General features: G+C 35.2%; 3 protein-coding genes, 2 non-coding genes and 1 pseudogene across 9 annotated transcripts; 5 read left to right on the plus strand and 1 right to left on the minus strand.

Annotated features, from left to right (window-relative positions):
* Window positions 1-2,094: 2,094 nt before the first annotated feature.
* Window positions 2,095-2,202, plus strand: LOC148576099 (small nucleolar RNA R71). Its single transcript, XR_015903193.1, has one exon. It is a non-coding gene; the product is annotated as a small nucleolar RNA R71 (small nucleolar RNA).
* Window positions 2,203-12,497: 10,295 nt separating this feature from the next.
* On the plus strand, window positions 12,498-12,605 carry LOC148576100 (small nucleolar RNA R71). The gene has a single exon (XR_015902955.1). It is a non-coding gene; the product is annotated as a small nucleolar RNA R71 (small nucleolar RNA).
* Window positions 12,606-18,993: 6,388 nt separating this feature from the next.
* Window positions 18,994-23,976, plus strand: LOC107628176 (ERAD-associated E3 ubiquitin-protein ligase HRD1B). 2 transcript variants are annotated; one of them, XM_016330966.3, is made up of 8 exons: window positions 18,994-19,293; window positions 19,745-20,283; window positions 21,352-21,528; window positions 21,661-21,810; window positions 21,888-22,096; window positions 22,528-22,690; window positions 22,898-23,177; window positions 23,574-23,976. In XM_016330966.3, exons 2-8 carry the CDS (start codon window positions 19,751-19,753, stop codon window positions 23,718-23,720), a joined length of 1,659 nt encoding a protein of 552 aa, XP_016186452.2. In that variant the 5' UTR covers window positions 18,994-19,293; window positions 19,745-19,750; the 3' UTR covers window positions 23,721-23,976. The 2 variants fall into 2 exon arrangements, with proteins under 2 accessions (XP_016186452.2, XP_088357437.1); XM_088501311.1 differs by having other exon boundaries at window positions 19,146-19,293; window positions 22,534-22,690.
* A 5,867-nt stretch (window positions 23,977-29,843) lies between these two features.
* LOC107604843 (uncharacterized) lies at window positions 29,844-32,636 on the plus strand (annotated as a pseudogene).
* Window positions 32,637-35,123: 2,487 nt separating this feature from the next.
* LOC107617462 (sec-independent protein translocase protein TATB, chloroplastic-like) lies at window positions 35,124-36,046 on the plus strand. The gene is made up of 3 exons (XM_016319223.3): window positions 35,124-35,289; window positions 35,366-35,434; window positions 35,510-36,046. Exons 1-3 carry the CDS (start codon window positions 35,148-35,150, stop codon window positions 35,578-35,580), a joined length of 282 nt encoding a protein of 93 aa, XP_016174709.1. The 5' UTR covers window positions 35,124-35,147; the 3' UTR covers window positions 35,581-36,046.
* A 1,669-nt stretch (window positions 36,047-37,715) lies between these two features.
* Window positions 37,716-46,874, minus strand: LOC107617470 (putative xyloglucan endotransglucosylase/hydrolase protein 6). Of its 4 annotated transcripts, none has more exons than XM_088501314.1 (7): window positions 46,342-46,874; window positions 46,133-46,246; window positions 45,794-45,975; window positions 45,031-45,162; window positions 44,366-44,466; window positions 44,078-44,274; window positions 37,716-38,556 (listed from the first exon to the last, which is right to left on the minus strand). In XM_088501314.1, exons 2-7 carry the CDS (start codon window positions 46,174-46,176, stop codon window positions 38,166-38,168), a joined length of 1,047 nt encoding a protein of 348 aa, XP_088357440.1. In that variant the 5' UTR covers window positions 46,177-46,246; window positions 46,342-46,874; the 3' UTR covers window positions 37,716-38,165. The 4 variants fall into 4 exon arrangements, with proteins under 4 accessions (XP_088357440.1, XP_088357439.1, XP_088357438.1 ...); XM_088501313.1 differs by having other exon boundaries at window positions 46,133-46,234; window positions 46,312-46,874; XM_088501312.1 differs by having other exon boundaries at window positions 46,312-46,874.
* Between the last annotated feature and the right edge of the window lie 25,215 nt (window positions 46,875-72,089).

Below are 72,089 nucleotides of genomic sequence, written 5' to 3' on the forward strand. Positions count from 1 at the left end.
CATTAGGCATATAAAAATGCCTTTGTACCCAACTCTGGGCGTTCAGCGCCAGGTTGGTGCCCATTTTGGGCGTTCAACGCCCCTTTGCTGCCATTTCTGGCATTGAACGCCAGAACCATGCTTGTTCTGGGCGTTCAGTGCCAGGATGCTCCCATTCTGGGCGTTCAGCGCCAGAACTATGCTCTGTTCTGGCGTTTGAATGCCAGACAGATGCTCCTCCAGGGTGTGATTTTTCTTCTGCTGTTTTTAATTCCGTTTTCAATTTTTATATTTATTTTGTGACTCCACATGATCATGAACCTAAGAAAACACGAAAAACAATAAAAATAAGAATTAGATAAACATTGGGTTGCCTCCCAACAAGCGCTTCTTTAATGTCAATAGCTTGACAGTGGGCTCTCATGGAGCCTCACAGATGTGCAGAGCTTTGTTGAGACTCTCCAACACCAAACTTAGAGTTTGGATATGGGAGTTCAACACCAAACTTAGAGTTTGGTTGTGGCCTCCCAACACCAAACTTAGAGTTTGACTGTGGGGGCTCTGGTTGACTCTGCTTTGAGAGAAGCTTTTCAAGCGTCCTCTCCATGGTTGTAGAGGGAGATCCTTGAGTTTTGAATACAAGGGAGTTCTCATTCCATTGAAGGACTATTTCACCTCTGTCAACATCAATTACAGCTCTTGCTGTGGCCAGGAAAGGTCTTCCTAGGATGATGGATTCATCCTCTTCCTTTCCAGTATCCAGGACTATGAAATCAGTAGGTATGTAAAAGCCCTCAACCTTTACTAATACATCTTCTACTTGTCCATAAGCCTGTTTTCTTGAGCTGTCTGCCATCTCTAGTGAGATTTTAGCAGCTTGCACCCCATAGATTCCCAGTTTCTCTATTACAGAGAGGGGCATGAGGTTTATTCCTGACCAAGGTCACACAGAGCCTTAAAGATCATGGTGCCTATGGTACAGGGTATTATGAACTTTCCAGGATCCTGTCTCTTCTGAGGCAATATCAGTTGATCCAGATCACTTAGTTCATTGATGAACAAGGGAGGTTCAACTTCCCAAGTATCAATGCCAAATAATTTGGCATTCAGCTTCATGATTGCACCAAGAAACTTGGCAGTTTGCTTTTCAGTGACATCCTCATTCTCTTCAGAAGAGGAATACTCATCAGAGCTCATGAAGGGCATAAGGAGGTTCAATGGAATCTCTATGGTCTCTAGATGAGCCTTTGAGTCCTTTGGTTCCTCAGAGGGAAGCTCCTTATTGATCACTGGACGTCCCAGGAGGTCTTCCTCCTTGGGATTCACGTCCTCTCCTCTCCTCACAGGTTCGGCCATGGCGCTTATGTCAATGGCCTTGCACTCTCCTTTTGGGTTCTCTTCTGTATTGCTTGGGAGAGTACTAGGAGGGATTTCAGTGATCCTTTTACTCAGCTGGCCCACTTGTGCTTCCAGATTTCTAATGGAAGACCTTGTTTCATTCATGAAACTTACAGTGGCCTTAGATAGATCAGAGACTAGATTTGCTAAATTAGAAGCATTTTGTTCAGAGTTCTCTGTCTGTTGCTGAGTTGATGATGGAAAAGGTTTGCTATTGCTAAACCTGTTTCTTCCACCATTATTAAAGCCTTGTTGGGGCTTTTGATCCTTCCATGAGAAATTTGGATGATTTCTCCATGTTGAGTTATAGGTGTTTCCATAAGGTTCACCTAAGTAATTTACCTCTGCTATTGCAGGGTTCTCAGGATCATAGGCTTCTTCTTCAGAAGATGCCTCTTGAGTACTGTTGGATGCAGCTTGCATTCCATGCAGACTCTGAGAGATCATATTGACTTGCTGAGTCAATATTTTATTCTGAGCCAATATGGCATTCAGAGTATCAACTTCAAGAACTCCCTTCTTCATAGGCGTCCCATTGCTCACAGGATTCCTTTCAGAAGTGTACATGAACTGGTTATTAGCAACCATGTCAATGAGTTCTTGAGCTTCTGCAGGCGTTTTCTTTAGGTGAATAGATCCACCTGCAGAGGTATCCAATGACATCTTAGATAACTCAGACAGACCATCATAGAATATATCCAGGATGGTCCATTCTGAAAGCATGTCAGAAGGACACTTTTTGGTCAACTGTTTGTATCTTTCCCAAGCTTCATAGAGGGATTCACCTTCTTTCTGTCTGAAGGTTTGAACATCAGCTCTAAGCTTGCTCAGCTTTTGAGGAGGAAAGTACTTGGCTAAGAAAGCCGTGACCAGCTTATCCCAAGAGTTCAGGCTGTCTTTGGGTTGAGAATCCAACCATAATCTAGCTCTGTCTCTTACAGTAAAAGGGAAAAGCATGAGCCTGTAGACTTCAGGATCTACTCCATTAGTCTTAACAGTATCACATATCTACAAGGATTCAGTTAAGAACTGAAAAGGATCTTCAGATGGAAGTCCATGAAACTTGCAGTTCTGCTGCATCAGAGAAACTAATTGAGGTTTCAGCTCAAAATTGTTTGCTCCAATGGCAGGAATGGAGATGCTTCTTCCATGTAAACTGGAATTAGGTGCAGTAAAGTCACCAAGCATCTTCCTTACATTATCATTATTTTCGGCTGCCATCTCCTCTGCCTGTTCGAAAATTTCTGAAAGGTTATCTCTGGATTGTTGTATTTTAGCTTCTCTTAATTTTCTCTTCAGAGTCCTTTCAGGTTCTGGATCTGCTTCCACAAGAATGTTCTTATCCTTGCTCCTGCTCATATGACAAGGAAGAATGGACAGAATAATAATAATAATAATGGAGATCCTTTATACCACAGTATAGGGATCCCTGTGTGAGTGGAAGAAGAGGGGGAGACAAAGAATGTGATGTAAAGGAAGAAACACAACTGTACCGATGGAAGAGGTGTGAGATGAGATGTTAGGATATGAATGAATAAATAGAATAGAATGGGGGAGGGATAATTTTCGAAAATTTTTTTGAAAAAGAGTTAGTGATTTTTGAAAATGGTTTTTGAAAGATTGTTAGTAATTTTCGAAAATTAAGTTTTAAAAATTAAAATAATTAATAAATTAAAAAGAAATTTTGAAAAAGGGGAGAGATATTTTCGAAAATGAGAGAAAGAGAGTTAGTTAGGTGGTTTTGAAAAAGTTAAGAAACAAACAAAAAGTTAGTTAGTTAGTTGAAACAAATTTTTGAAAAGATAAGAAGTTAGGAAGTTAGAAAAGATATTTTGAAAAGATATTTTTGAAAAAGATAAGATAAGAAGATATTTTTGAAAAGATATGATTGAAGTTAGTTTTGAAAAAGATTTGATTTTTAAAATCTCAATTAATGACTTGATTCATAAGAAATCACAAGATATGATTCTAGAACTTAAAGTTTGAATCTTTCTTAACAAGCAAGTAACAAACTTCAAATTTTTGAATCAAAACATTAATTTGTTTATGTTATTTTCGAAAATTTGGTATAAAAATAAGAAAAAGATTTTTGAAAAATATTTTTGGAATTTTCGAAAATAACTAATAATTTTGAAAAAGATTTGATTTTTGAAAGAGATTTTGAAAAAGATAAGATTTTCAAATTGAAAATTTGATTTGACTCATAAGAAACAACTTGATTTTAAAAATTTTTGAAAAAGTCAATCCACATTTTCGAATTTGATGAGGGAAAAGAGGAAAGATATTTTTTTTTGATTTTTTGAATTTTTATGATGCAAGAGAAAAACACTAAAAAGATGCAATGCATGAAATTTTTAGATCAAAACAATGAATGCATGCAAGAATGCTATGAATGTCAAGATGAACACCAAGAACACTATGAATGTCAAGATGAACATCATAGACACAATTTTGAAAAATTTTTAATGCAAAGAAAACATGCAAGACACCAAACTTAGAATTCTTTAATGCTTACGCACTAAGAATTCAAGAATGCATATGATAAACATGAAAAGACACAAAACAAAAAATCATCAAGATCAAACAAGAAGACTTACCAAGAACAATTTGAAGATCATGAAGAACACTATGAATGCATGAAATTTTCGAAAAATGCAAGATGCATATGCAAGTGACACCAAACTTATGATATGACTCAAGACTCAAACAAGAAACAGAAAATATTTTTGATTTTTATGATTTTCAAATTTTTTTTGGATTTTTTTTTTTCGAAAATAGTATGAAAAAGAAAAAATAAGGATTCCAAAATTTTTAATATGAATTCCAGGAATCTTGCCATGTTAGTCTAAAGCTTCAGTCCAGGAATTAGACATGGCTCACTAGCCAGCCAAGCTTTCAATGAAAGCTCCAGTCCAAAACACTAGACATGGCCAATGGCCAGCCAAGTTTCAGCAGATATGGATACTTTTCATGTATAGAACAACTAAGTGTGTGAGAATCTCTTCATTTGTGATGGTAAGTTGAAACCTCAGTCAAAAATTAGACATGGCTTACAGCCAGCCAGGATTCAACAAATCATCATGAAACACTAGAATTCATTCTTAAAAATCTTGAATAAATTTTTGAAAATATTTTTATTTTTTTTTCAAAAACATATGAGAGATTTTTGAAAATATTTTTTTGAAAGATTTTTGAAAATAAAACAAAAAGAAAATTACCTAATCTGAGCAACAAGATGAACCGTCAGTTGTCCAAACTCAAACAATCCCCGGCAACGGCGCCAAAAACTTGGTGCTGTTGCCGGATCAAAAGGGAATCTAGCACTGATGTTACCGGACCAAAAGCTTGCCGAAAACTCAAACAATCCCCGGCAACGGCGCCAAAAACTTGGTGCACGAAATTGTGATGTCCAGGCTCGAACAATCCCTGGTAATGGCTCCAAAGCTTGGTGCTTTGATCTTAATTCATAATTGTCACAACTTCGATACAACTAACCAGCAAGTGCACTGGGTCGTCCAAGTAATACCTTACGTGAGTAAGGCTCGAATCCCACGGAGATTGTTGGTATGAAGCAAGCTATGGTCACCTTGTAAATCTCAGTCAGGCAGATATAAAATGATAATGGAGTTTTCGAAATTAATAATAAAATAGGGATAGAGACACTTATGTAATTCATTGGTGAGAATTTCAGATAAGCAAATGGAGATGCTTTTCGTTCCTCTGAACCTCTGCTTTCCTGCTATCTTCATCCAGTCAGTCTTACTCCTTTCCATGGCTGGCTTTATGTGATACATCACCACTGTCAATGGCTACTTTCGGTCATCTCTCGGGAAAATGATCCAATGCCCTGTCACGGCACGGCTAATCGTCTGGAGGCATCACCCTTGCCAATGGCTTCATCTTATCCTCTCAGTGAATAATATGCTCACGCACCCTGTCACGGCACGGCTATTCATCTGTCGGTTCTCGATCATGCCGGAATAGGATTTACTATCCTTTTGCGTCTGTCACTAACGCCCTGCAATCGCGAGTTAGGAGCTCGTCACAGTCATTCAATCATTGAATCCTACTCGGAATACCACAGACAAGGTTTAGACTTTCCGGATTCTCTTGAATGCCGCCATCATTCTAGCTTACGCCACGAAGATTCTGGTTAGGAGATCTAAGAGATACTCATTCTAGCTTATTTCATGTAGAACAGAAGTGTTTGTCAGGCACGCGTTCATAAGGGAGAAGGATGATGAGCGTCACACATAATCATCACCTTCATCACGTTCTTGGGTGCGAATGGATATCTTAGAAGAGAAATAAGAAGAATTGAATAGAAAACAGTAGTACTTTGCATTAATCTTTGAGGAACAGCAGAGCTCCACACCTTAATCTATGGAGTGTAGAAACTCTACCGTATGAAAATACATAAGTGAAGGTCCAGGCATGGCCGAGATGGCCAGCCCCCCTAAACGAGATCAATAGTCTCCTAAGATGAACAATGGAATAATACTGAGACCAAAGATGCCTAATACAATAGTAAAAGGTCCTATTTATAATAAACTAGCTACTAGGGTTTACATGAGTAAGTAATTGATGCATAAATCCACTTTCGGGGCCCACTTGGTGTGTGTTTGGGCTGAGCCTGAGTGTTACACGTGCAGAGGCCATTTGTGGAGTTGAACGCCAGTTTCTGTGCCAGTTTGGGCGTTCAACTCTGGTTTTGGATCCTTTTCTGGCGCTGGACGCTAGATTTGGGCAGAAGGCTGGTATTGAACGCCAGTTTACGTCATCAATTCTTGGTCAAAGTATGGACTATTATATATTGATGGAAAGCCCTGGATGTCTACTTTCCAACGCAATTGGAAGCGCGCCATTTCGAGTTCTGTAGCTCCAGAAAATCCACTTTGAGTGCAGGGAGGTCAGAATCCAACAGCATCAGCAGTCCTTCTTCAACCTCTGAATCTGATTTCTGCTCAAGTCCCTCAATTTCAGCCAGAAAATACCTGAAATCACAGAAAAACACACAAACTCATAGTAAAGTCCAGAAATGTGAATTTATCATAAAAACTAATGAAAACATCCCTAAAAGTAACTAGATCCTACTAAAAACATACTAAAAATAATGCCAAAAAGCGTATAAATTATCCGCTCATCAATTCGCTTCTCTAGGATTGCCTTACATTTGTTTGGGTTAGTTTCAATGCCCCTTTGGGTGAGCATGAATCCTAGAAACATTTATGCTTCTACTTCAAAGGTGCACTTGGTGGGATATAGCTGCATCCCATATTGCCTTATTGTGTTGAATACTTTTGCCAGGTTAGGCAGCAGGCTGGTTTCACCCTTGATTTTAACGAGCATGTCATCTACATAGACTTCTATGAGCTTTCCCAAATAAGGGGAGAATACCTTATTCATCAATTGCTAGTAAGTTGTCCCTGTATTTTTCAACCAAAAAGGCATAACCACATAACAATAATTTGTTCTAGGGATGATGAAAGACGTCTTCTCTTGGTTGGGCTTGTATTTTGGGTTGATTATATCCCGAGTAAGCATCCATAAAGGAAAGAAACTTATATCCTGATGCCGAATCTACCAAGGCGTCAATGCTAGGTAGAGGGTAGTGGTGCGCAAAAATTGTGATTACACTTTAATTATGTAAAATTCATCGCTCTTTCTTTCCCTGGTAATGGCGCCAAAAACATGATGCCAATACCATGGTTCACAACTTCGCACAACTAACCAGCAAGTGCACTAGGTCGTCCAAGTAATACCTTAGGTCACCTTGTAAATCTCAGTTAGGCGGATATAAAATAGTAATGGGGTTTTCGAAATTAATAATAAAACAGGGATAGAAGTACTTATGTAAATCATTAGTGAGAATTTTAGATAAGCGAATAGAGATGCTTACGTTCCTCTGAACCTCTGCTTTCCTGCTATCTTCATCCAATCAGTCTTACTCCTTTCCATGGCTGGCTTTATGTGATACATCACCATTGTCAATGGCTACTTTTGGTCTTCTCTCGGGAAAATGATCCAAATGCCCTGTCACGGCACGGCTAATCGTCTGGAGGCATCACCCTTGTCAATGGTTTCATCTTGTCCTCTCAGTGAAAATGGTCAACGCACCCTGTCACGGCACGGCTATTCATCTGTCGGTTCTCGATCATGCTGGAATAGGATTTACTATCCTTTTGCGTCTGTCACTACGCCCGGCAATCGCGAGTTTGAAGCTCGTCACAGTCATTCAATCATTGAATCCTACTCGGAATACCACAGACAAGGTTTAGACCTTCCGGATTCTCTTGAATGCCGCCATCATTCTAGCTTACACCACAAAGATTCCGATTAAGAGATCTAAGAGATACTCATTCAGTCGAAGGTAGAATGGAAGTGGTTGTCAGGCACGCGTTCATAGGGAATGATGATGATTGTCACGTTCATCACATTCAGGTTGAAGTGCGAATGAATATCTTAGAAGCGAAATAAGATGAATTGAATAGAAAATAGTAGTACTTTGCATTAATCTTTGAGGAACAGCAGAGCTCCACACCTTAATCTATGGAGTGTAGAAACTCTACCGTTGAAAATACATAAGTGATAATGGAGTTCATTGGTCTCGGCCCCAGAGGGGAACCGGAATAACCAAGACTGTGAATACAATGATAAAAAGTTCTATTTATAATAAACTAGTCATTAGGGTTTACAGAAGTAAGTAATTGATGCATAAATCCACTTCCGGGGCCCACTTGGTGTGTGCTTGGGCTGAGCTTGAGTGTTGCACGTGTAGAGGTTCTTCTTGGAGTTGAACGCCAGCATTTGTGCCAGTTTGGGCGTTCAACTCTGGTTTTGGATCCTTTTCTGGCGCTGGAGGCCAGAATTGGGCAGAGAGCTGGCGTTGAATGCCAGTTTGCGTCGTCTATCCTTGGCCAAAGTATAGACTATTATATATTGCTGGAAAGCCCTGGATGTCTACTTTCCAACGAAATTGGAAGCGCGCCATTTTGAGTTCTGTAGCTCCAAAAAATCCATTTTTAGTGCAGAGAGGTCAGAATCCAACAGCATCAGCAGTCCTTCTTCAACCTCTGAATCTGATTTCTGCTCAAGTCCCTCAATTTCAGCCAGAAAATACCTGAAATCACAGAAAAATACACAAACTTATAGTAAAGTCCAGAAATGTGAATTTAACATAAAAACTAATGAAAATATCCCTAAAAGTAACTAGATCCTACTAAAAACATACTAAAAACAATGCCAAAAAGCGTATAAATTATCCGCTCATCACAACACCAAACTTAAATTGTTGCTTGTCCCCAAGCAACTGAAAATCAAATAGGATAAAAAGAAGAGAATATACTATAAATTCCAAACTATCAATGAAACATAGCTTCAATCATATGAGCGGGACTTATAGCTTTTTGCCTCTTGAATAGTTTTGGCATCTCACTTTATCCATTGAGGTTCAGAATGATTGGCATCTATAGGAACTCAGAGTTCAGATAGTGTTATTGACTCTCCTAGTTCAGTATGATGATTCTTGAACACAGCTATTTTATGAGTCTTGGCCGTGGCCCTAAGCACTTTGTTTTCCAGTATTACCACCGGATACATAAATTCCACAGACACATAATTGGGTGAACCTTTTCAGATTGTGACTCAGCTTTGCTAAAGTCCCTAATTAGAGGTGTCCAGGGTTCTTAAGCACACTCTTTTTTTTTTTTGCTTTGGACCTTGACTTTAACCGCTCAGTCTCAAGTTTTCACTTGACACCTACACGCCACAAGCACATGGTTAGGGACAGCTTGGTTTAGCCGCTTAGGCCAGGATTTTATTCCTTTAGGCCCTCCTATCCACTGATGCTCAAAGCCTTGGGATCCTTTTTATTTACCCTTGCCTTTTGGTTTTAAGGGTTATTGGCTTTTTGCTCTTGCCTCTTGGTTTTAAGAGCTTTTGGCTTTTTCTGCTTGCTTTTTCTTTTTCTTTCTATTTTTTTTTCTTCGCCTATTTTTTTTTCTTTTTTTTTCTGCAAGCTTTGTTCTTTGCTGCTTTTTCTTGCTTCAAGAATCATTTTTATGATTTTTCAGATTATCAAATAACATGTCTCCTAGTCATCATTCTTTCAAGAGCCAACATATTTAACATTCTTAAACAACAACTTTAAAAGACATATGCACTGTTCAAGCATACATTCAGAAAACAAGAAGCATTGTCACCACATCAATATAATTAAGCTAAGTTCAAGGATAAATTCGAAACTCATGTACTTCTTGTTCTTTTGAATTAAAACATTTTTCATTTAAGAGAGGTGATGGATTCATAGGACATTCATAACTTTAAGACATAGTTACTAACTACTAATGATCATGTAAGGAAGACACAAACATAGATAAGCACTTAACATAGAAAACGAAAAACAGAGAAAGTAAGAACAAGGAATGAGTCCACCTTAGTGATGATGGCGTTTCCTTCTTGAGGAACCAATGATGTCCTTGAGCTCTTCTATGTCTCTTCCTTGTCTTTGTTGCTCCTCCCTCATTGCTTTTTGATCTTCTCTTATTTCATGAAGGATGATGGAGTGCTCTTGATGTTCCACCCTTAGTTGTCCCATGTTGGAACTTAATTCTTCTAGGGAGGTGTTGATGTGCTCCCAATATTTATGTGGAGGGAAGTGCATCCCCTGAGGTATCTCAGGGATTTCTTGATTTGCAGCCACATGTTCTACCACTGAGCTATAGACCCTTGAGATGAATCTTTCCATCTCCTATGACTCGGAGGTGGAAGCCTTTGTCTTCCCTTCCCCTCTTTTAGAGGTTTAGGTGCCATCAATGGTAATGGAAAAACAAAAAGCTTATGCTTTTACCACACCAAACTTAGAATGTTGCTCGCCCTCGAGCAAAAGAAGAAAAAATAGAAGAAGAAGAAGATATGGAGGAGATGGAGGGGTGTGTGTATGGATGTGAGTGGTGAATGGAGAATAGAAGGGATGATCATGAATGGAGAGAGAGAGAGGGTGAGGTGGGTAGGGATCCTGTGGGATTCATAGATCCTGAGATGATCCTGTGGTGTCCACAGATCCTGAGGTGTCAAGGATTTGCATTCCTGCACCAATTAGGCATGTAAAATGCCTTTGCACACAACTCTGGGCGTTCAGCGCCAGGTTGGTGCCCATTTTGGGCGTTCAATGCCCATTTGTTGCCATTTCTGGCGTTGAACGCCAGAACCATGCTTGTTCTGGGTGTTCAGCGCCAGGATGCTGCCCATTTTGGGCGTTCAGCGCCAGAACCATGCTCTGTTCTGGCGTTGAACGCCAGGCAGGTGCTTCCTCCAGGGTGTGATTTTTCTTCTGCTGTTTTTTATTCCGTTTTCAATTTTTTATTTTATTTTGTGACTCCACATGATCATGAACCTATAAAAACATATAACTAAGAAAAATATAGTTAGATAAATAAGAATTGGGTTGCCTCCCAACAAGCGCTTCTTTAATGTTAATAGCTTGACAGTGGGCTCTCATGGAGCCTCACAGATGTTCAGAGCATTGTTGAGACTCTCCAACACCAAACTTAGAGTTTGACTGTGGGGGCTTTATTTGACTCTGCTTTGAGGGAAGCTTTTTCTGCTTCCTCTCCATGGATGCAGAGAGAAATCCTTGAGTTGTAAAGGTTGTCCTTATTTAATTGAAGGATCAATTCTCCTTTGTCCACATCAATCACAGCTCTTGCTGTGGCCAGGAAAGGTCTTCCTAGGATGATGGATTCATCCTCTTCCTTTCCAGTATCTAAGACTACGAAATCAGCAGGGATGTAAAGGCCTTCAACCTTTACTAACATGTCCTCTACTTGTCCATAAGCCTGTTTTCTTGAATTGTCTGCCATCTCTAATGAGATTTTAGCAGCTTGCACCCCATAGATTCCCAGTTTCTCTATTACAGAGAGGGGCATGAGGTTTATTCCTGAACCAAGGTCACACAGAGCCTTAAAGATCATGGTGCCTATGGTACAAGGTATTATGAACTTTTCAGGATCCTGTCTCTTCTGAGGCAATGTCAGTTGATCCAGATCACTTAGTTCATTGATGAACAAGGGAGGTTCATCTTCCCAAGTTTCAATGCCAAATAATTTGGCATTCAGCTTCATGATTGCACCAAGGAACTTGGCAGCTTGCTCTTCAGTGACATCCTCATTCTCTTCAGAAGAGGAATACTCATCAGAGCTCATGAAGGGCATAAGGAGGTTCAATGAAATCTCTATGGTCTCTAGATAAGCCTCAGAGTCCTTTGGTTCCTCAGAGGGAAGCTCCTTATCGATCACTGGACGTCCCAGGAGGTCTTCCTCCTTGGGATTCACGTCCTCTCCTCTCCTCACAGGTTCGGCCATGATGCTTATGTCAATGGCCTTGCACTCTCCTTTTGGATTCTCTTCTGTATTGCTTGGGAGAGTACTAGGAGGGATTTCAGTGATCCTTTTACTCAGCTGGCCTACTTGTGCTTCTAGATTTCTAATGGAAGATCTTGTTTCATTCATGAAACTTACAGTGGCCTTAGATAGATCAGAGACTAAGTTTGCTAAATTAGAAGTATTTTGTTCAGAGTTCTCTGTCTGTTGCTGAGTGGATGATGGAAAAGGTTTATTATTGTTAAACCTGTTTCTTCCACCATTATTAAAGCCTTGTTGAGGCTTTTGATCCTTCCATGAGAAATTTGGATGATTTCTCCATGATGAGTTATAGGTGTTTCCATAAGGTTCACCTAAGTAATTCACCTCTGCTATTGCAGGGTTCTCAGGATCATAAGCTTCTTCTTCATAAGAAGCCTCTTGAGTACTGTTGGATGCAGCTTGCACTCCATTCAGACTCTGAGAAATCATATTGACTTGCTGAGTCAATATTTTGTTCTGAGCCAATATGGCATTCAGAGTATCAATCTCAAGAACTCCCTTCTTCATAGGTGTCCCATTACTCACAGAATTCCTCTCAGAAGTGTACATGAACTGGTTATTAGCAACCATGTCAATGAGTTCTTGAGCTTCTGCAGGCGTTTTCTTTAGGTGAATGGATCCACCTGCAGAAGTATCCAATGACATCTTTGATAGCTCAGATAAACCATCATAGAATATATCCAGGATGGTCCATTCTGAAAGCATGTCAGTAGGACACTTTTTGGTCAGTCCTTTGTATCTCTCCCAAGCTTCATAGAGGGATTCACCATCTTTCTGTCTGAAGGTTTGAACATCAGCTCTAAGCTTGCTCAGCTTTTGAGGAGGAAAGTACTTGGCTAAGAAAGCCGTGACCAGCTTATCTCAAGAGTTCAGACTATCTTTAGGTTGAGAGTCCAACCATATTCTAGCTCTGTCTCTTACAGCAAATGGGAAAAGCATGAGCCTGTAGACTTCAGGATCTACTCCATTAGTCTTAACAGTATCACAGATCTACAAGAATTTAGTTAAGAACTGAAAAGGATCTTCAGATGGAAGTCCATGAAACTTGCAGTTCTGCTGCATCAGAGAAACTAATTGAGGTTTCAGCTCAAAGTTGTTTGCTCCAATGGCAGGAATGAAGATGCTTCTTCCATGTAAATTGGAATTTGGTGCAGTAAAGTCACCAAGCATTCTCCTTGCATTGTTGTTGGGTTCGGCTGCCATCTCCTTTACTTGTTCGAAATTTTCAATCAAGTTGTCTCTGGATTTAGCTTCTCTTAATTTCCTCTTCAGAGTCCTTTCAGGTTCTGGATCAGCTTCAACAAGAATGCCTTTTTCTTTGTCCCTGCTCATAAGAAAGAAAAGAGAAAAAGAAAAGAAGAGGAATCCTCTATGTCACAGTAAAGAGGTTCCTTATTATTAGTAGAAGAAAAGAAGAAGAGAAAAATCTGAACTCAGAAAGAGAGAGAAAGGGTTCGGATTTTTGGTGGGTGAGGGAGAGATGTTAGTAGATAAATAAATAAATAGAATAAGATGAGAGGGAGAAGATTTCGAAAATAATTTTTGAAAAAGAGTTAGTGATTTTTGAAAATAGTTTTTTGAAAAAGGTTAGTAATTTTCGAAAATTTTTAAATCAAAGATTAAAATAATTAATAAAAAAAAAAGAAATTTTGAAAAAGGGGGGAGATATTTTCGAAAATTAGAGAGAGAGAGAGTTAGTTAGATAGTTTTAAAAAAGATAAGAAACAAACAAAAAGTTAGTTAGTTAGTTGAAACAAATTTTGAAAATCAATTTTGAGAAGATAAGAAGATAGGAAGTTAGAAAAGATATTTTGAAAATCAACTTTTTGAAAAAGATAAGATAAGAAGATATTTTTTTGAAAAGATATGATTGAAATTAGTTTTGAAAAAGATTTGATTTTAAAAATTACAATTAATGACTTGATTCACAAGAAATCACAAGATATGATTCTAGAACTCAAAGTTTGAACCTTTCTTAACAAGCAAGTAACAAACTTGAAATTTTTGAATCAAAACATTAATTGGTGATGTTATTTTCGAAAATATGATGTAAAATTAAGAAAAAGATTTTTGAAAAATATTTTTGAAATTTTCGAAAATAACTAAAAAAATGAAAAAGATTTGATTTTTGAAAAAGATTTTGAGAAAGATAAGATTTTCAAATTGAAGATTTGATTTGACTCATAAGAAACAACTTGATTTTAAAAATTTTTGAAAAAGTCAATCCAAATTTTCAAATTTGATGAGAGAGAAAAAGGGAAAGATATTTTTTTGCTTTTTGAATTTTTAATGAAGAGAGAGAAAAACAAGAAAAATGATGCAATGCATGAGAATTTTAGATCAAAACATGTGATGCATGCAAGAATGCTATGAATGTCAAGATGAACACCAAGAACACTATGAATGTTAAGATGAACACCAAGAACATATTTTTGAAAAGTTTTTAATGCAAGGAAAACATGTAAGACACCAAACTTAGAATTCTTTAATGCTTAGACACTAAAAATTCAAGAATGCATATGAAAAACAAGAAAAGACACAAAACATGCAAATGCAAAGATCAAACAAGAAGACTTACCAAGAACAACTTGAAGATCATGAAGAACACTATGAATGCATGAAAATTTTCAAAAAAATGCAAGATGCACATGCAATTGACACCAAACTTATAACATGACACATGACTCAAACAAGAAACACAAAAAAAATATTTTTGATTTTTATGATTTTCTAAATTTTTTTTTTGGATTTTTCGAAAATTATTTGAAAAAGAAAAATAAGGATTCCAAAATTTTTAATATGAATTCCAAGAATCTTGCATTCTTAGTCTAAAGCTTCAGTCCAGGAATTAGACATGGCTCACTAGCCAGCCAAGCTTTCAATGAAAGCTCCGGTCCAAAACACTAGACATGGCCAATGGCCAGCCAAGCTTCAGCAGATACCTCTCATGCATACAACAGCAAATTTTATTGGTAACAACTAGCTTGCTCTTGTGATGATGATTAGGAAGCCTCAGTCCAAAAGAGTTTAGACATGGCTTTGCAGCCAGCCAGGCTTCACATGCTTCATGAAACACTAGAATTCATTCTTTAAGAATCTTGAAAAAAAAATTTTTTCTAAAACAGGTGAGAAAATTTTGAGATATTTTTGAAAAATTTTTGAAAAGAAAACAAAAAGAAAATTACCTAATCTGAGCAACAAGATGAACCGTCAGTTGTCCAAACTCGAACAATCCCCGGCAACTGCGCCAAAAACTTGGTGCGCAGAAATTGTGATTACACTTTAATTATGTAAAATTCATCGCTCTTTCTTTCCCTGGTAATGGCGCCAAAAACATGATGCCAATACCATGGTTCACAACTTCGCACAACTAACCAGCAAGTGCACTGGGTCGTCCAAGTAATACCTTACGTGAGTAAGGGTCGAATCCCACGGAGATTGTTGGTATGAAGCAAGCTATGGTCACCTTGTAAATCTCAGTCAGGCGGATATAAAATAGTAATGGGGTTTTCGAAATTAATAATAAAACAGGGATAGAAGTACTTATGTAAATCATTAGTGAGAATTTCAGATAAGCAAATAGAGATGCTTTCGTTCCTCTGAACCTCTGCTTTCCTGCTATCTTCATCCAATCAGTCTTACTCCTTTCCATGGCTGGCTTTATGTGATACATCACCATTGTCAATGGCTACTTTCGGTCTTCTCTCGGGAAAATGATCCAAATGCCCTGTCACGGCACGGCTAATCGTCTGGAGGCATCACCCTTGTCAATGGTTTCGTCTTGTCCTTTCAGTGAAAATGGTCAACGCACCCTGTCACGGCACGGCTATTCATCTGTCGGTTCTCGATCATGCTGGAATAGGATTTACTATCCTTTTGCGTCTGTCACTACGCCCGGCAATCGCGAGTTTGAAGCTCGTCACAGTCATTCAATCATTGAATCCTACTCGGAATACCACAGACAAGGTTTAGACCTTCCGGATTCTCTTGAATGCCGCCATCATTCTAGCTTACACCACAAAGATTCCGATTAAGAGATCTAAGAGATACTCATTCAGTCGAAGGTAGAACGGAAGTGGTTGTCAGGCACGCGTTCATAGGGAATGATGATGATTGTCACGTTCATCACATTCAGGTTGAAGTGCAAATGAATATCTTAGAAGCGAAATAAGATGAATTGAATAGAAAATAGTAGTACTTTGCATTAATCTTTGAGGAACAGCAGGGCTCCATACCTTAATCTATGGAGTGTAGAAACTCTACCGTTGAAAATACATAAGTGATAATAGAGTTCATTGGTCTCGGCCCCAGAGGGGAACCGGAATAACCAAGACTGTGAATACAATGATAAAAAGTTCTATTTATAATAAACTAGTCACTAGGGTTTACAGAAGTAAGTAATTGATGCATAAATCCACTTCCGGGGCCCACTTGGTGTGTGCTTGGGCTGAGCTTGAGTGTTGTACGTGTAGAGGTCCTTCTTAGAGTTGAACGCCAGCATTTGTGCCAGTTTGGGCGTTCAACTCTGGTTTTGGATCCTTTTCTGGCGCTGGACGCCAGAATTGGGGAGAGAGCTGGCATTGAACGCCAGTTTGCGTCGTCTATCCTTAGCCAAAGTATAGACTATTATATATTGCTGGAAAGTCCTGGATGTCTACTTTTTAACGCAATTGGAAGCGCGCCATTTTGAGTTCTGTAGCTCCAGAAAATTCATTTTGAGTGTAGGGAGGTCAGAATCCAACAGCATCAGCAGTCCGATTTCTGCTCAAGTCCCTCAATTTCAGCCAGAAAATACCTGAAATCACAGAAAAACACACAAACTCATAGTAAAGTCCAGAAATATGAATTTAACATAAAAACTAATGAAAACATCCCTAAAAGTAACTAGATCCTACTAAAAACATACTAAAAACAATGCCAAAAAGCGTATAAATTATCCGCTCATCAGGTAGGAACTTTTTGGACAGGCCTTATTGAGGCCGGTGTAGTCAATACATATCCTCCATTTTTCATTGTGCTTGTTCACGAGCATAACATTGGCTAGCCATAAGGGTATTTTACTTTGCTTATGAATCTGGCTTCTAACAGCGCTTGATTTTGCTCCTCCACCACTTATGCTCTTTCAGGACTAAGTTTTCGTCATTTCTGCTATACAGGATGTGAACTTTGGTATCCAGCTAATTTGTGGCTCATGAGATCAAGATGGATGCTCGGTATGTTAGAATCTTTCTAGGCAAAAAGGTTGGAATTCTCTTGTAGGATCGGAGTTTGATGAGATCTTATTTTAACTTTTGATCTAAATTGGTCACACATTTGCAGACTTTTTCTCCTATTTGCACCTCTTCGATTTTTCCTTTAGCTAATGTCTCACTTCTTCATGAACTCAGACACTTTTCGAGTTCTATTGAATTAACCTTTTTTCCCTTTGTTCAGCCACGTAGCCTCAAACTTTCATTATAGCATCTTCTAACTAGTTTCTGATCTCCTTTTATAGTTGCTATTCTTTCTGGGGTAGAAAATTTCATACAAAGATAGGGAGTTGACACCACTGCATAAGTCGATTTAAGGTTGACTGACCTATTAGGGCATTGTAGGCTGATGCGACATCTACCATGATGTAGTCTATGCTCAGGGTTCTTCCTTTATTCCCTTTTGTGAAGGTTATTGTAGGCAACTGGGGCACTTCTTCACATTCTCCAACCTAGTAGACTTCCTTCAGATGTCTTTTGAGAGAGGATTTTGTTATCCCTCCCTTGCAAAGCCACCAACGATCATGTAGATGTGTCTCTCAAGGTTCCTTGTTGTTTATCTCATCTTCTCTGTTTCTTCATCCTTTTTCTTTTTGTTGGTTTCATCTGATTTTCCAGTAAGGTATTTATCCAGCTAATCTTTTTTGGCCAATTTTTCAATCACATTTTCAGGTCGTAGCAGTCGTTGGTTGAATGATCATAAATTTTGTGATACTCACAATATTCAGATCGATTTCCCTCTTTCTTACTTCGAATGTGCCTAGGAGGTGGTATCATTTCACTGTGGCAAATTTCTCTATAAACATCAACCAGAGAGACTCGTAGTGGAATATAGGAATAATATCTCCTAGACTTGTCCGAGTTGTATTCTTCTTTTTTCTTGAGCTCCTGCTCTTTTTTCTGAGGCTGGTACTAATTACTTTGTCCTAAGGTAGGTCTTCTCAACATTGTAATTTCCTCCATATTGATATATTTCTCGGCTCGTTCTTGAACCTCATACAGAGAGGTCGGGTGCCTCTTTGAAATGGATTGTGAGAAGGGACTTTTCTTGAGGCCATTAATAAGTCCCATGCACACCTTGTTGAACCTTTCCATATAGACCCTAAGTGATTCGTGGACCTCTTGCTTGACTCCCAAGAGGCTTAGGACATATTTAACCTTGTCTTTCTAGATCAAAAACCTTATGAGAAATAGTCGTCGAAGCAGGTGACCGACCTTGAATGGAGATTGTCAAACCACTTCATGACCACCTTGGTTAAAGTAGTTGGGAAGGTTTTGCATCGAGTCGCATTAGAGGCATCAGCCAAACACACAGATTTTGAAATTACTCAGGTGGTGGCGAGGGTCGGTCATCCTATCATAAAAGGTCCATGTTCGGGCTTTTAAAATTTCTAGGGACTTTAGCTCTCATAATTTCTTTTGAGAATGGATCTTCAGATCCTAAAGGTGTAGCTCTTCGATCAGCTCAAGATCTTCACCCTTTAAGATCAGATTCCAATCTCGGAATCTCTCTAGCTTTTCCTCCAAGTCTCTACGAGCCGTCTTTAGAATGGTTATCCGCCATGGTTGTGTGCTGATTTTCAGGTCCCCGACAACAGCGTCAATAGCAAGGTGTTATTCATATATATTTTATTTTTTATCAAAGATAGAAAGACTCAAACCTGCGACCTCTTATATGAGTGTGAGAAGACTATGTCATTTGAGCTATAACTCATTGGCTAGTTGTTTTTTTTGTTTTTACCAAAGATAGAAGACTCAAACCCGTAACCTCTTAATTGAGTATGGGAAGATTATGTCATTTGAGCTATAACTCATTGACAACTCATTGGCTAGTTGTTATTCATATATATTAAACATATTTTATTAAATTTAATTATTTTAATTGAACGGATAGAATCTCTAAATCACCAAATCAATAACTAGAACGGCTTAAGCTTCAGAATATTGAGTACCCTGGAGAAGAAATGTTTAACTTGTTAAGATAATATTTTACGAACCCTAATTGGCCTGTCCACGCAGCGACGTACGTGGCAAGATCTGGTTGGCTATGCATACATCATGTCCTTATTTTAACATCAACTATTTAAGACTCAAAATTGTAAATACAAATAGATTGAAAAGAAAAAAAAAATTGGAAAATATCCACGGAGCTGGTAGCTACCGACGATCGTCTTTCGGTTCCGATTAGGACCTCACCAACACACAGAGTGGGAGAGAGAGACAGAGAGAGAGAGAGCACTCGCTTGGTAATTCATCTCTTCAACCAACGACTTTTAATTCTTTCAAATTTTAGTTTTTCTTGAATTCCTTTAACGCCGTCTTGATTTGATTCCAAGTTAGGGCTCACGGTAGTGCTGTAATTCATATGCATAAGCCTTTTTTTTATTCTTGTCTTTTCTTTTTTCTTTCTATCGATTTGCCATTGAATATGAAGTTAAGGATCATGCATTCTATTTATCTGCATTTTCTCGTTATCTTCGAATGCCAAATAGTGATTGACTAGCTCACTAATTTATGGATTTTCTATGACACCTCAATTGTTTAATTTAGTTTTCTAGGATAAATTGTATTATTTCGTCTTGTTCATGCTTATTTGTGAAAAATCCAAATGCATATGAAGTCCTAGTTACAGGTTTAATTAGCTAATTTAGGGTTTCAGATTTTAATTAAATGATGGTTTATTGTGCTTTTGTGTAGGGCGGAATGATGAGGCTGAAGACATATGCCGGTCTCAGTTTGATTGCAACCCTGGCTATCACATATCATGCATTTAACAGTAGAGGCCAGTTTTATCCGGCAATGGTGTATCTTTCAACTTCCAAGATCAGCTTAGTGCTTCTTCTCAACATGGGTTTGGTTATTATGTGTATTCTATGGCAGTTGACTAAAAAGGTATTCCTGGGTTCTCTTAGAGAAGCTGAGGTAGAAAGGCTTAACGAGCAATCGTGGAGGGAGGTTATGGAAATCCTCTTTGCCATTACTATTTTTAGGCAGGATTTCTCAGTTACGTTTCTTGCGATGGTCACAGCGCTATTGTTGATTAAAGCTTTGCATTGGTTGGCTCAAAAGAGGGTTGAGTACATTGAGACAACTCCTACGGTGCCCATGTTGTCCCATGTTCGGATTGTATCTTTTATGGGTTTCCTCCTTCTCCTCGATAGCCTATTCTTATACAGTAATCTGAAGCATCTGCTACAAACATGGCAACCGTCAGTTTCGATATTCTTCTCTTTTGAGTAAGCCTTCTTTCTTTTCATTCTCTTGTGCTCAGACAAGTTGCAAAACAAAACATGACTAATGTAAATGCAGAACTATGAATAGTACTCAGCTGAATTTTGGCTTGGATGAGAATTCCTTGACTTAAGAACATGCTCTGTTTCTACCTTGATTCATATTTGAATAAACCCTTGATGTATCAATTTTCTTATTATTGTGGAATCCTTGATTTTTCTTGCAGGACCAAATGCATATCAATAATAAATATAAATGTGAAATTGACCAACTATTTGGATTAATTTTCCATTTCTTGTTTCCATTGTGGTAATAGTGAAATCTCATGTTTCTTTTTGTCATTTCATTTGCCAATTCATTTACAAAATCATGAAACATAGAATTCAAGCCATGGTAATAGGAAATGAAAACGGAAACCAAACTTACCCTATTTCCTGATCTTTGTTTTGTTTTCCTTTTACGTTTTTCCCTGAATATCTATTTCCTGTTATTTGATAAAGCTCTGCATCCTATTTTTGAAATATCATGTAGTTAGCCACTAATATAATTATCAGGTTAGGCTGCGTATATTATACCTTTGGGTGTGGCCTTCTCCCATATCCTGCGTTAGTGCAGGATGCTTGTGCACCGGGCTGCCCTTTTTTATGTAGTTAATTGCAAAAGTTTGATATGATAGATTCTTAAAAATTCTTGATTAAGCTATCTCATTTGCATTCTTGATTTTTAATCTTGTCAAACAAAGGGAATTTTATATGTGATACTCAGTAAATGTTGTTTTTTTTTTATTCATATGAATAAATGTAGTTATATGCCTTGTTTGTGTCTCTGATACATATGATTGCATTAATATTTGAAGCTATGATCTTATGAATCACATGGAAAACACTTGTACTATGCTGTAAAACCACAAATAGGATATATGAAGGAAAAAAAATACTAAATAGGAGTGTGTATGTGAGTTTATTCATATGTGCAGTTTCAGTTGTATTTGTTAGCTGATGTATTCTACTAATATTGTGGCGTAATTATATATAATCACGGTTTTCCTCAACAAATGATCTTTTCTATCTCAGGTACATGATACTGGCAACGACAACAGTGTCGATTTTTGTAAAATATCTTTTCTATGTTAGTGACATGCTCATGGAAGGACAATGGGAAAGGAAACCAGTCTTCACATTCTACTTGGAACTTATCAGGGACTTGCTTCACTTGTCTATGTATCTGTGCTTCTTCCTCGTAATTTTTGTGTAAGTGATCAGCCAACTCCTCTTTCAATATTTATGGGAGCCTTTATATCTATTCAATACAGAAGCCATTTGGTTTGCTCATTTTTTTGTCTCTTTTAATATTTACCAACTAATATTTGGTTTATCTCTCAGAAACTATGGTGTTCCTTTGCACTTAATACGGGAGCTCTATGAGACATTTAGGAACTTCAAAGTCCGTGTTGCAGATTACATACGATATCGTAAGATCACTTCAAATATGAACGACCGTTTTCCAGATGCAACGCCTGAAGAGCTTAATGCGTTAGTTCAAAACCTTACATATCTGCTTACTATTTTGAAGTTTATTGTAATAATTCTTTTCTTGAATGCCTAAGCAGAAGTGATGCAACTTGCATTATCTGTCGTGAAGAGATGACTACTGCCAAGAAACTTATATGTGGACATTTGTTTCATGTTCATTGCCTCCGATCATGGTTGGAGCGGCAACATACTTGCCCTACCTGCAGAGCCCTGGTTGTTCCCCCAGAAAATGGGGCAACAGCAACTGTAGGCCAGCAAGGAGCACAACCAGATGGTCATCGACAGGGTAATCATATAGTATAATAATCACTGATACATAAAACATGTTTGTAATGCGCAGTTGAACTGTTAGTATTCCCAGGAATCCTGTCTGTCTGGAATCAAAAATGGAAAACTAGAGTTCAAAGTTTGATCCATCAAACTAATGCTTATGTGACTTGCACCTTTTAAACAATTGCTATTTGCTAATGCAACATATTCATTTTTTAAACCATCTTCATTATAAACCTTTTAATTATACTTAAGCTCCTTGTTATGAAGTTATATCCATCATTCATGTTCTGTTTAGGTTTCATGTGAAGCTCATAAAGTTACTACTATATATATTTTACATTTCATGGTTTAATTTTTTAACCTTTTTTTGTCTAATTTTATTATTCCTTGTCGAACACAATTTTGCTTACTTCAAGATTAAATAATCATTTTGCTTCGGAACAGGAACAGGGACTAGCACTGGAAGCACAGCTCAAAATGAGGTTGGCAGTGGTGGGGCAATTGATAATTTGAGTCAGCATCAAGCCCGACTTCAAGCTGCAGCTGCAGCAGCAGCTTCAATATATGAGAAGTCTTATGTTTATCCCTCCCCAACATCTTTAGTGTGGTATGAATTGTGTTTAGACAATATCCCTGTTTTTTCTACACCTGCTTAAGAAATCAGTCTTATGCTGTGCATTTTGCTGGTTATTGATAGTTTTGTCCAATAAATACATGAAAAAGTGTGCCCTACTATTTTTTCTTAATTTTTTTATTTCGAGGTCAGTTGTAGTTTATAAAGTGTGTTAATACTGAGGTGTTTTCAATCTCACAGCTCTCCTGGGTACACTCTTCAACCCCCAGTTCAGATGTCTATGGGCAAATCTGTTAACACGGCACTCAATGGAGAACAAGCTTCTGGTGAACAGGCACAACAGCAATTTGTTCTCCCTGGTGGACCAATGATATCCTTTCCTCAAATGGGGCCCTTCCATTTTCTTCCTTCCCAAACACGCGGAGCCCCTGCGAATTATGGAGTGGAGTTTGGAGTTGACCCAAATATGCCAAGCTCTCACCTGGAAGCTCATAGAAAACTACTTCAATATCAGATTGAGGTACAGTTGTTTCTCTCTTTAAATCAACATCACATTGTAAGCAGTATGTGTAATCTTCGTGTACTTTTTCGTGAATATATAAATAAAATAAAATGAAATGAAATAAGTAAAATTAATTTTGATGATTATAGTGACCATAGAATGAATTTCTTTTCTCACTCTGCTGTCGCCTTAAGAAGTTACATTAAGCACTTGTCATAGCAAATAAACCCAAACAAATTGGTGATATTTGAGTCACATTTTAAGATTTCATGGATATCCCTGGATGGCATGTAGTATCCACATTAATTCATTCTGGGATACCCAAAATGTGGAGTCCAACCACGTGGTATCATATTGTTAACCCATGAAATCAATCTTACTAACTCAGATTTTTCTACCCTTGCTTTTTAACAGATTCTGCAAAATCAGCTCAAGCTTTTGCAGAGGACAAAGGTTGAAACAGGTGTAGATGAGGGTACATCTTCATCATCCACATCGACAGCAGATAGCAGAGGCAAGCAAATAGCATCGAGTCATGAGATTCATCGTGAAAAAGAATAACTTCATCCCCTTATTTCTGGTTTGAACCATGATGATGCTGTCAAATGTAGATATAGGGAGAAAAAAAAAATCACAGCATTGCTTGACCTGAATTTGACTGATATATGCTGTTCAGGGCGATATACTAATTTGTGAATGCACAGTCCCCCCTCAAATTGTTACATTTAGCCCCCTTTTTGTTATGGGGAGATGCACGCTTGTACTAGCTTTTGGAAAATCATACACTTTATTATATGATGAATGTCTTTACTCCTAACTTGTCAATTATTGTTATTATTATATTTTGTTGTACATGGAAGTAACAGGGATTAATTTAATATTTTCACCTCTCCCCAGGTCCCTGGTGATTTATCTCTGCATGTTTCGTAGAGTATACACTTTTTGGTTCGCGCAAGTTCTTAAATGCGCAACAATTGGTTAAGAATTTTAGGGACCTTTTGATTCAGATCGTGGTATTTTGAAATAAAACTAAACGGCATCAATTCATTGTTTTTGAACACATCAAATAATTAAGGTAGGAATACGCCCTGAACATGACTCTAATGAAGTTGGACTATTTGAGCTACTGTTGGGTAGTGTTTGTTTTCCAAGTCTGAAGGAATGAGACTTGGTATTGGGTTTGGTAGGCACAATTTTAGTCTCTTTTAGTACTTCTAAAATGTAGGAACACAAGGAATTGAAATTTTTGTGAATTAAAATTAAAACTTTAACTATTTTTTTTAATAAGTAAGAATATTTTAATAAATATGTTTATTTCATCTTCATATTTATCTTGAATTAAATAAAATACTAAGATATAATTCGATTTTAAATACTTTATACCAAATATAATATATAGATTTAATTTAGTTTCAACCTCTATTTCCTTTCTAAACACAATCTTGTGATTATCTTTTAAGACAACGTTAGGAAGCTAATATCTAAAATTACTTTATGTAATATAACATCTACAATTTCATATATATAACATTTATAATTATATACTTATTACATCTAAAATTGCACAATTAAATTAATCTGATTTTTATCAATAAAATTTGAATATGAATTTTTTTTGGGATTAAAAAAAGTGTGATTGACGTTGATAACAAAAAAAAAAAAAAAAAAAAAAAAAAAAAAAAAAAGCAATAGGAGTAGCGAAAGATGTGTGCGAACCTCCTAGGCTATCTTGTATAGTTTGCTTCAACAGAGGAACTATATGGATAAGAAATAAAAGACATCATTAGTCACGGCTGTCCTCTATAATAGTAAAGACTAGTAAATTGCTATGTAATGATGCTTGTCGCGTGGGGCCTAAAACACGTAAATGAATGTTTTTGTTTTATACTCATCTGAATTAATTAATTCACCACTCTCTATATCTAATGAAATTTGTGGTTTTTGGATTGAAAGCAATTGAGCTAAAGCAGTAAACTAGAGATTGCATAAAGCAATGGACGGAGAATAAGAGAGACGAGAAAACAGATTTGTGAAGAATAGAAGATAATGAGATTACTTGATTTGTAAGCAATATTAAATTCATACACTAATGAACCAGAAGAGTGCACATATATATATACTGCAACCAGAACTAAGAAAGCCTAGAAGAGAGTCTTGATAATAACCCAACAGATTCACAACAACTCAATACATTATAACACTGCATAACTAGGTTGCGTATGTTTCTGAGAACAGGACAAGACAAGACAAAGAACAATACATAAAGGACAGAGATACAAAATTTTGTATTCTTGTATTCTATTTGGTGATAAACTAGAATAAATTATGAAAATCTAACTTATTTTCATTTTTTTATAAAATAATAAAAGATATAATTATAAAAAATTAACAAGAATAATAAAAAAATAAAAAATAAGTTCCGTCTCTTGTTAGTGTTTTTGTGTCCTTCCTGTTAGGATAAACACAAAATACACTAATTCAGTGTCTCTGAACATAATGTCTCTGTCCATGTTTCCTCTGTCAAATACAATTTTGTGTCTCAGTATTCTTATCTCAATATTCTGTCTCTGTAAATAAACATAACTTTCTATCCCTTATATTCCCCCTCAAACTTTGCAGTGGGTGGACTCGCCACTCTAAGTTTGTCTCTGAATTTGGTGAAGAGGTTTAAGGACAGTGGTTGAGTTAGCAAGTTTGCTACTTGATCACTTTCTAGGATGTTGACCATATACAATTCTTTTCGGTTCACCATTACTCAAACAATGGAGATAAATTTCCATATGTTTGCACCATGTATGGAGAACGGGGTTAGCAGCAAGCAAACACACACTTAGATTGCCACAAAAAATTGTGGGAGCTAAATGGTCGCTTGATTTTGAGCTCCATGAGGGGTTGCTGGGTTGCAATGATCTTTGACTGAGCTGCTACCATCGCACGATATTCAACCTTAGTGCTGTTCCTACTTATATTAGGTTGAATGTTGCTTCTCCAAGAAACATGTAGTATCTACTAATAGACTTTCGATCATCCAAGTCTCCAGCTCAATCAGCATCTACAAAAGCCTTGATTCTGAAGTCAATTCCTTTATTAAAACAATCCCCTTATCAACTATACCTGTTGCATAAATTGAGCTGCTATATTTACAACATGAGCCAACTTTGTTCTTGTTATAGTTAAATATTGCAAAGCACCAACAATCTCCCTATAATGTTTTGGATTTTCATAAGCTTCAGAATCATTGGTAGTCAATTTAAGAGATGAAACCATTGAAGCCTATGTCCATTTTTGATTTGTTGAGAAGATCAGTAGCATATTTTTGTTGAGTAACAAGCAAGCTACTTCCTAGTAGATGCTTGAATTCTAAACCCAAAAAATAATTGAGTTCACCAAGATCTTCTAAAGAAAACGTTTTGTTAAAATCAGCTGTTAAAGATTCAATTTCAAATGAGTTGCTCCTTGTGATGACAATATCGTCTATATATACCAAAACAAAATCAGTAGAGGTGTTAGTATATCTAATAAACAAAGAAACATCCAATTTTGTTTTCTAAAGCCAAACTTAAGAAGAGTAGTAGTTAAGGTTTGAAAACAAGCTTGAAACCATTCTCTTGGAGCTTGTTTTCAAGCCATACAAGGCTTTCTTTAATTAAAAAACATGAGTTGGATTAGAGGAAAAATAATCAATTGGCTGAGACATACATACTTACTCTTCAAGCACTCAATTAGAAATACATTATCAAAATCAAACTGTCTTAAGGTCTAACTAAGAGATAAAGCAATAGCGAGGACAATTTGAACCGTTGATGGTCAAACTACTGTACTACTCTCGATAATCAATACTTTCTATTTGATGAAACCCTTTGGCTACAAGCCTTATGTAACACTCTCACTAAATTCTTTATACCATAACTTACAAACATACATAACCATCAAAACTTCTAACCCTCTTGACAAAATACAATATTAATGGAAAGAAAAAAAATAAACTAACTAATATAACAACAAGACAATCCTTATCAAAAAAATAGACCCGTCCCAGTCCTAGTCTCTGTTCTTGTCTGTCGTGAGTCATGGTAGCCCCCATCATCTCTCTTCACCAAACTTAACGAAAAAGACCTATGTGACACTTAACGTTGCTTATGTGGATGCTAAGTCTCTGTTAAGCGACATGCTGGTGAATGGGTAATGGTCAGAAGTTGATTTGTCTCCCAAATAACAGGTCACTTAACAAAGACTTAGGAGGACATATCCAATCCTTAACCATTGTCCATTTGCCAACATGTCACTTAACGGAGACTTAGTGTCCATATTAGTAATGTTAAGTGTCATGTAGGTCTCTTCCATTAAGTTTGGTGAGAGAAGATGACGGAAAGATCGCCATGATTTATGACAAACACGAATAGAGATTGGAACGAGTCTATTTTTTAGACAAGAATCGTCTTATCCTATTTTGAAATGGATAGAATCAAGTTAGATGCATGTTTATTCAAATAACTATCCAAAAAGTAACAAAGACTTCTAAATCGACAAATAAATTGTCAAGTAATATATATAGGTGAATTAAGGTAGTCAGAATCGCGTTTTAACTCATGGAAACGCACGATTTTACGCTTCTGCTCCATCTTTCCATTGCGATTCTGCTTATCGTCCAGAACCAAACTGCACCGTGTGGAATCGCCGCTGAAGAACGCAGCGCCGCCGGAATCGTCGCTTCTGCCAAGTTGTTGCGTTTCAGGTTGAAGAAGTTCTTTTTCTTGGCCCTGATTGCAGCCCAACCCAACCCAATGGCCCAATCTGAATAGAAGGCCATGGAAGAGGAGCCCTAGCAGAGTAACAGTCTCTCATCTCTTAATCTCCCTCACTTTTACAGTTTATCTCCAATTCTCCATGGCCAAAATTTCAAATTTTTACCTCTCTCAAGTCTCAATTTCTGACTTTATCTCTCTTTTCCTCTGAAATTTGAATTTTGCACGACCGAAAACCCTAATTTGGAGCGTCACCGACTCGCCGTGAGGTTTGCCGCTGGTGTTATCGAATCGGACTAGTGGTGGTTGGATTGCGTGAGTGTCACTTTGCGATTGTAACTTGCGAACCTCTCTGGCTCTGCCTCTTTGTCTCTGGCTCTGGAATATGGATCGCTGCTCTTCTCCTCCTCTTTGCTACTACTTCATCAGGTAAGTTAAAAGTTAAGACCTCTTTAATCTTTATCCTCTTCAGTCTTATTTTAATTAGGAAAAAAAGGTAAATGAGAAAGAGGCATAGGGATAGAGTTGATTACAGAGTATGGTAGTGTCAAACATTTGTTCAAGAGCTTTAACCAATTCATGGTAGCCATCATGAACTAAAAGATTGAGTTTTCTGCCAATTGAAATGCCTTCCATGTACACTTTCACAAAGAACGTGTTATGATCGCTGCAATCATTTGCCAATTCAGCACCTTGTGAACTACTTGCAAGTGATGATGATGTTGATGATGATTGTATTTGCCAAGGCCCCCTAACATGTAACAACAACAATAGGATTCAAAGCCTCTCCAGTCTCCATTCCTTCTGCCTTTGTCACACCTTTGTCACCCACTGTTAATAATAATTATTATTTTTATTTTGGTAAAAATTACTATTATTTTGATTTATTATTTTAGATGTTGATTATTGTGAATCTTTGTTTTATCTTCTCCTTCTATGTTTATAGATGCTTAATCTCTGAGCATCATGTCTTAATTTATTATGCCTAATGATGTTTAACACAAAATGTATTGAGATAGTAGTTGTCTATGATTAAAAATTTCAAAATCTTGTTGGCAAGCTTTGATGCACATCATTGGTTTAGTAGCTGCTAATAAGCATTAAAATTTTCTAAGCCATGAGATTTGAGGGTAAACCTGAAATCACTTAACAAACATATCAAGGCATCAAATGGAATTAAAGTGAATTAAATTTAGCTATTTTTAGACCCAAAAAGCATATTTTCACACTTAAGCACAAATTCAGGGAGAATTACAAAACCATGCAATTTCATTGAATAAATGTGAGAAAAGTTGATAAAATCTCCCAAATTAAGCACAAGATAAACCACAAAATCGGAGTTTATCAGATTGCACTCTACATTTTTACCTGCATATACTTGGAAGTTGGGATTTTACGTGACAAGCAAGGTTTATTGGTTTTGATATGATTATGTCATTGCTGTGACTTAAATAATGTTTTAGTTATCTTAGTGGTTTAAATTTGTTTTACTCTGTTCTGAATTATTTAAAAAGTTAAAATGCTTTTTACCTGTTTATACTTGAAAGTTGGAACTTTATGTGACAAGCAGGTTTATTAGTTTTGATATGATGTTGTGACTTAAATAGTGTTTTAGTTATCTTAGTGGCTTAAATTTGCTTTACTCTGTGCTGAATTACTTAAAAAGTTAAAATGCTTTTTACCTGTTTATACTTGGAAGTTGAATTTCTTTTAACTAAATGGTTGAATTCTTGTTGTGGCATTGAATATAATTCTTGAATTTTTGTTATGCTAGTATTTTTTGTTCAAATTAGATTGTTAAATTTTTGTTGTTGAACTTGGATGATTACAATTGAAATTGAACACAATTCTGTAATTTTTGTTAAATTATTGAATTTTTGCTATGACATTGAACTAATTTGTTGAATATTTACTGTTTTAATTTTTTTTCTAAACAGAAATGGCATCGACTCAAGCTAATGCAAGTGAAAATCTGACTAACATTCTAACTTCTCAGTCAGGAAGTACAGCTAGAATTGCTAGTAAAAGAAAAGTTGCTAAGAATGCTCTTGGAAGTAGAACTGATGTAGGATGGGAGCACGGGATATCTATTGGAGAAGATGGAAAGAAGATACACTGTAAATAGTGTCATAAAATTTTTTCAGGAGGAGTTTATAAATTGAAACACCACTTAGCAAGAACTCAAAAAGATGTTGGAGCTTGTACAGCTGTTAATGATGAAGTTAAGAAGCAAATGTGGAATGTTGTGAGTGGGTTTCAAGTGAATTTGATGAAGAAAATAAGCATGGATGGGGCAAGCCCAGGTGAAGCTACTAAAGAAGCTTACACTACCGGTGAAAAAAGAAAAGGAAAGAACTAGATGGCAACATATTCAAGAAAACACGCATTAGTACTCAAACAACAATCAACAACATATTTAAGAAGAATTTGAGAGAGGAAGTATATTTATGAACAATCAACTAATTAGTGATTTTTTCTACAACAATGGTATCCCCTTTAATGTATCAAGGAGCGAGGAATATAGTAGAATGTTTGAAAAAGCTATAAGATATGGACAAGGATTCAAGCCACCATCCTACCATGAATTAAGGGTGCCTCTTTTGAAGAAACACGTGGAGATTGTTCAACAATCACTAGAGGAACATAGAGCATATTGGAAGCAGGTTGGTTGCACAATAATGACTGATGGTTGGACAGATAAGAGAAGACGGACCATACTAAATTTTTTGGTTAATACTCCTAAAGGAACTATTTTTTTGAAATCTATTGATGCCTCTCATATTACTAAGACAGCTGATAAAATCTTTAAAATGATAGATGATGTGGTTGAAGATGTTGGTGAAGAAAATGTCATCCAAGTTGTCACCGACAATGCGGCTAACTACAAAACTGCAGTAGAAATGCTAATGAAAAAGAGGAAAAAGTTATTTTGGATGCCTTGTGCAGCACATTGCATTAATTTGATGTTAGAAGACTTGAAAAAAAAAAGTAACACTTCACAAGGACACAATATATAAAGGTAGAAAGATTACTACTTACATATATGCTAGAATTGCTCTTATTACACTACTACACATCCACACTAAGGAAAAAGATTTGGTGAGGCTGGGTATGACCCATTTTGCAACTTCTTACCTTACTTTGGGATGTCTCAATGGCAACAAAGATTCCTTAATAAGAATGTTTCTTTCTGATCAATGGACTTCTAGTAAATTTGCAAAGACAAAAGATGGAAAGATAATTGCAAGTGTGGTGTTGGATAAGATATTTTGGAAAGAAGTGGTAACTTGCTTGAGGGTTGCCTACCCTCTTCTTCATGTGCTTCGTATGGTGGATTCAGAAGAAAAGCCGGCAATGGAATTTATTTATGAAGAAATGAAAAGTGCAAAGGAAAAAATACGAGATGCATTTCAAGGAGTTGAGACAAGGTAAAGTGTCTAATTATTTTTTTTAATTAATGCATAAGAGCTGTACATAATGTTGGATGATATGTGTAACGGTGTAAAGTGTAATTGTAAAATGTAATAACAACAGAGGTAGAAAAGTAAAAGTCAGAGAGAGTTGAAAATTTTGAAGATTGAATGGTGTGTGATTGTGTGGCATATAGCAGCCTTGCTTGAACGGCTAGGAAACCATTCATGAATAGGTTAATAATAATAATAATAATGTATGGGAAAAAGAAAAGAACAAAGTTAAAATGCAATACCACAAGGTAGGGGCACACCATGCTTATATGTATATGGTGGGAAAACACCATTAATTTGGAATCAGATTCAACTTCAATTCTGAAAATATTTTTTATTTTGTAACTAATTTATTAATTTTTTATGTTTTAGTTATATAACTATTTGGGATATTATTGATGCAAGATGGGGCAACCAACTTCATAGGCCATTGCATGCTGCGGGCTATTATTTGAATCCTCAAATTCATTATAGTTCTGGTTTTGAAATCGCTTATGAGCTTAAGAAGCAGTTTTATGCTTGTATGGAAAGAATGACAGAAAATCCAGATTTAATCACTAAGATGGATGTTTAAATTGAAGATTTTAAGACTCGAAAAGAATTTTTTGGTAGTAAAGTAGCTCAAAATGCAATTTATACCAAAACTCCAGCTCAATGGTGGGATTCTTATGGAGATCAGCATCCAGAACTTCAACAATTTGCAATTTGTGTCTTGAATTTGACATGTAGCTCATCTGGATGTGAACGCAATTGGAGCGCTTTTGAGATGGTTAGTAATTAAATATAATTTGTATTTTACTTCTATAAATTTAGTTGTTAATTCTTCAATTCTATCTTATTGTTTGACTAATACTTTTTATGTACTTTTGAAAGGTTCACACAAAAAGGAGAAACCGTTTGAAAGCTAAACCATGAATGATGTTGTGTTTGTGATGACAAACTCAAGATTGGCAAAGAAAAAACAAACTAGAAGAAGTCTTGATTATGACTATATTCTTGATGAGTTGGACTTTGATGAAGAGTGGATTGTTGCTGATGAAGATGCAGAAGAAGAAGATTTAGCTGCTCTAATTCCGGATCCTGACTTAAATGATGGAGCAAGTGGTAATAGAGTTGTTGGTGCTTCTAAGGATCCTTTGGCAATTCCTTATCTTGATGATGATGAGTTTGAAGAACTTCTTCAAGGACCTCTTCCGTCCACGGCACCACCACCTCTATTGCTACTCTTAATTTCAACTTATCTCACGAACAGGGCTGCCGACTTATAAAGGAACGTTCCACCAGGAACTTTGATAGCCTTCATGGTCGGACACTGGCTGATTACTCTATCGATTTTACCCAAAACTCGTGCGTTGCACTTTCAATGTTACCACATTCTTTTCCAATATTTACTGATTTATTCTTTTTGTTAATTAATTTGATTAAGTGATCGAAAACATTTACCACACCTCCATTATGGAATTCACCGTGATTATCAGAATCAACTACTTTTAGGGCCCGTTTGGAAACCTTCAAAAGTAATTTTTTGAACTTTTAACTTATGAAAATAGTATTAATATCTGATGCAATTTTCAAAATCAAATTGCAACTTTCTAAGAAGCTATTTAGGAGCTTATAAGAGAAGTTAAAAAAAAATGGCTTTTCTCATAATACTACTACTTTTTAGCACATTTCTATAAAATAAGCACTTTTAGAATTAAAAAACCAAATACAAAATAAGTTATTTATAAGTTACTTTTAATATAATCATTTATTGTTTAAGCTATTTTTTTCAAAAGGAACTTAATTAAGCTGTTTATCCAAACTAGGCATTAGTCTTCTATCCTACGCATTCCAGGTGTCGTGCTCGGATTGGCTATTCTGCCTTGGTCACCTTAGCCACAGTTCCATATATATATATATATATATGTGTGTGTGTGTGTGTGGTGGTATGTTGTTCAATGGCTAAGAGTGACTTTCTTTTGAGCATCCAATGGTACAGGGACACGTACAGCAGGTAGTCAAACGAAAAAGTGCACTAACTTTCAGTCAAAACTAGCAGTTAGTGCTAAGTGCAATAACATTAATGGTTTACTGCAGAGATATGGATGGAATTTTGAGTTCCAAAAACAATATTTTGACATGGGCCAAAGTTTGAGTCTGTTGAAAAACTGGTTGAATGTCCAAAAAATTTTTGGACAATAACTAAGGTTTATAGTTCAATTTATAAATTGTCTTATTTAACATTTAATAATTATTCTTAAAATAATTATAAAATTTTAAATATAATAAATATATAATTATAGATGTATAATAAAACAATTGATTAAATTAAAATTTTCTAATATTAAAATTTTTTTGTTATTGTAAACCATAAATAATCTTAAGTTTCAATTTAATTGGTTTAAAAAATTTATATTTGTAAAATTCAATAATAATCAAGACTCTTCGAACAATGCGCACGCTTTTACAATAATGAAATGTTGGCTTAAACCAAAAGTGTGCGCATTGTCCGAAGAGTCCTGATTATTGTTGAAGTTTACAAATACAAAATTTTCAAACCAATTAAATTGAAACTTAATATTATTTATGGTTTACAATAACAAAAAAATTTTCATATTAAAAAACTTTAATTTAATCAATTATTTTATAATATATCTATAATTACATATTTATTACATTTAAAATTATATAATTATTTTAATAATAATTAATAAATATTAAACAAAATAATCTATTAATTATTTATATTAAACAAATTTTTTATTATCTCCTAAATATTATTGATATAATTAATACTGCTACATAATCTGTCTCCTTAAAAGCAACGAAAGGTTCTTTTAGAATTTTTCTCACTCAAGTTTTAGCTTCTAACACAATAAAAAAATTTTATTCTCAAAGAAGTACTTTAAATTTTAAAATTACAACGGTGAATTATTTTTTTTCAATCGAATCTAATACTTAAATTAATATAACTAAATTTTATTTTCAAACTTTTTTTTATAGTTTTCATTTCATACCTTAATCATGCTGCACAGAATCTATAATTAATTTGAGTCAACAAGTCAACAATTGGATATCAATCTTAAAGTTTACCCTAATTAACATAACAAAAAATTATTGAATAATTTTTTTTCTTCTCTTTTTTAAATCAGACAAACAACAACCACTTTTATAGCAAAGGATTCGATGGTCCGAGAACGTTTAGACCATTAAATGGTCCCATAACAAAATATGTTTTTTAAGTTTTTTAATAATTGTTAAATAGTCCTTATTTAATTTTAATTACAAATTAATTCTATATATTTTATTTAATTATAAAAATTATTTTTTATTTTATAAATTATTATTTTATCAGTCATCTATTATGTTTATTAACAATAAAAAACAAAAACAATAACGAATTAGATCTTTCATTGATCGTAATAACTTTTGGCAATCCCAATCGATGAAAAATTTATCTTTGATCCGTTACATCCGTCGAGGGTTGTAAAATCGTGTTTCTTAGAAAATCAATCGATTAGATTAATAAAACAATCGATTGAATTTCAGGTTTCCCATAACTCAATCGATTGGATTGGACATCAGGTTATCACAAAACAATCGATTGAAAATTCCAAGGTAGTATGGTTTTTGCAAAAATCAATCGATTGGTCATATTACCCAATCGATTGAATGATGACTAGAATGTGGATTTTTTATAATTCAATCTGTTGTTGATATTACCCAATCAATTAAAGGCTTCAAAGCAACTTGAAGTCTCAAAAGGTGTTGCGGAGGTTGCTCGAAATCTGGGCAAAATGTTGCGTGCATTCCAACCCACAATTAGAGAACTTCAAGATGTTTCCAGGGAGTTTAAGACCACACTGGAATGGGAGATCGGTCTTGACGACATTTCAACTCCACCAACACAGACCACCTACAATTCTACTCTTGACCTTAGTTAGTCTTTCTTTCTTTTCTTTTCTTTTTCATTCTATTCAATTCACTTGCAAATTATGTGATTTTGATAATGCAGATGGCACAAGAGATCCAAGCAAAGCCTACAGCTCTGAGGAGTCTAAAGAAGCCATCCTGCCTCCTCCTGGTTAGTCCTTTTTGCTCACTTTTTCATCCTTTATAATCGCCAGCTGCCCCCTTACCATCATTCTTTATCAAACAGCAACTGCTGCGGAGCCACAGTCTCAGAAGCCAGAAACTGACAACTCGCCTCTCGATTCTTCATGTCAATAGTCATGGGAACAAATGTCAAGGTCGAGCAATTTTGTTACCTCGTTAGAATTGTGTAAAACAAAAAGGAAACCATTCATGTTCATGTTCTCTTGTTCTATCGAAATCTGTTCTAGTTAATGACTTTACTTGCCAATGTGTTCTTACGCCATACAAGCAAAACACAACGATGGTGTTTAAAATGAATTTAAATTATAAATCCGTTGGGGTTTGAACTGAGAAGTTCATCGGTCATGCTGTTGATCTACCTTTGCTATAGGAGGCACATGAATTAAAATTACAATTCTCTTAAATGATACAAAAAATGTTACTACTTCTACAGTAATCCAACTTGACTTTTCCTTTTTAACATCGCAATAGCAAAAGCTAACCAAAAGAATTAAATGACAATAAATGCGAAAAATTTTCCCATTAAATTGGTGGGGACAAAAAAATTTGCAGGAGACATCAACATGCAACTTATGGTATGCTACAACATATTCATTTGTCTGTATGGTTCAAAATCTAGATAGCCTGTTGTTGCTGGTCCGTGAAACCCATACATGATATCACATACTTTATCATCTGGAGGCATTATAGATCCTTCGCACCCCTTAAAGCCCTCCAGAGGTGAACCCCAAGGAGTTGGAGTAGAAGGGTTGTGTTGCCCAATCAATTGAGTTGTGAGACCTCAAGTTGCTTTGAAGCCTTCAATCGATTGGGTAATATAAACAATCGATTGAATTATAAAAAACTCACATTTTAGTCATCATTCAATCGATTGGGTAATATGACCAATTGATTGATTTTTGCAAAAATCATACTGCCTTGCAACTTTCAATCGATTGTTTTGTGATAACCTGAAGTCCAATCCAATCGATTGAGTTATGGGAAACCTGAAATTCAATCGATTGTTTTGTTAATCCAATCGATTGATTCTCTCTGAAACACGATTTCATAACGCTCGAGGATGTAACGGATCAAAGATAAACTTTTAATCGATTAGGATTGCCAAAAAATTATTACGATCAATAGAAGATCTAATTCGTTATTGTTTTTATTTTTTATTGTTAATAAACATAATAGATGAATGATAAAATAATAATTTATAAAATAAAAAAATAGTTTTTATAATTAAATAAAATATATAAGGTTAATTTGTAATTAAAATTAAAAAATGACTATTTAGCAGTTATTAAAAAACTTAAAAAACATGTTTTATTATAGAACTATTTAATGATCTAAACGTTCTGGGACTATCGAATCCAATACCCACTTTCGTCCTCTTTTTTTGAATTTCGTCTACAACGAAATCCATAATTTTTGCCTCTCTTTTTGTGCTGTAAACTTTAGTTATTGTCTAAAAATTTTTTGGACATCCAACCAATTTTTTAACTATATTTTTTTGTCAGACACAAACTTTGACCCATATCAAAGTCTTGGCTTTGGAACCCAAAATCCCGCCCAAGCCCCTAGAGTAAATCTTTAATGTTACCGCACTTAGCACTAATTGCTAGCTTTGACTAAAAGTTAGTGCACTCTCTCGTTTGACGGTCTGCTGTACATGTGCTCCTATATCATTGAATGGTAAAAAAAAAGTCACTCTTAATCACCAAACAATAAGCTACCATAAAACTCACCATACGTATGTATGTGTGTATCTATGAAGTATAGACACTTCGTTGAGTTATCGTGTCCGCATGTCGGACACATTTCGGACACGACACTCACCGATACTCGTCTGACACGTGTGTCTGCTGTGTCCAACCGTGTCTTAATAAAAAATAAAAAATTTTTCTTCGGACACGCCTGAACACACCTAAATACCATCACGTGTCTGCGTGTCCAGTCTTATTCTTAACATATATTCTTAAAATAAATTTATATATAGTATATATTATTATTTATTAAAACAAAAAATATTTTAAATACTTGATATAATTAAAATAAGATATTAAAAATAATTAAAAATTTTAATTTATATTTTAATATCAATAAGATATCAAAATATCATTACAATTTATCTAAAAAATACTTTATATTTTATATATATGCGTGTCCTCATGTCATGTAAGATTTTAAAATTTGCGTGTTCCGTATCATGTCGTATCTCGTGTCCGTGTCATGTCCGTGCATTATAGGTGTGTATGTATGTTTCATTGATCACAAACCATAAAAAAATTTATTATACACAAACAATGCTTATAAATATACAAAGGCATAAAGCCAGAAAGAGGCTTAGCTAATTAGCTTTGATTTATATGCGCTTGTGCTCCTCCATATTAGGCTTTTTCCCCACAAACATTAGAGCGAAGTGCTATTTCGACATTTTAAACAAAAAAAAAAATTGATAAAGAAACTAAAGAGATCGAGAAACAAACTTGTGGCAGATGTTGAAAGATAGAGAGAGGTCAGAAAGCCTTTAATTTTTTTTGTTTCTGATCCTTATATATATGTATAAAGTTTCTAATTTCCACCTTTTGATGTGAAAATAACATTTTTCCAATAATAATAATAATAGTTTCTGTATATAAAATAGTGATGTATGATTAGTCACTTTTTTTAATGTGTTATGTACTGAATATTGTATAAATGGAATATGATGTTAATCAAATGCCAGCAAGACACTCAGGTGGGGTGACTGGGAACCTTGACTTATCTTGACAATAGTCATAGACAACGTGGTTAATTCGAACCCATCTGTACCTCCTTGCTTGAATAGCACTAAGTTCTTGGTAGGCTGCCCCTTCCCACCAGTTACTCGGGTTGGAGGAGCAGCTTGCCGGACCCGGAACTGAACACCCTTCAATGTCGAAGTCTTTATAGTAAGCATTGAAGGGTGCTTTGCTCCAATCGATTTTCTCTAACCCACCTCTTGTTGCCCAGTTATCTGCTTCCCATAGTGTTGAGTACACTCCCATGGCTTGCATCTTTGGGTATGGCACCCCTTTCGCTTCGTTGTTCTTGTATACTCTGATGGGGAAATCGTCCACGGAAAATCTGTACGTGTGCATATATGTATAACAGATTTAAATTAGTGTTTTTATGTGAGATATCTATCGAATAATATAGAAATAATTAAATAAACGAGGATGACAGTATAATCTAATGGCTTTTAAGTTAGGAGGCCACTCACATAAACACGCCTAAAACGTCTTTTTTTAAAGATGTCTTTATGTTGTGTTTTAATTGGTTTTGGTATAATTTATTCGATGTTCCTCATCACATATTATTAAATTCCTCAAAAGATTTTCTTTCCAAAAACAACAAAAAACATTTAATTTGGACTAAAACAAAAAAGGTAATAGATTAACTATTAGATTTTTTTTAAAGATTATTTACATAAAAAAATATATCACATTCGTCAAAATATATATATATAAAAGCTCTTAAAAATTTTTATAAATAAAAAAATAATTAATTTTTATTCGTATAATATATAAAATAATTACTATATTATTATTATATTATAAATTAAAATTTACTAATTTAAATTTTGTTTTTATTTTTAATATAAGCATTAGAAATAAATAATTTTTTTATAACAATATATATTGTAATAAAATATATATAATATTAATTAGTTTTTAAAAAATTCTGAAAAGATGGTTTTTTCTAATAAAGTGTTATTAAAAAATTAACATTATAAAAACTAATTTCAACCAATATGATATAATATGATATAATAGGTTATTAAATATATTTAATACAAAACACATTGAATATAAATTTTTATTGAGTTTAAATTTTAAATAATTTTTAATTAAATTTTGAATATTTTTATTTTAAAGAGTTATAATATTTTAACATCATTTTTTTCGTATCTTTTTAATTGAGTCTTTGATTTTTTAAATTATAAACCTTATTTATAATTAAGAGTAATGTTTTAACACCACCAATTAGTCACACATATAAAAATACAAGAACAATTCTATTGTCATAATTATAATCTAACTTTATAAGCAATACAATACAATGAAACTATATATAAGTAATATAACTAAATTTTACCTACATCTATAGTCACATTTCATAAATAATATAATTAAATTATATTTATGTTTATAATTAAAATATGAATAAAAATACAAAAAAGTATCAGGATGGTTAATTTTTTTATTCATAATTTTTTATTATTTTTGTTGTGAAAAATTTAATTATTTTAATAATTAATTATTTTTAAAAAAAAAGATAATTGAATAATACAAAAAAGTCTTATTAAGAGTAATTTATTTATATATGATTAAAAAATAATTGAATAATTATATACGGTAAAAAATTAATATTATTAAAAAATAAAAATAAAATTTATTTTAAAATAAAAAATAAATTTTATTTAAAAATAAAATTAAAAATCATGATTTTTTTTCTTTTTTCCAAAATTTATCTACGAGTAATTCTATAAATATTTTATGATGAATAAAAATATTAAACTCATACTAAAATTTATTCTAATAAAATTTATTTTTATTCTACTAAACATTAAATAAATTATTGAAAAGAATTTTGTTTCCTCCGTTAGAGAAGAATGATAAACTTCCATACTTCTATTATGTTATGGCAATAATTTGGCCTGTTATTTTTTAATGTACATAATAATAATAATAATAATAATAATAATAATAATAATAATAATAATAATAATAATAATAATAATAATAATAATAATAATAATAATAATAATAAACAATTATATCACAGTAAAAAAGAAAGCACGTCACCAAATAATTTATCATCCGAATTAAATATGAATCAAATTGATAATATGAGAGCTAACACTACAAAAATCGACAACAAAGTTAGAGACTTACAAAACCTTTCTTAAGATCATAGAAAAAAAAATGTTTATATTTGTGTGATATACAAAGCAATTATCATATTATTATTATTATTATTATTATTATTATTATTATTATTATTATTATTATTATTATTATTATTATTATTATATATATATATGAGCAAAAAAAGTCCAACTGTATGTTTTAAAGTAAAATTTTTTTTAATATTTGATTAAATGTTCTTGTATTTAGTACTTTTTTTTTGCACTTCCTCCTAGTTAAAAATATAATCATTATAATTTTTTAGTTATTATTGCTAGGGGTATTTACAGATGGGATATGGCTGAAATTTCTATCCAATCCGCACTAAACTCATTAGATCAAATTCGATATTCGCACTTTTTATGTTTGGATCAGATATCAAATATATCTATAAAATAAAAAATATAAAAAAATTTTATTTTTATAAAAAAAAGTCAATAATTTTTTTTGTTTACTTTTTTAAACATATTTACTTCTATCTGATTAGAGTGTGGATCCGATTCGATCCAATCCGATCATCTTACAGATCAGATCATATTCTCAAATTACAGATCAGATACGGATAAATACTGTGGATTTATATGGATATGATCTAATCTATGAACACCCCTAACTATTACTATAGGTTCATTGTTGCAAAAGAATGTTTCTTTTATTATAAACTATTATTAGATTTTAATTACCATTAAAACAACTGAATGGTCAACTTAATTACCATTATTATATCCATAGTTGTAAAAACCGAACTGGATCGGTTGGTTCGACCAGAAAACTAGTGAATCGGACTAGAACTGGATTATAGTCCAGTTCGGTTTACTCTTTGGACCGTTTAAGGAATAAAATCGGTGTGAACTGGTAAGAACCGGTGTCTCCACAAGGTCTCGAACCAAGAACCTTGGAGCAAAAGTAACCTCTACTTGCCACTTAGCCATTGCACTTCTAAGTACTATATTTGACAAATACTAATTATATAGTATACATAAATATCTAATTTAATTTAATTTTTGTTTTTTCTATTTTTAAAATTAATTATATTTTAATTATATACCATTATTAATATAAATATAAATTTCACTAAAAATTTATTAATTTACTTGATCTATTTTATTGCTAGTATATATTGTGATTAAGGTTATTTGTTTTGATGTTAGTGTTAAAATCTACTGATATTATAGTTAGATGATAGGCTTTGTGAATTAATTATTTTTTTATTGTGTCAAAATAAGATACTATTGTAGTATTAAAATTTTATGATTTTTTTTATATTAGTTACTTTTAGAAGTTGAGACTTGATTCTTCATAAAATGTTAGTGAAGATATGCATTTCAAATTTTAATTTTAAGTTTTTAACTATTTTATATTTTATATTTACGTGAGACCAGTTTTATCGGTTCAACCAGTGATTTATCAGTTGAACTAATAAACCAGTGAACCAGTAGCTTGATCGGTTCGATCACTGGTTCAGTTCTAACAATTATATTTCAATCTAATTTCAAAAATTTCAATTTACTCAATTTAATAGTTATGACTCATAATTGGTTCCTAATCAAGCAACAACAAATTATGTCTCCCAATTGGTTCCTAATCAGTTCTAACAATTATGTCTCCCAACTTAATAGTTATGACTCACATTGGTTCCTAATATTATTTTTGTCACTGTCTCACAAAATCGTTAACGACATGCTGAAATGGACTAACGACTGCTACATTATACATTCTAGTGACTATTTGATGTGACAATTAAAATTTTTTTACCTTATTTTTTATTTTCAACTAAACACTTAAAACCCTAATATGAGTTACGGATACCTAAGTTAAAAAATCAAACTAAGTAAATTGAAACTTTAAAAATCAGATTAAAGCTCGAATATAACTTCAAAACAAAACTTTAACTTATGTAGTGATTAATTTAAATGAAAATCAAATAAATCAAAATTCAACATAATTTTTATCAATGTTTTTAAATTCGAAATTTCTATATCAAAATTAACTAGAATTTTTCTTTAAATTAAAAATTTAATGAAATAGTGACTTTAATTATCTTAACCAATGTCCTAATTAATTGCTTTTATGTCTTAAAAAAATCGTATATGAGAAGAAAATAATTAATTTGTCTACTTTAATAAATAGTTATTTTACTAAAATGAGAAACTATTTTTTTTAAATTTTTAAGAACTAATTAATATTATATATATTTTGTTACACTACATTTAATTATAAAAATTTTATTTATTTCTAATACTTATATTAAAAATAAAAAAAATTAAATTAGTGAATCTTAATCTATAATATAATAATAATAATATAGTAATTATTTTATATATTGTACGAATATAAATTAATTATTTTTTTTATTTATAAAAATTTTTAAACGCTTGAGCTTGTTTTATATATATATATATATATATATATATATATATTTATTGACGAATGTGATATATTTTTTTATGTAAATAATCTTTAAAAAAAATCTAATAGTTAATCTATTACCTTTTTTGTTTTAGTCCAAATTAAATGTTTTTTATTGTTTTCGGAAAGAAAATCTTTTGAGGAATTTAATAATATGTGATGAGGAACACCGAATAAATTATACCAAAACCAATTAAAACACAACATAAAGACATCTTTAAAAAAAGACGTTTTAGGCGTGTTTATCTGAGTGGCCTCCTTTAAGTTAATGGATATGGATCTTTTAAATTTTGAATTTGTATTTTAGAAGGTAAAGTGTATCTTCTATCCTTGAATGGTTTCTCTTTCATATTTACTTTTGATCCTACCTATGAAATAAATGGTGAGAAATCACACTTTATTTTCTAAAGTGAAATTCAAAATTGAGAGAATCCAAATCCTAAATTAATTGCTTGTCTAGAAATAAGAGGGTAGTATTTGGCATAGAACCACTTTTTTTAACGTATTCTTTCATGCACGAACTCTTTTTCTAAGATTTGTATCATTTTGTTTTTTTATAGAACTTTTTTCTTAATTTATCTTATACTAAAATTAGTTTTTTTTTTACCATTAAGGGTTGAACTCTGTCATAAAAGTTATAAAATTATATTATAAAATTATTCTTTTCGAAAACACAATGTTAATAGAAAAAAATACATGTGTGGAAAGAACATAGGGCGAAGAGATTAAAGATGAGGAATCAAGTTTTATCTATGGTGAAACAAGATGTGAGAGTATGTGATGAGAAAGAGTGAGAGAAAGAAACGGGAATTGAACTCAGAGTAGTGTTGATGTGAAAATGCTCAATTGGAGATTTCTCTTATTTAACTGATTAGTTATAATCTCTAACTGATTAACTATGCCTGGCATTCCTAATTTCTATTTACAAATGTAGAATGAGTTTTAGCTACTAAGATGCCTATTCAAGTTACAACATGTAATAAAATAATTTTTTTAAAAAAATCTTAAAATGATAAAAAAAATACATAAATAATTATATTTCTAACATATTTTTTTATATAAGAATCTTTTTTAAATTTACGTGAATATTTTTTATGTCTTTAGATTTTTTTTATTTTATCTTTTATGTTAAAATTCTTTTTCTTTTAAAATTTAACCATGATTGAATTCTAAACTTTTTATTATAAAAATTCTGATATTATATTATGCGATAATATTTTAAAAAAATAATTATGTCTTTATCAGCATATAAATAATTATATCTACTAGAGTGTATTTGATTTACTTACACAATATGTTTATGGTTCCAGAGAATAGTGTAGGTATGGAAATCAGCAGAAGGATCAAACCAGAGGTTGACCCTTTGCTCTCTATTACCCTTTCCATGAGCATATACGTTTGTTTGAACCGTGTATGGCTGTCCACTCCTGTTCCCCAAGAACTCGAAGTCCAGCTCATCACGAACAGAATCTGTATCAGAATTCATCTGCACACACATGCATACACAAACTATAATATAAGAATATGGCTGCTATACGAACACATTATAATGGTGTCTGATTTTGTGGTGTACTAACGTAAAATGCGGTGACGGTGCCAGCAGAGTCTCCAGGGACGAGTTTGATCTTCATGCTAACACGCCCAAACATGTACTTCACCTTGGAAGCAAACCCACATCCTGAAAATAACCATCACATAGCACACGCCGTACAATTATTGTGTAGTTCACAAAATTCACAAATCATCATATATTTTGATCACTCGTGCGTCTAAACAAGAGAATTATTATTAATTGGCAAAGATATAATTATTTATGTATTTTTTAATCAGTTTAAATTATTTTAAAAAAATAATTTTAGATATATTATTAAAATTGTTATGACTTAAAAATTTAAAATTTTATTGTTGTTGGCTAAAAAAATTTAGGATAAGATAAAATAAAAAATATAGAGAATTAATTTTTAGTTAATTAATTTTAGTATTTAAATTTATAATTTATAATTTAAAAATTTATGATTTATAGTCTATATTTTAAGATAAATAAAATAACTTTAAAAAATTGACATATGTTGATCGAAAAAAATTTGTTATTATCTGACATTATTTATGTAAAAAATTTATGTAAATCTAAAAAAAAAAAATTGTGTGAAGAATATATTTGAAATATATATATATTATTAATTTAAATTAAAAAAATAATTTTATTAACTTGTTAATTTAATTAATTAAATGAATTATGTACCGGAGCTTTGGTCGAGCATGAGTTGGATTGTTCTGCCTTGATCAATATGCCTGATATGAGACTCAGACCACGTGGCTCTAAAGTCTTGCTCAAAAGTGGCTGGTCGTCCCAAAACACATAATAAAGAAGATACTAGGAAAACACATGATAGCAGTATTAGAAATAATGAACCACCACCATTTCTAATGAGAGGATAAAAGGTGGCCATAGATTATGGATAATATTAGTATATATGGTATGTTGAATGAGAAAGAAATTAAAACTTTTTGATGCTGTTGTGGCTGTGGCATGGAATGAGGGGAATCGTCGTTGGTATTTATATACAGGTGGTTTAGAAGAGAACAAAAGTGTAAGGGGAAAATAATAATATGATTAATTAATTGAGAAGTAGCATTAGTACTAATAGTTTGAGAAAAGATTGGAACGGAATATAGTGCGTCACAACATGTAGCTTAGCTTTCCATACAGCTAAGGGTTTGCCGTCACTAGGGCCTACCCAACACTTTAACAAAAAAAAAAGGGGTGTAAATGAGATTATTCTTCCTGTAAAATATAGTCTCTTTCATTTTAATTTTGTTTTCGTCGTCTTTGACAAAAATAACATCTTTACTTTATATAAAATAAAATTAAAAGCTTACTTTTAAACTAATATTAGAACATTCAAATAATATAATCTACGGATATTTTCTATTAAAGTTGAGATTATTAACCAAGTCTCATTCTCTATTCTACAACATCTTTAAAAATAAATACTACAACTAACCTCCTTTCTTGAAGCAAAAAAAGAGAATAGACCATCTTTTTGGACATGGCAGAGTCTCTTGAAAGGAAGAAATATCCTCGAAAAGGGTGTAAAATGGATAGTCTCTCAACAAGGGATGGTAAATATATGGAAAGATCCTTGATTTGGAGATGAACCCTCCCTTTTGAATTCCACCAAATGAGCTGGGCACCAACAATTACTATAGGTTAAACAATTGATGGATGTCTCAGGAAAATGGGACCTGGACAAAATCAATGTAATTTTCAGTAGTGAAACCAATTTTAAAATATGCCAAACAAAGATTGAAGAGGATAAAGACAGACTAATCTGGATACATACTAGTTCCGGTGAGTACTCTGCAAAATCTGGCTACAACATTGCATATCTCTTTTTCCATCCAACTTCAGCGATACTCCATGAACGATTCAGAAAAAAGGGGATCTGGAAAGCCATCTGAAAAACTAACTGTCAGCCAAAAATTAGAATTTTCATTTGAAAATTAATTCACAACGGCCTACCGGTGAAAGAAAAGCTTCATGAGCGCATACTTCAAGCAGATCAGCGTTGTCCTCGTTGCTCCGCCGCTCCGGAATTAGCCCTGCATACGCTGGTTTTTTGCCCACAAATTGTAGAAATATGGAACAACTCTCCAATGGCAAGTGCAATTCCCAGGAACAATCTTCTTCAACCTTGGCAATGGTGGATTGATGTTTGTCGCAGCAGTGAAAAATGGAAGTGAGGCCAGATTCAACATGACTGGAATAGCTTACCTTCTTTGGAGTATTTGACTGGATAGGAACTCCTTGGTATTCGAAGGAAGCAGAAAAATAACCAAAAAAAATTCTGGCCCAGTCAATGAATCTCGCAGCAGAATTCAAAAGAAGTAGAAATCAGCAGCACTGAATTGATTCTTGAGTTTTGATATCCAGAAATCAGAAACTGCACTCTTGGAAATATAATAGTGGGTAGCACAGAGAAAAAAGAAATCAAGAGCTTGATTAAATCAAGTAGGTTTTCATAGCTATTGAAGACGAAGATGAAAGAAGACTTTTCCTTTCTCCTTTGTCTGAAGACCTAATCTCTTAAGTTTGCTATTATTAATTTTTTGGAAGTGACCTTAATTTATGTTTTATTGCATTTATATCCCTGATTGTGATAATTGTAATAGAACTCCTTTTACTGCAATAAAATTACTATCTTTTAAAAAAAAAAGTTGAGATTGAATGAGTCTAAATCAATTCTAAAAGTTAGCTCATAGATTAAAAAATGTCTCATATTCATAAATTTTTTAGAAATTTTATATTTAAAAAATATTAGATCGGATTTGTACAGCCTTCGTAACTAGAAATGATTATTTCAAACATAAATATTTACTGGTGAATAACCTAACAAAATTAAATTAGATAAATTTTTATACCATATTATAATTAAAATTAAATGTACTAACTCAATTCTAAAAATTATCTCATTATATGATAAAAGATGTCTTATACTTATAAATATTTAAAGGAGGTGTAAAACTTGTATTACGCCGTCTCAATGATTTTGAATTTTCGAGTAATATTATTTAACACATAAAGTCTTATTTTAACGCTTATTTTTATATATGCAAACAATATATAACTGACAATAATTTGCATTATTATATATACTTATGCTTTCAACGGGTATTTCATTATTCTTCCAAAAAGGATCACTTTCCGAGCGTGTGCGTCTTTGCACGTACGTACCTATATTTGTACGCAATGAGTGTAATAAAGTGACATTATTAATTAATGAATGAATGTGGACGGGGTACAAATTATTTAATGTGCATAACTGCACCTTCAATCATAGTTGTAAGAACTAAATTGGTAATTAAATCAGTTAAGTTATTAGTTTATTAGTTTACTGATTCAATCAATAAATTACTGGTTAAACTGATAAAATCAGTCCCACATAAATAAAAAATATAAAATAGTCAAAATATGAACAATAATTCACAAAACTAATTTCTTCTTAAACAACAAACAACAACATAACAAAGTACCAATAAGTTAAATCTCATGATAATTACCTTCCAATAGGATAAACATCAACAAAATTTCTCAAAAAATTTGTTTTTAACATTGGGAATGATCGCTCACCTGAAATTTAAATTAAATAACTTATATATACCAAAAGAGAAAAGAGACATTAAGAATATCCTTAATATTCATTCATTTTGACATCAAACAGGAGTAGTTAAAACTTCTTGCAAATACTGTCATACAAAACATATTTTGAGAGAGAGCGATGTACAAAAATCTGATTTAGAGAGCTCCGATGAGAATCCCATACTAGATGGATACCTGTTCTGCAAGAAATATAATTCACAGCAACCCTAATAATTAGAAACAACTATAAATTCACAACAATATCAACAAAAACAACTATAAATTCATAGCAACCCTATTCAGCAACCCTAAATTCACAGCAACATCAACAAAAACAACTATAAACACTAATAATAAAAAAAAGACTTCAAAACTTCAACAAATTTAAGAAATTTAACATCACCTATTTTAACAAACAGATTCAAGCAAAACAAGCCAGAAATTTCAACAAACATATTCAAGCATATTCAAGCAGAACAAGCAGAACAAATAGATTCAAGCAGATTTATAATTTCATAATTTCAAGCAGAACAAGTAGAACAAACAAACTCAAAAAATCTAAGAACAATAACAAACAGATTCATAATTTCAACAAGCAGAACAAACAGATTCAAGTAGAACAAGCCAAAAATTTCAACAAACAGCTTCATGATTCACAACCAAACAGAACAAGAGCATTAGAAGAAGAGCACCAACCTGTCCGAGAGAGTAGAGGACGCAGACGACGGAGACCACCAACCTGTCCGAGAGAGCAGACGAGGGAGACGGCGCGACGATGACGACGATGAAGCGGAGCAAGGAGAAGCAACGAAGAAGACGACAGAGCCGCGGTGAGGTGAGGTGACGTCGTCGGAGACTTGAGACTTGAGAGTTGAGACTATGGTGTCGCGGTGAGGTGAGGTAAGGTAAGGTGAGACGAAGAAGACGACATAGACCGGCGGGCGGCAGTGTCACGGTGAGTGAGGTGAGGTGAGGTGAGGGATGAGGGTTACCATTTAGCTGTTTAGGGGATTAGGGTTGGGGAACGGGGATGGGGTTATTGGGTAATAGGTGTGTTTCTTTTTTTTTTTTCCTGAAGAACCAAAACGTCGTCATTTTGGCAAATAAATTAAAAAAAAAGCTTTCGAACCGGCCAGTGAACAAAAATCGTCGATTCTCCAGTTTTTATCAGAACCGGACGGTTCAACCCGGTTCTCTCCAGTTCTATTCCTTATCCTGTCATATTGATCAACAGGACCGGCCAAAGATTCGATTTACCGATTTTTCGGTCGATCTGGTCCGATTCTTACAACTATGCCTCCAATTATTTACTTTCCACCTTTAAATTCTAAGTTACTTTCTTCTTTATGTTCTACCTTCATGTTTAAGAATTTGAGGTTTTTAACTGTGTAATAGAAAGTATAAATAGTGTACGCACCATGCATGAAATCTAAATTACTATGTCAACCAAGAAAAGTAAATACATTGTGAGAGCATATTCACTTGAGTTTTTGGAAGCTATTTGATAGAATTAATATTCAAATTCCGTTTAAGTAATTGTCAGGGGTTCGAATCCCGCCTTGTACATGCAGTAATCTATTAGCCAATGACAAACTTTTAAATGAAGCTCCGATCTGCGACAGATTAATCCTTAACCTACTGGGCTGGGGATATCGTAGGAAACCCATAAAAATATTCAAATTCATCTATGAAAGATTATCTATTCTTTAAATTGGTCTCTAAAAATTAAATATGTTATATTAGTTTTTAAAATATATAACCATTAGTCAAATCGATTCTTCAATTCTATCAGTTAGATAATGACGTGTCATACTCAAGTGACACATGACATGATGACATGGTAGGTTAATGTCATTTGTCATAAAATAATTAGTTGATGTGTCATGTAACATATCATAAACTAATATAAAGTATATAAAGACCATTTTGACTTACGATTGTACCTTTTAGAAACTAATATGATTAATTTGATTTTTTAAAAAACTAATTTAGAAAATAAGTTAAGTGCGACAGAGATGAAAATATTGAGATGGATGAGTATTATACGTGATTGGATAGAATAAGGAACGAAGATATGAAAGAGAGAGTTGGAGTAGTACCTATTGTGGAAAAGATGGTAGAATCGCATCTCAGGTGGTTTGGACATGTGAGAAGAAGACTGACAGAGCATCCAGTCAAAAGGGTGGATGAGATGGAAGATGGACAAGGGGTGAAAAGCAGAGGAAGACTAGGAAGACCATCCATGAGGTGGTCAAACGAGATCTATATGTAAACAGTCTCTCTATAGACATGATAGAGCTTAATGACATCATTTGATCTATGTAACCAACCCCACCTAATGGAACAAGGCTTTGTTGTTGTTGTTGTTGTTGTTATTGTTGTAATTTAGAAAATAAGTGATCTTTCATAGATGAAATTTGAATATTAACCCCTATTTGATATATTTAAATATGATGGTTAGCAAAAAATTATTAAAATATATGCCTAGCTAATACTCTTTTGTGTGTGAATGGACAAACTAGTGGATTAATAGGTTTAATATGTAAATTCATTTTTTATTTATTATATAAGTTTATAATACTATTAGAAAAATTACGTTCAGAAATTTTTTTAGTGGCAATAAAATAACCTCTAATATATTTAATTTATTGACAATCTTTTTAGTGGTCGCAAAAAAATATAATTGTCATTTTATCATACGGTAATAACGACAAATATATAATTACTACAAAAACATAAGTTAAATAAGACATATAGTGACTATTATGTTATTTTCACTAAAAATTTGCTACTAAAAATAATTTTTGTTGTTGTCTAACAAACAAATTTACGATTAGTTAATTACTATGGTAATCACATTACACTATAACAAATGATCAAGTCTTCGAGAAAGGTTAGACCGAGGGCTGATATCTACCAGACTCAGAGAGGAATATTCAATGGCAACAATCACACACCTAGAAGATACCGGATCTGATCATAAACCTGTATTCTTGTGCTCAAATCCGGTTGTTATTAAAAGTAAGCGGCGTTTCAGATTCCAAGAAAGATGGTGTGGTTCTGAATTAATTGACAAAATTGTGATAGAGGTTTGGAAGACATAAGTGACAGGTTCCCCAATGTTTAATCTATTCTAGAAACTTAAAAGATGCAGACATGAAATACTGAAATGACAATCATCAGGGGCAAGTGATTTGAAAAGAATAATTGAGAGACTTGAAGCTTCTCTAGCTGTGGTAAAGGAATCTATATTATACATGGACAAAGCTCAAATTCTGCAGATTGAGGATAATCTCTCAAAAGTGGTGATGAATGAAGAACACTTTTGGAGAGAGAAATCTCGAGTTAACTGGCTTAAGTGGGGAGATAAGAATACCCGATTTTTTCATATGAGAAGTCAAGCAAGAAACAGAAGAAATAAAATCTGGAAGCTGAAAGATGAGGATAGATCTTAGTGTACTACTCCGGAGATAATTGGTAATAGAGCACAGAGGTATTTTCAGGAGTTATTCACATTAAGCTCTCCCTAAGAACCCTCACAAGAATTGGATGGGATTCAGTGAAAGATTACCTCAGAGATTTGCAGACTCACAAGGCCAGCTTCTGAAGAAGAGATAAAACGAGCGGTATTCTCAATTAATGTAGAGGCAGCACCAGGAGAAGATGGTTTCACAGTTAAGTTTTACCAATTTTATTGGGATACTATTAAAACAGATGTCTGTAGAGCAGTGAAAAGTTTTTTTGGCGGAAGAAGTATCCTAAAAGGCTTTAATAATACACAAATTTGTTTAATTCCTAAATTGACAAATGCAACCTCCATGCAGCAAAATTGGTCAATTAGTCTCAGCACCACCTTCTACAAAATTATCTCTAAGGTACTTGTTCATCGACTACAGCCTCTCATGAATTTACTTATCAGTGATAGCCAGAGTGCCTTTATAAGGGGTAGATTGATTAGTGACAACATATTGGTGGCACATGAATGCATGCACTTCTTGAAAAATAAAACCTCTAGGGAAGAAGAATTGGCCCTAAATATTGACATGAGTAAGACATATGATAGGGTGGAATGGTCATTTGTTTGGTTTATGATGCGAATGGATTGGGTGGATGCAAGAATGTGTATCTACAATCACTTATTCTGTTATTGTGGAAGACTCACCAACTGGTTTCTTTAAACCAAGTAGGGGACTCCGACAAGGGGATCCCCTATCTTCGTACCTTTTTCTTTTCTGTGCAGAAGATTTGTCCTATCTGCTCCACAAAGGAGACAGAATAGGTTGTTTTAAGGACTCAAAGTGAATGTTAGATGTCCATCTATTAACCATCTGCTCTTTGCAGATGATTCTCTACTATTTTGCAAAGCAAACCAGCAAAATTATCTTAATTCACTACAGCTTCTTGAAAACTATGGCAACATGAGCGGACAAGTGATTAATTTCACAAAATCCGCAGTATTTTTTTGGCAAGAATACAGATAAGCAAGTTCGAGAAGATCTATCTAATGTTCAAGGCATACCAAGTGTGGGGGCACAAGATAGGTACATAGGACTTCCCTCAATAGTCAACAGATCTAAGAAAAGCACTTTTGCATTCATTAAAGACAAGGTATCAGAAAAAATAGCTCACTGGAAACGCTATTTTCTCTCTACAAATGGCAAGGAAGTATTGATTAAGGCAGTAGGTTCGGCCATACCAGTCTACACACTGAGTTGTTTTAAATTTTCAGACACCCTCTTGGATGAGCTTCACCAGATGATGCTGCAATTTTGGTGGGGACAGAGAGAACGTGAAAGAAAGATGTAGTGGATCAGTTGGGACACACTAAGCAAGGAAGAGATGAATGAAGGACTAGGATTCAAAGACCTAAAAGCCTTTAACTTGGCTATGCTAGCCAAACAAGGCTGGAGATTGCTTAAGAAACCTCACTCAATTTTTCATAAAATATTCAAGAATAAATATTTTTGCTACTCTTCCTTTCTTGAAGCTAAAGCAGGACACAAACCATCCTAGGCATGGCAAAGCTTACTAGAGGGCTGAAAGGTACTAGAAAAAGGGGTGAAATGGCATGTAACTAAACAAGGAGGTGTTTGAAAGGGAAGATCCATGGTTTGGAGCTCAACCACCATTTCTTATACCTAATGGAGAATACAAAAATGAAAACCTTACCTGGCTTAGACAGCTATTTACATAGTCTGGTGAATGGAATCAAACACTCGTCAGTCTGAACTTTGGCCATGAAACAACACAGGAAATTTGTCAGCTCCTTATCATACAGGAAGAAGACTTAGTATATTGGGTGCATAATAATTCTGGAGAGTTTACTGTAAAATCAGGATGTGCAATTGCATACTAGTTTTACCATCCTCCACAAGAACAACTCCATCAGCGCTTCCAGCATAAAAAAATCTGGGAAAAGATCTGGAACCTAAAAGCACAACCGAAAGTGAAATTATTTGTGTGAAAATTAATTCATGAAGGAATTACAATTATGGAAAAGTTGAATAGAAGAATACCCCAAATTTCAATTAATTGCCTCAGATGCTTCATTGTTGTAGAATTCCCAATTCATGCCACCGTACTATGTCCTAAAATGGTAGGGTTGTAGAATTTATCCCCTCTAGCCAGTTCAATTAAAAGAACCCAGCATTATAAGTAGGGGAGTGGTGGAATCACATGATTGAAGAACTAAAGAAGTAAGATAATTATCAGATTAGAAGTGCCCAACTTGCTTACCTTCTATGACATTCTTGGCTTGCCAAGAACAACTTCATTTTTGACAAGAAGAAAATGACCCCCGAGAAAGTTCTGTCTCGGGCCATGCAAGCGGAGGAGGAGTTTCGCCGGCACCACCAAGCTCGAAGAGCTTCGTCGCCATAACCAGAAGCTCTGGTCTCTCAGAAGACATTATCTTCCTTTTTTCCTTTGTTTTTATCTTTCCCTTATTAGAATCTCATTATCGTATTTGCCTTTGGCATGTTTGGATTTTTTCCCTTTCTATGTACTATGCAGACAACTGGCTTCAGCTTTATCTTTTAGTAATAATAAAATGATATAACTTTGAAAAAAAAAATCTTCGGTTCAAATTTTAAAAATTATAGAAAGGTTTTTTCAATAAATACATATAACAATGGATGCTTTGTAAAGAAAAAATTAGACACCAAATTCTCCCATATTTCCATTATACACATAGTAAATAAAAAAAAAAGATATTTTAGAGAAAAGAAATGTATGCACTATGCATGTTAGAGATGTAATCATTCATGTATCTCTTTTTATCAGCATAAACTTAAAAAAAATGATATCTTAATATGGTATCAGAGCTTCTATGATCTAAAATTTAAAGTTTGATTTTTGTTGACCCCAAAAGAAAGAATTTCAATGTAAGACCAATAAAAGTAAAAAAAAAAATTATGTAAAAAATTTACGTAAAACAAAAAAGAGACTTTAGCCTGAGAAAATGTGTTAGAAATATAATCATTTATATATCTTTTCGTATCAATAAATTTTAAAAAAAAATGGTATTATAACACACTAAATCCTCCCAAGTCCCCATTATATATATAGTAGATGATTGTTTTCACATCTAAAGCCTTATTATTTTAACAAAAATTACTATTTGTATAAAATCAATCATTACGTATGTATTTGTAACAGCCCAGACCGCCCACTAGCACGATATTGGCCGCTTTGGCACACAGACCATCCGCTAGCACGATATTGTCTGTTTTGGCACACATGGCCTCACGGTTTTGCCTTTGACGATAGGGATGATAGTCGAAGCCCTCCACACTCACTCGTCAAAATGCGTCATGCTAGGGAGAGGTATCCACACCCTTATAAGGCATGCTTCGTTCACCTCCCCAACCGATGTGGGACCTTACAATCCACCCCCAAGGGAGTCCAACGCCCTCGCTGGCACATCGATCCGGGCTCCGACTCTGATACCATCTGTAACAGCCTAGACCACCTACTAGCACGATATTGTCCGCTTTGGCACACAAGGCCTCATGGTTTTGCCTTTGACGATAGGGATGATAGCCGAAACCCCCACACTCACTCGTCAAAACACGTCATGCTAGGGAGAGGTATCCAAACCCTTATAAGGCATGCTTCGTTCTCCTCCCCAACCGATGTGGGACCTTACAGTATTTATGTATAAATACATGTGTAGTTTAATTTATTTTTAGTGTGTATTTTGTATTTGAATATGTATTTTATATTAATGACTATATTTAGTAAGTGATAATTTTAGTATGCACCTAATATATAATATTACAAGAAATTTGACTATTTGTGGTAGTTTTTATGTCAATCTGTGGAGGCTTATAACCCCCACCAAATAGTTGTTGGGAGGTTTCTCAAATTCCCAAAATTTGAGGTGCCACGAGCTCTTTTGTGGGAGTTTTTTGAAACATCTATTCAGTGAGAGTTTGTGTGTGTTTAGTGGGGTTTTATAGTAATTTTTTATGACAATTTTAAATCACTTTTGTGCCAGTTTAAAACCCAACAAATTGATTATCTAATTTAACAAAGATGAACTATTTTGTGAATTTTCAAACTTTCAAAAATCTTTTGATTATTTATTTATTTTTAATTTCAAAACATTCATTAATTTCATCTCATTTACACACTACTCAAATTAAAAATTTATTTTTTAATATTAAAAAACTAAATCTTTTATAACACAATAATTTCTCAATGACACCAAAAAAATAATAATTCCTCAATACAAGACAATGTAACTCTCTATATATAAAATTTTTCAATGTCAATAGTTCAAAACATAATTACATATGATATTATTCTACATAGCTATTACTATTTTTCTTTAAAAACTAAATTAAAACAATAACTTCAATGTTGTAATATCATCTAATTACATAAAAGTCTCAAATATTTGTCCTTTGATGTTCGTTGTTACCACCGGATGATCTTCTAGCATCAAAGGAAGAAGTAGGCTTGCTTTCAGCATTATTAGCCTATAAATAAAATATAAAATTAAGCAAAAATTTCAATGATTCACATCACATAATTGCAAAATCAGTAGCATATACTATCAACATGAGTGAGTGAGTGAGTTGGGTACTATTCATGTAAAATGAATTTATTGTATTGATTCTTCATATGACACCTGAATTCTCATAGCAAATATAGCCGTTAATTTAATTTATACATCAATCAGCATTACATACAAAATATATGTATGAATGATTTTAATTCTAGTATACCTTGTGAATTATTTAATATGAACAACTCAAAGAAGTTAGAAAGTGGTTAGAGTGAAGAGAGAAATGAACCAAATAATTTTATATGATTTCACAGCCCTTTTTTCTCCTGTAAATGCTTGAACCGTTCTAACATTTTCTATTAACTCTTCAGTAATTTCACCAGCTCTTACATAAGTTTGACAAACTTTTGCAATAAAACTTCTCCTGTAAACTTTTGCAATTGTGACATATGCATTGATCATAAAGTTTTTAATTATCTATAATAACAGTAGAAGACAAAGACAGACAAACCAATATTGCAGGAATAGGCTTGTTGTAGCTATCAACTAAAAATCTTATCATGTTTGCAACCTGAACAATGAAACAAAAGGCATTACATTTTGAATTCAAAATGTCAAAGTTTTCAAGGGGATAATATTTATTGTCCTATAACAATAACCTATATTGTAGTTCAATAAAACGTGGAAATAATGATGGTTTTAGTTCAATGAAAAGGGTTCTAGGTAGAACATCTTTAAAGAAATAGAATCAATATACAGTTATAAACTACTATAAGAACTTTTCTTTACTACGAATCTGTATAAGGACAAAGAGATACCCTTTAAAATCTGTTGAAACAAAAGTTTATATACTATTTAAGATTTGCTACAACTAGCTTCAATCAATAGACAAATATAAAAAAGCAAATAGAGGCATCAAATATTTATGTTCATTTTACATTTAGTATCTCAGATATCTTATCCAAAATCAATTGGTGCTACTCAGAATAATACTTTTTTTGCACGGAAGCATTATCAATTTCATTGGTCATCGATAATTTGCATGATCCTATCCAGAAAAATGTTTGAATATTAGTTCATGTACAAATATTTTTGAAATAAATTAATCTGAAAAATTTGAGCTTGTTGAGAAGCTCTTCTCAGCAAACATTTTTTGTTTTCTATCTCTACTTTTCTCAATAAAGCACCTCCTAGCAGTAGGTTCTCTCTCACTGCATAAACAAAGAGAGTAAATAGATTAACAACAATAACAACAACAAAAATAACAACAATGTAAGCGTGTAACCATAGAGCATTAGAGTATTCTACAAGAGGAAGAAGAAGGGATTTAACTAAGTACATATATATAAGCATAAACATAAGGTACCTAGTTATATATATAACTAGCTTATAGATCTATAAGAATTCAAAAGTTTCTCACTATTTCTAAAGAATCTCTTCCTTTGTGAAGTTACTCATCTGCAACAGAACAAAAACAATCAAAGATGATATGACTACAGCTTCCATCAAAGTTTTTTATTTTTTTATACAAATAAAAACACTTAAACATGCATACAATTAGGATCAAATCAAACAATTAAAGTTATTTTAACCTGCCAAATCTTCTTGTAAAATTTAGTAAATTAATAAATAATTAACTAATAAATTAATTATGAGCCAAAGAAATTAGAAAATTTAAATTTTATATTTTGAAGAAGAAAAAATAATTAAAATACAAATTAAAACACAAATTTTAAAGATTTTGGGCCAACGAGCCAAATAGGTTGAACCAGGCCAGCATTAGGCTAAGGCCAAATATATAAAACCCAAACTTCAGCCACACCTTCCCTTCATTTTCACCATTCATGCTGAAGAAGAGGAAGGAAGCCAAGGAACCCTAACCCCAAAATCACCTCCAACTTCAATTTTTCGTAACTTTCAATCTGGAGCTCCGATCGCCGTACCGTTTATAGCCACATGACTGCCTCGCTGAGCTCTTCAAATCCATAAAAACTTGAAATTTCTTATCTAGACCTTATCTATCTTCAATTTCGCATTTTGGTTCATGGGTGTTGAAGAATTTTGTGATTTTGATGGTTTAGAGGTACTCTAGTGCGAGATATAGCTGGATTTTATCTAATTGCTCTGTGGGTAAAGGTAAGGAACCATTATCCCCTTTGAACATTTCAATTTTATGAGATTAGGGTATTGAAATTGAGATGTGTATGAAATTATATGAAATTAGTTTGAATATATGTGAAGTTAATGTCAAATTGGTGAAGTGGAGTGCTTGAATTGGAACTCTGGTGGTTGGAAGCTTGCCTAGTAGATTTTGGAGGCATGAAAACTTGTGGAAATGAGGTCTTGAGGTGTTTTATAGCTTGGGAGAAAATTGGCCAAGGTATGGTTTTGATTTTCTGTAGTTAATTTATAATATTACGTAAAAACTTAGGCTAGTTACCTTTGGATAGGTTTGGATTATGTGAATTGGTTGATTAGTGTAGTTAATAAGTGAATAGATGCATATGAATGTATTATTTAAGTGGTGGCATAATTGTGAAATTAAGTTAATATTAATAATGAATGTGATGAATGAAGTGGAATTTGGTTTAGTTGTGGATTAAATATGTACAAATGTGATGTGGAATTGTGTAAATCCTTGATTTCATGGAGAAATGAGAGTGTATATTGATTAAGGGTGAAATGAACGGTATAATAGAACTTCAATTTGTAACTATATGTATGATCATTGTTAATGTGGTGGTGATTGATAATATTTGTTGAAACTAGTGGAATTATGAGCGGAAGTGTTTGAATGAATTGATGAATTTAGGTGTTGGACTAATTGTGAAATGAATAAAGAGTATGTGATAGTGTGTAGAAGTTTTGGTATTGAATTGGGTGGAATTGGTTTGGTTTTGTATTGAGAATTTTGGAAAACAAAAGGATTTGTAACCTTTGGTAAAAACTGATTTTTGACCAACTTTGTCACGCTGTAACTCGGCTTTCGGACTCCTAAATCTTATGAAACTTATCTTGAATAAAAATTGGATCCGTGAAGTTTGTAACATTTGAAGAACGACTAAAAATGATTTTTGACAAAAATGTTATGAGTGTTTGAAATTTGGTTAAAAACTTATTTCTGCAACTTAACAGCTTTTTGGAGTTCTGACATGCATATGTACGCGGAAGACTCCATGCTTACACGAGTATTGGGTTCTGCCCAGCACTCCCGCATACACGGGCAGTGCATGTGTACACCAGACCGTCATTTCACCCATTCTTGCGTACGCAAACACAGGCTCGCGTACGCGGCACTGTAATTTCAGAATTCGCGCATACGCGGGTGGCATGCGTACGCATCACCACCCTATTTTGCCAAAGTTATATTTTCTTGAGTTTTAACCTTCCTCTAGCTTTCTAAATCTCTGTAAACCTTGTTTAAGATTCGATAGCTAGTTTTTAGGCTTTGGAGTAAGAGCGAACATATTAAGGGAGTTAAATTGAAATTGAGGGAGATTATGAAGTGAAGAATTGAGTTAAAGATGAACTGATAATGCTAAATGAGTTATGTGATGAGGACGATTGTGATATTGTTGAATGAGATGACGGTGATGGTGATCAGGTGTGTATTTAAGAACATTTATGATGTTGAGAGATAAGAACGAACGAAGTTGATTGAGTGATAATGAGTTAAGGTTAATGTTTGAGACACTTGGGCAGTACGCAAGGATTGTGGTTCATCTCACTTGCTCCGGGTTAGTAATTAAAACAGCTGGACAGTATCAAGGGTTGTAGTTCATCCCATTTGCTTTGAGTTGAGTTTGTAAACACCCGCCCGGGTAGTACGCAAGAGTAATAGTTCGTTCCATTTGCTCTGGGTTAAGCGGGTAGTATGCAAGGGTGGTGGCTTAGTCCCACTTGCTCCGTGATATGGTGTTTCTGTCCAGGGTTCACTACTGGACATGTCGGGTTTGGCTGTATAACCGACAGATGATATCACCAGCCATATGACAGACATGCATCATATGCACTTGTATATTTTGTTTGAGTCTGCATTTATTTTTGGCTTGCCTAATTGCTTATCTGTAATTAGCTACTACTTGTTCTATTTGCTGTATCTATTCCATATTTGTGTTTTCCTTGTCTGTCTTGCATGTGTTTGTTTCTAAGAGATCCCTCTGGCAGTTGGAGGAAGCACTGAGGGTTGTTCCACTTGGGGATTTGGAGGTTTGCAGAGAATGGGAAATGAAATGTTAGACTAGAATCCTTAGATATAGTCACCATGTTTCTGGTTTAGTGAAAACTCTAGGATTTAATATGGGTTGTTGGAGTTTTGGAATGTCTTTGGCTTCCCGGAACATTATTTATTATTTACACACCTTTACCATACTGAGAACCACCGGTTCTAATTGCATACATATTCAATTGTTTTTTAGATGCAAGACGTGAGCTACCTCGCTGAGCGTACTGGAGGCCTTGCTGAAGCGAAGATCTACTTTGGGATTTTTATGCTTTGTATATATATATATATATATATATATACGTACGTATTTAGGTTCTCCACTTGTATATATATTTGTATTTTGTCCTTCTTAGAGGTTGACTTGGAGAAACAGGATTTATATTTTGTCTTTTGGTAAACATTTTGGGTTATATATATATATACTCTGGCCAGCCTTTGCTTCGTAGGTCAAGTCTAGAGCTTGTTATTTGTATCTGTGACACTCTATATCATATGTATATTATCCGTTCATTAGCTGTTATCTATTCTTCTATGCTTAACCATTTCGAGTGTGATGCGAGGGTTGAGTTTTGTTTTGCTCAACTTTTCTTCAAGGCTCCTAGTTAAATTTCTTTTTATATATGCCTACGTATGCATTTTTTTCTTAGAGGTTGTAATACCTCACCACCTATGATTTATGAACTTAAGTGTAAAGTTCTGTATGGTAGGGTGTTACATTATGGTATCAGAGCAGTTTGTTCCCGTAGAGCCTGAGGGACGGACTGACTATGCTTCTGAGCATACTCTGGGTTGTGTGTATATGCTATTTAGGATATCTACTTGATATATGTAGTATAAATGTTTATGAGCATGCATTTGGGACTTTGAAGTACTAGACTTGAGATATTGAGACTGATCACCTTCATTTCAATTGTTTGATTTGAACAAATGGCATCTTGTGGATACAGACATGGTCGAGGAAGAGGTTGGAGAGATAATGAGGAGCCCGAAATAACAATAATCCAGTGAATTTCATGACCACACTAGAGAACATGACTACTGACATGTAGGACACAACTAAGGTACTAGGCCAACAGGTTGGAAATGGGAATGGCGGTGACGGCGGCAACAGACTGATGACCTTAGCCACATTTCTAAAAGTAAACCCACCAATCTTTAGAGGTACCAAAAATCCTACAAAGGCTGACAATTGGTTCAAAGCGATGGAGCGGGCTCTTTAAGCTCAGCATGTGCCTAAGGAGTAGTATGTAGAGTTTGCCACAAATCAGTTTGTGGGAGAAGCTCAATTCTGGTGGCAAGGAGCTCGTCGTTTACTGTAGCAAGGTGATGCAGTGATCACTTGGGATACCTTTCATGTGGAGTTCTATAAGAAGTACTTTCCTCGGTTAGGGTAGCGAAGGAGTTGGAGTTACAGCAGCTAAAGTAAGGCTCAATAACGGTGGCGGAATACACTAATAAGTTTGAAGAATTATGTCGATTTTCGAAGGTCTGCTAAGGTGCTCTGGAGGACTATGAGGAGCGAAAATTTATTACGTACAAAGGTGGACTTTGGAGTGAAATTATGAGTGCTTTGGGGACTATGGAGGTCCGAGTTTTCTCCGAGCTAGTGAATAAGAGTAGAGTCGTGGAGGAATGTTCAAAGAAGGATGCTGTGGTAGAGAATGACCGCAAGGAGTTTGACCGGAGGGAGTACAACCAGAGTTTTGCACCGAGGGGCCAAGAGTTCAAAAAGAGTGGCTACAGACTTCGACACTCTCAAGGTTAAAATAGCAACGAGGAAAGTGACAATCGTCAGGGGAATGGTAAAGGGAAGCAGGCGACGATATATTCAAATGATTTGAGGAGGCAAAGGTGTGGAAGCTACCATCCAGATAGGCCGTGCCATTTTAGTTTGGGTGTATGTTATAAGTGCGGTTTACCGGGGCATGTGTCTAGAAATTGTCCGCAGGGGAGGACTCAAGATGCGGGTCGATCGCAACAGCAGGGTTGAGGTAATTGCGAAAAATTGATAACCTAATTTAAATTATAGTATATGACTTTGGAACACCGCATTTATTCATAGCCTATGACAGGGATCAGAATTTAAGACTGAAAATGTCAAGCTTAGTGTTAAACTTAGAACCAAACTTAATGGTGCCGCGTAGGGTATTGCCGTTAGAGCTTGCAGAGCTTAAAGAGATTTTGGTTGGCATGAAGCGAATAATCAAATTCTTAAAGACAAAAGAATCAGAATGCGGCAGCGGAAGCATGGTGATTGTGAAGACATTAAGACTACTAAGATGAGGAGGAGAAGTTGTGGGAGACAAGTCGTTGCAAAGATTGGCAAAAGGTCGGGGAACTATATGTTGAGTTAAAAGAGAACTACTCTCGCGTACTTTTGTGGTGATCGATATTTTCGAGGGAAAAAATTTTTATTAGGTTGGTAGGATGTAAAATCTGGTAAATTAATAAATAATTAACTAATAAATTAATTAAGAGCAAAAGAAATTAGGAGATTTAAATTTTGTATTTTGAAGAAGTAAAAATAATTAAAAAACGAATTAAAACACTAATAATTTTAAAGTTTTTTGCCCAAAATTTGGCCAACGGACCGAACCAGTTGAACCAGACCTGCATTGGACCCAAAGCCCAATATATAAACGCAAACTTTAGTTACACCTTCCCTTCATTATCACATTCATACGGAAGAAGAGGATGGAAGCCAAGGAAATCTAACCCCATATCACCTCCAACTTCAATCTTCTGTAACTTTCAATTCAGAGCTCCGATCGTTGCACCGTTTGTGGCCACGGGACCGTCTCACTGATAAACCCCATTTTCAGGGTTTATCTTGTGTTGGATTTAGAGTATTTTGCTAACCTTTTCTCACATTTAGCCAATGATTCAGCATGATTGTGTGATCTCTCTCTTATTTGTGCTTAAGTGTAAAAAGCATGCTTTTTGGTCTTTGATTAGATAACTTTAACTTCTCCTTGATTCCATAAGATGCCTTGATGTGTTTGTTAGCAATCTCAGGTTGAAAAAGGCTAGGAATGAATCAAGGGAGCAAGGAAGCAAGCATGCAAGTGGAGAAGATCATGAAAAGCCAAAGAGTTGAACTCGGCCATGGACGCACGCGCGCACCAGGCGCTTACGCGCACATTGCGAACTTACCCATGGATGCGTACGCGTGCTGTGCGCGTACGCGTCGGTGTTGATTTATGATTTTTTTTAATGAAAACGTGGCCAGCGAATTCTCAAAGCCTGTGGGGCCCAATCTAAGTCAACTTTGGCACCAAAACACTCAAAAGGACCAAGGATTGAAGGGGGATGAGGATCTGGAATCATAACACACATTAGGATTAGTTTTAGTCTTAGTTTTAGAGAGAGAAGCTCTCACTTCTCTTTAGGATTAGAATTAGGATTAGGTTTAGTTCAATAATTTAGATCTAAGTTTCAATTCATGCTTTATTCTTCTTCTACCTCTCAATTTTATGTTGTTACATTCATCACTTTTCTATTGTTGTTATTACTTTCTTCTATTTTGTTTGTAGATCTACTCTTGTTCATCCTATTTTCTTTTAATACAATTTGAGGTAATTCATAATAATTGTGTTTCTTTTGATTGTTGTTATTAATTTCTTGCAATAAGTAGTTGTTAGATTTCATTGTTGTTATCAATTTACCTTGCTTTCCTTCTATGCCTTCCAAGTGTTTGATGAAATGCTTGGTTGAACTTTAGTGTAGATTTTGCACCTCTTGGCTTTGGTAGATTAATTAGTAAGGCTTGAGTTATCTAATTCCTTTGTTGATTGTTAATCAGAAGTTGCTAATCGATTTGGATACCACTAAAGCTAGTCTTTCCCTTGGGACTTGGCTAGGACTTGTGGAATCAAGTTGATTCTTCCACTTGACTTTTCTCCATGTTTAGAGGTTAACTAAGTGGTAGCAATGGACAATTTTGGTCACAATTGAGGAGGATAACTAGGATAGGACTTCTAGTTCTCACAACCTTGCCAAGAGCTTTTCATAGTTGTTAGTTTACTTTCATTGCCATTTACATTTCTTGTCTAAAATCTCAAAAATCCCAAATATAACTCATAACCAATAAAAAGACACTCTATTGCAATTCCAAGGGAGAACGACCCGAGGTTCAATACTTCGGTTTATAAATTTAGGAGTTTGTACTAGTGACAAACAATTTTTTGTATGAAAGGATTATTGTTGGTTTAGAAACTATACTTGCAACGAGAATTTATTGTGAATTCTAAACCACACAAAAGTCAAATCATCAAAATGACGCCGTTGCCGGGGACTTGCAATGGTGTTATGTTATTGGTTATTGTATATATGTGAATAGTGTGAATAAGTTTGCATTTTGCTTGTTTCTAGTTTTTATTAGATTTATTTTATTTTTTCACTATGAATTCTCACTTTGGCTATGAGTTTGGTTCTAATTGTGTTGTAGGAAATGTGGATTTTAATGACAACATGTACCAAGGATGGAACACTTCAAGATGGGAGGAGCCTCAAGGAATTGATCACTCCTATTGGCAACAACCTCCGGATGCTTATAGGTAAAATCACCATCCTAATGCATGTCAATTCAATGGCTATGGTGACTCTTTTTGTGATAATCAAATTCCACCATCATATGCCTATGACTCTTATCCTCAACATGAACCTCAACCATACTCACAAGCCTTTCTATACCAAACCCCTTCCTACGACCCATATCCACTATATGACCAATCACCCATACCATATTCTCAAAACCATTATGAGCAAGAACCTTTAGAACCACCACAACCCTATCAAGATCACTACCAAGACCCACCTCAATGCACACCATCTCCATACCCTTACCAAGGAGAACCACCTTCCTACTATGAACCCTCTCTCCAAAATGGTGAACCCTCTTATCCACCTCAAGCCCCAATAGATGACTCTCTTACCTTGCTACTTCAAGGCCAAGCGGACATGCAAAGGAACACTCTAGAGTTTGTGACCAACTTGACCAAGGTAGTGCACACTTTAGCCTACCAATGTTTGAATACTCAAGGTGTCTCCGTGACCACATATGAAAAACCAAAAGAAGACCAAAGCATGAGAAAGAGATTGGAAAATCTGGTGGAGAAGAAGGGAGAGTGGAATTTTGTGTTGGAACAATTGGAGAAGCTGTTCCGAGGGTTACCTGAAACTGGAGGTCGATCTCGGTTGAGATCTTCTGTACGGGTCGGTGCCGACGTGTCCAGCTGGTGAGTGGCGGCCGGAGTTGTCGTGTCCGACTTGTTGGACTGACTGCACTGCTGATCCTTCGCCACCGGAGGGTGGGGGGTACCTGCAAGAGACTCCGATGCTTAAGTTAGCATGGGTATTAAACAGGCTTTATGTAGAATCAGAGTATGAGTTATACCTGGGTGCTCCAGTGTATTTATAGTAGATGGAGCTGACCTTTCTGATAAGATAAGTTAGTTATCTTATCTTATCTTTATCTTTATTTTGGGTGAAGTCAGCTTATCTTCAAAGGAACCGCCTTTATCTCTATAGGCTTAGATTGCCTTTGGATTTGGGTCGTGTTCCTCTATTTGGGCCCTTTATTGGGCTCTCCTGTTGATTTGGCCGACCTCCTTGAGAAGAGGTCGGGTAGCTTGACCTGAAGAGGTCGGTCGCTTTGTCGCCAGTCATCCCAGGTCGGGTAGCTCGACCCAGGGTATGAACAGTGCCCCTGCTTGAGCTCGGTCTTTTTGCTGAGGTCGAGTCTTTGACTTCGGTCCTTCTCTGGCGAAGCCGAACTCAAGCACTTTTGTCGATTCCGTTCTTTGTAGAGTCTTTTTGAATGTGGAACATTTTCCTTTAAAAGCGCGCGCTTTTATATCGGCGCTTTGGAAACGTGCGAAGGTTTAATACCCTCATTAATTGACTTCAAATGCCCCGTTTCCCTTGGTTTTATTTTGAATTTTGCCATCAGAAACGGTTTCTCTTCTTCGTTCCTCTTTGTAACTTCTCCCTTTATTCTCTCATTTTCTGTTTTTCCTTAGAGTTTCACAGTTTCTTCCTGCGACGCCTGCTCTTCTACTGCTTTCTGTGGAAAAGGAGTAATTCTGGGTTTCTCCTTCTGTCTTCTTCGAATTTTTTCCGTTCGAAGGGTGGCTCTATCGCTTCTTGCTCTTCAGCTTTCTTTCGAGGTTTTCTTCTATTTTTCAGGTTCGATTTTTCCTCCTCTGTCATTTTTATGCCTGTTTTGAGAAAGTTTTTATTTTAGTTGGGAAACGTTTGGATCTTTCTACTTTTTGCTGTGCCTGATCACTGTGCGTTTCGTAGTTTCTTCGTCTTTTGCATGGTCTTTTTTGCTTTTCCTGTTGCTTGATACCTTTAGGGTTTTTGCATGTTTGTGAAACGGACTTAGATTTTGAAGCTTTGGAATGATAATTTTGTTTGATTCTGAAAAAAGGTTGCATCTTTGGTGATTTTTTCCTGGTATGTTTGCTGTTGTTTCTTGCTGATAGACTATAGGAAGATGATTTTCTGTTTTGTTTGTGTTTTGTCTTTCTCCTATGAAAAATGCTTGCTGTTTTGAGGTCTTCTATTCTTGTTTGCGGGATGCCGGGACGTAAGTAGGTTTTTCTTGATACCTCGCTTTGTTACTGCCTCCAAAGGATGCCCCAGGAGTTTTAGTTTGAGTCTTGGGGCTTCCTTTTTCTGTGTATTCGCCCGCTGAGATGTTTTTGAGTAATCCGTTCTTCTTTTCTTTTGTAGGGTTTAGTTGGCCTCATGTCTTCCCGAACTAACGTTGTAGAGATGCCTTCCCGGGTTCCTGAGGGTATAGCAGATTGGGTGGACTCGATGGTTCTTATGTGTGTCTCTCTGGTTAATTCTGAATTTTGTGCACAACTTAGACAGTTTCATAGTGTTTGTAGTAATTCCAGTGATGAGAAGAACTATGAGCTTGTCCCTCCCTCTTCTGATGAAAGAGTCTGCTTTTCTACTCGGGTTGTTGATGATCGCCCCTTCTTTTATGTTTATGATTTTTTCTTCGGTCCGCTGGGTATCACCCTTCCTTTTACTCCATTTGAAACCGATCTGTTATGGTCCTGTAATGTTGCCTCCCCTCAACTTCACCCCAATTCCTGGGGTTTCATAAAAATTTTCCAATTGTTGTGTAGTGGTTTTGGTATTCCTGCTTCCCAATCTCTTTTTTTCTATCTGTTTGTCTTGACTAAGCCCGGTGTGGTAAAAAAAGAAGTCAGCTTGGGTCTCCTTCTGTTCCACCCAGGGAAAGAAGGTCTTTTCCATGTTTGACGAGTCGTTCCATGATTTTAAAAACTACTTTTTCAAAGTCCGAGCTGTTGAAGGAGCTCGGCCCTTTTTTCTGGATGAAAATGACGAACCTGCTTTTCCTTTGGAATGGCAAAAAGATGTGAGGGTCTCTAGATATGCGTGGGAAATGCTGGATGAGGCTGAACGAGCCTTCGTGACTGTCTTGGAAGATCGCTGGGGTCATCTTCCCCATCTCGACACAAAGAAATTTCTAACCAATCCTTCTCTTCTTCAAACTGAACTGGGTATCTTGTGTTTATCTATTTATGTTGCTTGTAGCTGTCTTTCCGACTTATCCGACTTATAGCTTAACTTCTGTTTTATTTGCAGAGGCAATGAAGAATAATGAAGCTATGAAAGCTTTTAAGAGGGCGCAGAGGGCGACTGCTGCCAGGAATATTGCGACCAAGGCGGCTGGGGAGGGGTCCTCCCAAATGCGCGAGAAGCCATCTGTGCCGAGTTCTCCTGGGGTGAAGAAGGTGGTCCCTACACCCCGAGTCCGTTTGGTGGATCCTCACCCCACTTCTGCCACTCCATCTGTTGCTCCTCCCAATAAAAAACGAAAAACAGCCGAGCCCTTTGACCTCGATGCTCCTGATTTCAATGCCATTGAGTTTGTGGATCAGCAAATCGGTCCCTATGGCTCCCTCTCTACGGATGATGTGTCCATCCTCCATCACTTGGAATTTATGGCCCGAAATCATGTAAAGATGGCGTATATGGCGGCCGCCATATATTGGACTGCTCAGAATCTCCCTCTCCATCCCACTAAAGCGTTTATGGAGGAGGCAAAACAAGAGTTTCATCGGATGAGGGAGTTGAAGGAGGAACTTGAGGTAAAGGTAGCCAAGCTGGAGAAGGACTTAGAGAACGAGAAGGCGAGTTCTCAATCACTGGCAGCTTCTTTGAGGTTGGCTGAGGACACAGCCATGATGCACAAGGATAGTTACGTTACATCCTATCGGGAGATGTTGCGTCTGAGGGGGGAGCTCGACAATGTCCGGGAAGATTATTCTGAGCTCCAAAGTCATCTCGTTGGCAGCGTGACTGCTGCTTACGAGAACTTGAAGGAGCAAGTTCGGGTTATTGCTCCCGAGGCCGATCTCACTCCCTTTAGCTTGGACAACATTGTCAGGGATGGCAAGATTGTCCCTGATGATGGGGATGATGATGATGAGGTCGATCCCTCCCTGTGTCTTCTGCCAAGGTGTCAGCGCCTACTGTTCCTCCTGCTAAGGTCGACCCTCCTGCTTCTGATCCTAACTGTCAGATTTTAAACCGGGACGATGGTACTATGGATGCTGTTCCTCTCCAGGCTCGCCCCCCTTCTCCTCAGACTGATGCTGCTAAGAAGCCTTCTAACCTTTAGCTGATTTATGTTGGATATTTTTGTAGTTGGCCCGGCTTGTGGGCTTTAAAACTCTTTGGTTTATTTTGTTGACACTCTTTCTGGTTGCTTGTTTAGCAACATTATTTAAAAACACAACGAATAGCTTCTGAGCTTTTGGGTCTGACCCTGAGGCTTTTACGTCACATTTGCTTATGCCTGTCTTGGCTTCTTTAAGGGCTTGTTTGCTTAGCTTTTTTGAACCGGTTTGTTGTCGATGTGTGGATCCGATTTAACAATCCATGCCCGACTTCTATGTCTTTTTCCAAGTAGTCGACCGATGTCGATCTTTTCCAAGTATTTAAAGTAATCTTCCTTTTTGGACCTTGGTTAGGTCTCTTTTAGAGATTACTTTTATAACCGATTTGTGGGAGACCGACTTCTTTATGTTGATCTCTTCTAAGTTACTTCGTAATCCTCATTCTTGGACCTTTGTCAGGTCTCTTTCAGTGATTACTTTTATAACTTTCCATTGTAGGAGACCGACTTCTTTATGTCGATCTCTTCTAAGTTACTTCATAATCCTCTTTCTTGGACCTTGGTCAGGTCTCTTTCAGGGATTACTTTTATAACTTTCCGTTGTAGGAGGCCGACTTCTTTGTGTCGATCTCTTCGAAGTTACTTCGTAATCCTCTTTCTTGGACCTTTGCCAGGTCTCTTTCAGGGATTACTTTTATAACTTTTCATTGTAGGAGACCGACTTCGTTAGGTCGATCTCTTTCTAGGTTATTTTTGTAATCCTCTTTCTTGGACCTTTGTCAGGTCTCTTTCAGGGATTACTTTTATAACCCTTTTTATTTTGGGCTGACTTTGTTAGGTTGAGCCCTTCTAAGTTAAAGTAATCCTCTTAAATAGGGTTGGCCAGACCTCTTTCTAGGGTTTACTTATAACTTGGGTTGACTTGGTCCGACTTCTGGACGTCGGCTAGTCTTTAAGTTATTATTTTAGCTATCCGTAAGACCTCGTCAGGTTCTTTTTTGGATTGCTTTCGATAACTTCTTACATTATTCTGTGTTCATTTTTGCCGATTTGTAGAAAGTGGTTGGCATCTTTAGATCGTCCTTTGGGTGAATCGCGCTTTCACCTTTATCGGACGGTTTGTCTTTATCGTGGTCGTGCAGTAAAATTGTTTTTCACTTTCTGCCGACCTGTCGCTTTATAATCGGACGATGAATTCTTCAGATTAATGAGTCTTGAATTCTTGTAGAAATATCTAAATAAACTTTATTCAAAGTAAAAGTGCAAATATATACAAGTGGGAATTTTTGCATCCCTTCAAGTCGGATAGTGCCTGGGTCTCAACTTGGTGCCTCATTAAAAAACCTTTTCAGAAAAAAGAGTGAATCCAATAATGAGACCTGTTACCTTCCTAACTGTAGTACCTTCTTAGGTTGCAAGCGTGCCATGACCTGGGAAGCTCTCGTCCGTTGAGTTCGGACAGTCTGTAATAACCCTTCCCGAGTACTTCTACAACTCGGTAGGGTCCTTTCCAGTTTGCTGTCAACTTTTCTTATCCTGGTCGAGTTGTTCCGATATCATTTCGGATTAAGATGAGATCATTCTCTGCGAAACTTCTCGGTACTACCTTTTGATTATATCTGGAAGCCATCCGTCGTTTTAGTGCTTCTTCCCTGATTCGAGCTCTTTCTTGGATTTCAGGTAGTAGGACGAGTTCTTCCTTCTGAATTTGGGAGTTGGCTTCTTCATTGTAGTGGACCACTCTGGATGACCCTTCCTCGATCTCTACTGGGATCATTGCCTCCACTCCATATGCTAGTCGAAATGGTGATTCATTTGTGGTGGAGTGTGGCGTTGTTCGATATTCCCATAGGACTTGTGGAAGTTCTTCGGCCTAAGCTCCCTTTGCATCTTGTAGTCTCCATTTCAACCCAGCCAATATGACTTTGTTGGCGGCTTCGGCCTGTCCATTGGCTTGAGGGTGTTCGACGGAGGTGAACTGGTGCTTTATATTTAAGTCGGCTACTAGTCTCCTGAAGCCTGCGTCTGTGAATTAGGTGCCATTGTCCGTGGTGATGGAGTGTGGAACCCCAAACCTTGTGACAATGTTTCTATATAGGAATTTCCGGCTTTTTTGAGCGGTGGCGTTGGCTAGGGGCTCTGCCTCAATCCATTTTGTGAAATAGTCTACCCCTACTATGAGAAATTTAACTTGTCCTGACCCCTGGGGGAAGGGGCCAAGAAGGTCGAGCCCCCACCTTGCAAACGGCCAAGGGGAAGTTACACTGATGAGCTCTTCTGGTGGGGCGATGTGAAAGTTGGCATGTTTCTGACATGGTGGGCATGTCTTTACAAATTCTGTAGCTTATTTTTGTAGAGTTGGCCAATAAAACCCCGCCCGGAGCACTTTTTTGGCTAGAGCTCGTGCTCCGAGGTGATTGCCACAAATGCCGCCGTGTACTTCTTCTAACACTTCCTTTGTGTGGGAGGTCGGTACGCATTTCGGTAATGGTACTGAGATCCTTCTTTTGTACAGGATGTTGTTTATAGTGGTGTAGTACTGTGCCTCCCTTTTTAACCTTTTTGCCTCTTTTTCTTCTGTGGGGAGTGTTCCTGCTCTGAGGTAGTTAATTATGGGAGTCATCCATCCTTGGTCCTGGTTTGTTATGGCGAGGACTTTTTCCTCTTCCGAGATTGACGGGTTCTGTAACATTTCCTGGATGAGGCTTCTATTGTTGCCCCCTGGTTTGGTGCTGGCTAGTTTTGAGAGTGCGTCAGCTCGGGCATTTTGTTCTCGGGGTATGTGGTATATCTTATATTCCCCGATTTGTCCGAGCTGTTGCTTGGTCTCATCTAAATACCTTTTCATGGTGGGATCTTTGGCTTGGTAGCTCCCTGTTATTTGTGATGTGACAACTTGTGAATCGCTGTAGATGTTGAGTTTCCGAGCTCCAACCTCTTCAGCCAGCCTCAAACCAGCTAGCAGTGCTTCGTATTCTGCTTGGTTATTCAAAGCTGGGAACCCGAACTTGAGGGAGAGCTCAACTTGGGTTCCCTGGTTGCTTTCTATTATCACTCCTGTGCCGCTTCCAGTTTTATTTGAAGAACCATCCACATAGAGATTTCACTCTGTAAGGGTTTCCAGGGCATCTGTGAATTTTGTGATAAAATCGGCCAGATATTGTGACTTAATGGCCGTCCGAGCTTCATATTGGAGGTCGAACTCTAACAACTCGACTGCCCATTGTAGAATTCTACCTGCTAAACCTATTTTCTGCAAT

This window comes from Arachis ipaensis, chromosome B1 (assembly GCF_059453495.1).
Source record: "Arachis ipaensis isolate K30076 ecotype BB chromosome B1, ASM5945349v1, whole genome shotgun sequence".
NCBI lineage: Eukaryota > Viridiplantae > Streptophyta > Magnoliopsida > Fabales > Fabaceae > Arachis > Arachis ipaensis.

Coding starts and splice junctions, on each gene's coding strand:
- LOC107617462 (XM_016319223.3), top strand. CDS start 35,148: ATGTTGCGTGCATTCCAACCCACAATTAGAGAACTTCAAGATGTTTCC. Junction 35,290..35,365: donor CAATTCTACTCTTGACCTTA/GTTAGTCTTTCT, acceptor TTGATAATGCAG/ATGGCACAAGAGATCCAAGC. Junction 35,435..35,509: donor AGCCATCCTGCCTCCTCCTG/GTTAGTCCTTTT, acceptor TTTATCAAACAG/CAACTGCTGCGGAGCCACAG.
- LOC107628176 (XM_016330966.3), top strand. CDS start 19,751: ATGATGAGGCTGAAGACATATGCCGGTCTCAGTTTGATTGCAACCCTG. Junction 20,284..21,351: donor TCGATATTCTTCTCTTTTGA/GTAAGCCTTCTT, acceptor TTTCTATCTCAG/GTACATGATACTGGCAACGA. Junction 22,691..22,897: donor TCCCCAACATCTTTAGTGTG/GTATGAATTGTG, acceptor TCAATCTCACAG/CTCTCCTGGGTACACTCTTC.
- LOC107617470 (XM_088501314.1), bottom strand. CDS start 46,176: ATGCAATGTTGTAGCCAGATTTTGCAGAGTACTCACCGGAACTA. Junction 45,163..45,793: donor TTTTTGCTTCAAGAAAGGAG/GTTAGTTGTAGT, acceptor GTGTTTTCCTAG/TATCTTCTTTATTATGTGTT. Junction 44,275..44,365: donor GCACCGTCACCGCATTTTAC/GTTAGTACACCA, acceptor ATGTGTGTGCAG/ATGAATTCTGATACAGATTC.